Below are 72089 nucleotides of genomic sequence, written 5' to 3' on the forward strand. Positions count from 1 at the left end.
TTAAAAACTTTGAAAAAAAATTAGATGAATGGATAATGAGAATAACCAATGAAGAGAAGGGCTTAAAGGAGCTGATGGAGCTGAAAGCCAAGTTTCGAGAACTACGCGAAGATTGCAGAAGCCTCTGTAGCCGATGCGATCAACTGGAAGAAAGGGTATCAGTGATGGAAGATGAAATGAATGAAATGAAGTGAGAAGGGAAGTTTAGAGAAAAAAGAACAAAAAGAAATGAACAAAGCCTCCAAGAAATTTGGGACTATGTTAAAAGACCAAACCTACATCTGATTGGTGTACCTGAAAATGACGGGGAGAATGGAACCAAGTTGGAAAACACTCTGCAAGATATTATCCAGCAGAACTTCCCCAATCTAGCGAGGCAGGCCAACATTCAGATTCAGGAAATACAGAGAATGCCACAAAGATACTCCTCAAGAAGAGCAACTCCAAGACACATAATTGTCAGATTCACCAAAGTTGAAATGAAGGAAAAAATGTTAAGGGCAGCCAGAGAGAAAGGTCAGGTTACCCACAAAGGGAAGCCCATCAGACTAACAGCTGATCTCTCAGCAGAAACTCTACAAGCCAGAAGAGAGTGGGGGCCGATATTCAACATTCTTAAAGAAAAGAATTTTCAACCCAGAATTTCATATCCAGCCAAACTAAGCTTCATAAGTGAAGGAGAAATAAAATACTTTACAGACAAGCAAATGCTGAGTGATTTTGTCACCACCAGGCCTGCCCTAAAAGAGCTCCTGAAGGAAGCACTAAACATGGAAAGGAAAAACTGGTACCAGCCACTGCAAAAACATGCCAAATTGTAAAGACCATCAAGGCTAGGAAGAAACTGCATCAACTAACGAGCAAAATAACCAAATAACATCATAATGACAGGATCAAATTCACACATAACAATATTAACTTTAAATGTAAATGGGCTAAATGCTCCAATTAAAAGACACAGACTGGCAGACTGGATAAGGAGTCAAGACCCATCAGTGTGCTGTATTCAGGAAACCCGTCTCACCTGCAGAGACACACATAGACTCAAAATAAAGGGATGGAGGAAGATCTATCAAGCAAATGGAAAACAAAAAATGGCAGGGGTTGGAATCCTAGTCTCTGATAAAATAGACTTTAAACCAACAAAGATCAAAAGAGACAAAGAAGGCCATTACATAATGGTAAAGGGATCAATTCAGCAAGAAGAGCTAACTATCCTAAATATATATGCACCCAACACAGCAGTACCCAGATTCATAAAGCAAGTCCTGAGTGACCTACAAAGGGACTTAAACTCCCACACAATAATAATGGGAGATTTTAACACCCCACTGTCAACATTAGACAGATCAACAAGACAGAAAGTTAACAAGGATATCCGGGAATTGAACTCAGCTCTGCACAAAGTGGACCTAATAGACATCTACAGAACTCTCCACCCCAAATCAAGAGAATATATATTTTTTTCAGCACCACACCACACCTACTCCAAAATTGACCACATAGTTGGAAATAAAGCTCTCCTCAGCAAATGTAAAAGAACAGAAATTATAACAAACTGTCTCTCAGACTACAGTGCAATCAAACTAGAACTCGGGATTAAGAAACTCACTCAAAAATGCTCAACTACATGGAAACTGAACAACCTGCTCCTGAATGACTATTGGGTACATAATGAAATGAAGGCAGAAATAAAGATGTTCTTTGAAACCAATGAGAACAAAGACACAACATACCAGAATCTCTGGGACACATTTAAAGCAGTGTGTAGAGGGAAATTTATAGCACTCAATGCGCACAAGAGAAAGCAGGAAAGATCCAAAATTGACACCCTAACATCACAATTAAAAGAACTAGAAAAGCAAGAGCAAACACATTCAAAAGCTAGCAGAAGGCTAGAAATAACTAAAATCAGAGCAGAACTGAAGGAAATAGAGACACAAAAAACCCTTCAAAAAATTAATGAATCCAGGAGGTGGTTTTTTGAAAAGATCAACAAAATTGATAGACCACTGGCAAGAATAATAAAGAAGAAAAGAGAGAAGAATCAAACAGATGCAATAAAAGATGAAAAAGGGGATATCACCACTGATCCCACAGAAATACAATCTACCATCAGAGAATACTACAAACACCTCTATGCAAATAAACTAGAAAATCTAGAAGAAATGGATAAATTCCTCAACAAATACACCCTTCCAAGACTAAACCAGGAAGGAGTTGAATCTCTGAATAGACCAATAACAGGCTCTGAAATTGTGGCAATAATCAATAGCTTACCAACCAAAAAGAGTCCAGGACCTGATGGATTCACAGCTGAATTCTACCAGAGGTACAAGGAGGAATTGGTACCATTCATTCTGAAACTATTCCAATCAATAGAAAAAGAGGGAATCCTCCCTAACACATTTTATGAGGCCAGCATCATCCTGATACCAAAGCCTTGCAGAGACATAACCAAAAAAGAGAATTTCAGACCAATATCCTTGATGAACATTGATGCAAAAATCCTCAATAAAATACTGGCAAACTGAATCCAGCAGCCCATGAAAAAACTTATACACCATGATCAAGTGGGCTTCATCCCTGGGATGCCAGGCTGGTTCAACATATGCAAATCAATAAATGTAATCCAGCATATAAACAGAACCAAAGACAAAAACCACACGATTATCTCAATAGATGCAGAAAAGGCCTTTGACAAAATTCAACAACCCTTCATGCTAAAAACTCTCAATAAATTAGGTATTGATGGGACGTATCTCAAAATAATAAGAGCTGTCTATGACAAACCCACAACCAATATCATACTGAATGGGCAAAAACTGGAAGCATTCCCTTTGAAAACTGGCACAAGACAGGGATGCCCTCTCTCACCACTCCTATTCAACATAGTGCTGGAAGTTCTGGCCAGGGCAATCAGGCAGGAGAAGGAAATAAAGGGTATCCAATCAGGAAAAGAGGAAGTCAAATTGTCCCTGTTTGCAGATGACATGATTGTATATCTAGAAAATCCCATTGTCTCAGCCCGAAACCTCCTTCAGCTGATTAGCAACTTCAGCAAAGTCTCAGGATACAAAATCAATGTACAAAAATCACAAGCATTCTTGTACACCAATCACAGACAAACAGAGAGCCAAATCATGAGTGAATTCCCATTCACAATTGCTTCAAAGAGAATAAAATACCTAGGAATCCAACTTACAAGGGATGTGAAGGACCTCTTCAAGGAGAACTACAAACCACTGCTCAGTGAAATAAAAGAGAATACAAACAAATGGAAGAACATTCCATGCTCATGGGTTGGAAGAATCAATATCATAAAAATGGCCATACTTCCCAAGGTAATTTATAGATTCAATGCCATCCCCATCAAGCTACCAATGACTTTCTTCACAGAATTGGAAAAAACTACTTTAAAGTTCATATGGAACCAAAAAGGAGCCTGCATCGCCAAGTCAATCCTAAGCCAAAAGAACAAAGCTGGAGGCATCATGCTACCTGACTTCAAACAATACTACAAGGCTACAGTAACCAAAACAGCATGGTATTGGTACCACAACAGAGACATAGATCAATGGAACAGAACAGAGCCCTCAGAAATGATGCCACATATCTACAACTATCTGATCTTTGACAAACCTGACAAAAACAAGCAATGGGGAAAGGATTCCCTATTTAATAAATGGTGCTGGGAAAACTGGCTAGCCATATGTAGAAAGCTGAAACTGGATCCCTTCCTTACACCTTACACAAAAATTAATTCAAGATGGATTAAAGACTTACATGTTAGACCTAAAACCATAAAAACCCTAGAAGAAAACCTAGGCAATACCATTCAGGACATAGGCGTGGGCAAGGACTTCATGTCTAAAACACCAAAAGCAATGGCAACAAAAGCCAAAATTGACAAATGGGATCTAATTAAACTAAAGAGCTTCTGCACAGCAAAAGAAACTACCATCAGAGTGAACAGGCAACCTACAAAATGGGAGAAAATGTTCACAACCTACTCATCTGACAAAGGGCTAACATCCAGAATCTACAATAAACTCAAACAAATTTACGAGAGAAAAACAAACAACCCCATCAAAAAGTGGGCAAAGGACATGAACAGACACTTCTCAAAAGAAGACATTTATGCAGCCAAAAAACACATGAAAAAATGCTCATCACCACTGGCCATCAGAGAAATGCACATGAAAACCACAATGAGATACCATCTCACACCAGTTAGAATGGCCATCATTAAAAAGTCAGGAAACAACAGGTGCTGGAGAGGATGTGGAGAAATAGGAACACTTTTACACTGTTAGTGGGACTGTAAACTAGTTCAACCATTGTGGAAGTCAGTGTGGTGATTCCTCAGGGATCTAGAACTAGAAATACCATTTGACCCAGCCATCCCATTACTGGGTATATACCCAAAGGAGTATAAATCATGCTGCTATAAAGACACATGCACACGTATGTTTATTGCGGCACTATTCACAATAGCAAAGAGTTGGAACCAACCCAGATGTCCAACAACGATAGACTGGATTAAGAAAATGTGGCACATATACACCATGGAATACTATGCAGCCATAAAAAATGATGAGTTCGTGTCCTTTGTAGGGACATGGATGAAACTGGAAAACATCATTCTCAGTAAACTATCACAAGGACAAAAAATCAAACACCGCATGTTCTCACTCATAGGTGGGAATTGAACAATGAGAACTCATGGACACAGGAAGGGGAACATCACACTCCGGGGACTGTTGTGGGGTGGGGGGAGAGGGGAGGGACAGCATTAGGAGATATACCTAATGCTAAATGATGAGTTAATGGGTGCAGCAAACCAACATGGCACATGGATACATATGTAACAAACCTGCACATTGTGCACATGTACCCTAAAACCTAAAGTATAATAATAATAAAAAAAGATATGATACGCATTATAACTACACACACACACATATATTCTATATATAATCTATATATTATATACATATATATAATCTTATTCTTTTCCACACAAATAGCATTAGACACTGTTCTGTGCTTTGAGCTTTGATTTTTTTTAACTTTTTGAGTTATACTTTTGCCAACAATATATAAGCCACAGTGGCCTGTCTTCTCATACCTTATTAATCTTTTGCTAGTCTAATAGATGAAAGATTGAATCCCTAGGTTTGAATTTTTACTTAATTTATTCAAAGTAACACTTCGTATTTTTGGTTAGGTTGAATATCCATTTGTATTTTTTTTCTACTGTGACTTGTCTATTTAAATTACCTCCCATTTTCCCATTATGTTGCTTCTTGATTAAGAGATGCTATTCTTCTCTGAGTTAGGAGATCAAAATGTGTTTCTCTCATTTTTTCACTTGATTGGTAACTTTATTTACTTGTTTTGGTGATTTTTGTCATGCAGTGATTTACAAAATGTATTTAAATGTATTAGTCTTTTTAGTTTTAATTCCCTAAAAAGGCCTTTGGAACCACAATATTACAACGTATTTCCATGGTTCATCTAATAATTTAGTGTCTTACATTTAAATATTTAATCCAGTTATGTATTTATTTTGGGTATAATTCATGAGGTAATATTCTAACTTTATTTTTTCTCATATGAATACACAAGTCATTTTATAGAGATGTATAAAAAATTTCTCTTCCAGGCCGGGTGCAGTGGCTCACACTTGTAATCTCAGCACTTTCGGAGGCCGAGGCGGGCAGATTACCTGAGGTCAGGAGTTCGAGATCAGCCTGGTCAACATGTTGAAATACCATCTCTACTAAAAATACAAAAATTAGCCAGGCATGGTGGTGGGTGCCTGTAATCCCAGCTACTGGGTAGGCTGAGGTAGGAGAATCACTTGAACCCTGGATTCAGAGGTTGCAGTGAGCCAAGATCACGCCAGTGCACTCCAGCCTGGGTGACAGAGCAAGGCTATGTCTAAAGAGAAAAAAAAATCTCTTCCAAATCAAGTTTAATGATACTTGTCTCAATTTTGACAGTCCTGAAAAAAACTGTGCTTTTTAAACCTTTGTTTAGTTTTTAAAATATACTAGCTTTCATTTTGAACTTTTTCCTGAAACTAATTATTTGAACTTTTTCTTGGACTCCCAATTATGTGTATGTTGAATCTGCTTTCTCTGCCTTCCCTAGATGTCATTTTTTTAATCATTCATACTAAGATTATGTTAGTTTCATTTTACTGTATTTACTTACATCTACCATTCCTGTCTTCTGCCTTATTGGAAGTGACTTTTCTTCCCTGTGTGCTTTGTTTTTTCACACTAATTTCTGTGATGTTTATATTTTTTAAATGTTTGTATTTTTAAAAAATTGATACTCACATTTCACTTCTTTCTAGTGTGTAGTCATCTGACTCTTGTGTAATTACTTTGTATTCTTATTTTAAAGATTCAATTGCTTCATTACAGTATTTGTTTTTTTAAAAAATTCACGAGAAATGTTTGAAGATGATTTTGATCTATAGCCACATATTTCTGTTGAACATTATAAATTCACCACTTGCTCCATATTTTCTTTGTTTTATAATGGTATTTTATATACGTTGCACTGGTTCTTCTTAATTACTCATCTCTGAATTAAATAAGTTTTTGCCAAAACAGTTATTTCGGGGAGAGTTTTATGGTAATAAGTCAGGATTACTTACATACCAGGAAGAATTTGTGTCCTGACCATGGCATTGTGAGTGAGTTTTAAACCGTACTTCTCCCCAGCCAGTGAAATGTCCAGGCATAGGGCTGATTACAATGAGAGGCTTCTCATTTACCTGAAGGTAAATGAGGCTACTCATTGTCCTGAAGATGATGCCAACTTCAACATTTTCAAATGAAAAGTCTCCTGGTGGTTTCTTGAGGAACTCATTGGAAATAAATAAAATAAATATAGTTGTAGTATGTCTTGTGTGAGCGTATAAATCAGACTATAACTGATTCATAAGGTTTTGAAACAAAAACTTTATACTAAAATTGGCTAAAATATTTGTAACCAGCACAGTCACGTTATCTCTGTAGACTATGAAATACAAATGTTATACTAGAACATTAAAGTGTGTCTTCTTTCCCTTACAGCATCCTAATTCACATAGCATTCTATCTTACAATAGGAATAGTCAAGTCTCAATTATCTAAGATACTCTCTAAAAAAAAGTGTGCTATTTTCCTCTTGGGATATATTCTTCCATTAACAGTCAATAAAACCATAGATCAATGGAGAGACAAGAGAAATGCTGACAAAAATAATGAAAGGTAGGCCCTTTAAATTTTTAATTCACAACCAAATATTTTCCAAATAGCCAAAATCCCTATCAAATAACTTTGATATCTAGGATTATTTTGTTTCTGGATGATACTAAACTAGACTTTGATCTGTATCATCCTTAATCACTACCTTCACTGTATCTGTCATCACTTTCTCTCCCATCCTTAATCACTTAATCACTCTATTTCCACTAGTTTTTAATAGATGATAACCTCTAAAGTCATGATGATTGTGTCTCAAATACACTACATATTGTATAAATATATACTGTATTAGTCTGTTCTCACACTGTTATAAAGAAATACCTGAGACTGGGTAACTTATATGGAAAAGAGGTTTAATTGGCTCACACTTCTTCAGGCTGTACAGGAAGCATAGCAGCTTCTGCTTCTGGGGAGGCCTCAAGAAACTTAAGAAACTTACAATCATGGTGGAAAGCAAAGCTGGAGCAGGTGACTTACATGGCTGGAGGAGGAGCAAGAGAGAGAGGAGGGAGGTGCTACACACTTTCAAACAATCAGATCTCGTGAGCACTCACTATCATGAAAGGAGAACCGAGAGGATGGTGCTAACCCATACATGAGAAACCACCACGATGATCCAATCACCTCCCACCAGGCCCCACCTCCAACAATGGGTATTACAATTCAACGTGAGATTTGGGCGGGTACACAGATCCAAACCATATCGTATGTATGTATTTAACTGGGATTTCAGAAGACAGTGGTGACACCTAAAGTAATGACCTCTGCAAAGAAAGAGTAAATTTTGAGATTGATCTTTTTGGTGGACTAGGAGAGAAGGAAGGGCAGAAAAGATCATAGGGTAGTTCTCATTAAGCAACAGAATAACATTCAAGCAAAACAAATCTTTACACTTAGAACCAATTTAAATTATCCAATTCTTCACCCACACACATTAAGCTAGCTGATCTCAGGATTGAAAATAAAACAAAACTTTGTGTAACTCATAATATTGTGTCTGGAATTGGTGGGTTCTTGGTCTCACTGACTTCAAAAATGAAGCCGTGGACCCTCATGGTGAGTGTTACAGTTCTTAAAGGCGGCATGTCTGGAGTTTGTTCCTACTGATGTTCGGATGTGTTCAGAGTTTCTTCCTTCTGGTGGGTTGGTGGTCTCTCTGGCTCAGGAGTGAAACTGCAGACCTTCACGGTGAGTGTTACAGCTCATCAAGGCAGTGTGGACCCAAAGAGTGAGCGGTAGCAAGATTTATTGCAAACAGCGAAAGAACAAAGCTTCCACAGTGTGGTAGGGGACCCGAGTGGGTTGCCACTGCTGGCTCGGGCAGCCAGCTTTTATTCTCTTATCTGGCCCCACCCACATCCTGCTGATTGGTAGAGCCAGTGGTCTGTTTTGACATGGCGCTGATTGGTGCGTTTACAATCCCTGAGCTAGATGCAAAGGTTCTCCACGTCCCCACCAGATTAGCTAGATACAGAGTGCCGATTGGTATATTTACAATCCCTGAGCTAGACCTAAAGGTTCTCCAAGGCCCCACCAGAGTAGCTAGATACAGAGTGTTGATTGGTGCATTCACAAACCCTGAGCTAGACACAGGGTGCTGATTGGTGTAATTACAAACCTTGAGCTAGATACAGAGTGCCGATTGGTGTATTTACAATCCCTGAGCTAGACATAAAGGTTCTCCACATCCCCACCAGACTCAGGAGCCCAGCTGGCTTCACCCAGTGGATCCTGCACTGGGGCTGCAGGTGGAGCTGCCTGCCAGTCCCAGGCCGTGCACCCACACTCCTCAGCCCTTGGGTGGTCGATGGGACTGGGCACCTTGGAGCAGGGGGCAGCGCTTATCCGGGAGGCTCGGGCCACACAGGAGCCCATGGAGAGGGTGGGAGGCTCAGCCATGGTGGGCTGCAGGTCCCGAGCCCTGTCCCACAGGAAGGCAGCTAAGGCTGGGCAAGAAATTGAGCGAAGCGCTGGTGGGCTGGCACTGCTGTGGGACTCAGTACACCCTCTGCAGCCACTGGCCCGGGTGCTAAGACCCTCATTGCCTGGGGCCGGCAGGGCCAGCTGGCTGCTCCAAGTGCAGGGCCCGCCAAGCCCATGCCCACCCGGAACTCCAGCTGGCTCACAAGCGCCACGCGCAGCCCCAGTTCCTGCTGGCACCTCTCTCTCCACACCTCCCTGCAAACTGAGGGAGCCAGCTCTGGCCTTGGCCAGCCCAGAAAGGGGCTCCCACAGTGCAGCGGTGGGCTGAAGGGCTCCTCAAGTGCCACCAAAGTGGAAGCCCAGGCAGAGGAGGCGCCGAGAGTGAGCAAGGGCTGTGAGGACTGCCAGCATGCTGTCGCCTCTCAATATTTAATCCATAAAGCTCCCAGAAAACAGATTCTAGTGTCTTAAGGCATACTTCTCCAATACAATCATTCTGACACCATCACATTTATGAAATCAAACTCCGAGGAATGGGGGTGCTGGGGTTTAGATATGGTTTGTTTGGCCCCACTAGGTCTCATGTTGAAATCTGATCCCTAGTGTTGGAGGTAGGGCCTAATTGGAGGTGTTTGTTCTTGGGGATGAATCAGTCATGAATGGATTGATGCTATCCTTGCAATAATGAGTGAGTTCTCACTCTTATTTCCTGAAAGAGTTTGCTCAAGAGCTGGTTGTTAAGAAGAGCCGGGCACACTCTCCCTCTCTTTTGATTTTTCTCTTGCCATATAATCTGCACATGCCAGTTCCCCTTGCCCTTCTGCCATGAGTGGAAGCAGCCTGAGTCCCTCACACGAAGCAGATGCTGGCACCATGCTTCTCGTGCAACCTGCAAAATTATGAGCTAAATAAACCTCTTTTCTTTTTGAATTAACAAGCCTGAGACATTCCTTTATAGAAACACAAACAAATACAGGAGGTACAAACATAAAGGGGCAGCATGAAGGAGTTATTCTGTGGTGATAGAAGAATTCTGTATTTTGATTGTGATAATGATTATATGAATCTGTATATGGGACAAAATTGCATAGAACTACATACATACACACATGCATGAATACATGTAAAAGTATTGAAAACTAAATAAGATCTATAGTCCAGTTAACAGCAATGTACCAGTGTCAATTTCGTTGTTTGATGTTGTACTACCATTATAATAAGATGCCATGTTTGGGAGAAGCTGGGTGAATGGTGCAGGCGTTCCTAGGTACTCTTTTGCACAACACTCTGAGTCTATAATTACTTTGAGAGGTTTTATTTTAGCTAAGGAAAAGTTTCTCTTATTCAATAATCAATGTCAGTGTTAACTTTCAACTGCTAACCTACATTACCATAGGGGTGAGCAGCTTGGGAGAAGAGGGCTCCTCAGTCTTGGCGTCAACATGTTGTTTCTTGGCACCCCCACTGTTAATCTTGAGCAGACCTCCAGACCTACTCCAAATAAGCACACCAGTTGTGTAAAACCAAGTATTCTGTTCAAGATCTTTTCCTAGTCGTCATCCTTCCCTAGTTAGACTGTCACTTGAAACACATTGGAAACCACCATTAGATTGAGGGCTACTACTGGTAGTTCAGGGACCCAGACTGAACAAGACACAGAAGTCAGCTGGAGGATTTTAAGGTCTTCTTAATCTTATCCAATGTTTTTCAAGGATGGCAAATCAAATTCTGTCACTAACTTGGTTTTATTTATGTGACAAATATTTAGTCAGTGACTTCCCTGAAAGTCCTGAAACTTGTGAAAATGATTCCTGGTTGCCCAGTGCCTACAGGATAAATTCCAAATCACTGAGTCATTCACATAAAGTCTTTCACAATATTTGCCCAATCTGCCTCTCTAGACCCATTTGTTTTTTCTTACTCCTTTTACCATCATTCTTCTTCAGGTTACCCCTACCCCAGAGGATATGATGCATTCTATATTCATCCATGTACATTTACTTGCAGTTTCACAAATATTGCACCACCCATTGTTCCTGCTAATCACTAAGTTTGGAATGTTTCCTCTGCCATTCCTGGAATATCCCTGTCCCAGCACACACACACACAACACACAACACACACACACACACACACACACACACACACACACACACATTTAAGCATTGAAAACACATACAAATCTTTTAGGGCCCAGTTCAAAAGTGCTTGCTTTGACATATTCCCTAACTAACCCCTGTGATTTAGAATGGCCACTTCTTTGCAGCCCCTGGCATTAGGAGGTGGAGACAGTTTTCCCCATTCTTGATTCTGGAATGACCCAGTTAATTGCTCTCACCAGTTGAATGTGCAGCAGAGGTGGCACTGTGTGACTGTCCAGTCTCACTCAAGAGGCCTTGCAGTTTTTGTTCTCACTCTCTTGGAAAGCTGCTGCCCCCATATTAAAAACCTGGGTCAATATGCTGGAAAAGCCACATGGAGGAGAGCCAAGACACTCAGCTGCAAATTCCATGTTACTGCCAAGTATGTGAAGGAAACTTTCTTGGATCCTCTGGCTGCAGCCAAAACACCGTGAGTAATCCCAAGAGATGCCAACAGAAGAGCTGTGTGGCTGAGCCCAGATCCCAGAGCAAAATCATGAACAATACCTTTTGCTTGAAGGTTCTTTTTTGGAATGATTTGTTACACAGTACTAGACAATTGATACAGCCTCGCCCCAACTCCAACCTCAAGTAACTGGTCATTCTGAATTCTGAAAGACCACAGCACTCTATGTCTACTTCTATTATAGATTCATATTTGACGATAATTATTTATTTCAACATTTCTCTGCACTACCAGACTTTGAGTTCCCTGGAACTAAAACTATTGCTTGGACCTCACACTGTACCTGAATACCTAGTGAGCACTAAAGTAATAATTGGTAAAGCAATGAAAAGCTAAAGGACTGGCCTTACTCAGGTTGATCCTGTCTGAGTGTGTTCGTCAAACCACAGGCAGAAGGAACTTTCATTTCGTACACTGGAAAGAATAGTGAACCTCATGCTTCAGTGGTGTGGCTCACCTGAGGTTAAGTTTAGCAGCAGTAGTAGACTGGAACTTTTTAGAATGCTAAGATTCAACAGCCTCAGATGAACAGTATTTTACTAGCTCTGCCAATCTAAAAGCCTAGGGAACTCTTTGCTTGCAAATAACAGAATATAATTCCAAGCAAAATCCTGTAAGACTTGGCTTTGAGTCAAAATTATGAAAATAAAAACGTTTGTTTTTTACAATTCCTCTCTAGAGTTTTGTTCAGCATTATCCAGATGAAGTTGAATTATTCCTTATAACCTATAGTTATTTGCATATAACTGGGACATGGCTGAAAAAAGGAGGATCTTATCAATTATCTTCAGATAATAATTTCTCCAGTTTAGAACCATATTTTGCATATATTTTAGCTGGACGAGTCCAAATATTGAATCATTAAGTAATCCATTTCTAAGCATGGATATTAAGTTACTTTTTTACATTTGGTTAAGGTTGCATTATTGCATTTAGTACTATTTTCATCTTATGTGTTACTGTTAATATTATGTTATCTTTAATCACTAGATGAAGTTGGAAGGCAAAAACAGATTAAGGGGCTTAGAAGAAGAAATTTTTAATTCTTGTTTTGCTTTGTCAGTGAATTGCTCTCTGTCCTTTTTCATCTTAAATATTTGTCCCTAGTTTCTTTACTGGCAATGCCTTTTAATGAAAAAAGAAATGTTTTAATTAACCACAATAGTATTTGTTTATGTTAACTTAAAAATTACAGCATTTGCAAATTTTTAACTATAACCAAAATCAACAGCTAGCCTAATTTTAAAAAAGTCTTTAGAATGCCTTGATATCTATTGGAACATTACATATTTGTGATCCATTTTACTTTCTACTGTTGAACAGCAGATCCTTCTGGTTCAAGAAAGGCTACAAATCCTTATTAAGTTGCTGTAGTATTGGCAAAATACAAACCAAACTCTATATTAGTGAGCCTGTATTTGTTTGTAAGAAAATTTAATCCATATGATTTTGAGTCATTGTCACTTACAGGAATACAAGCAAATCATGCTGCGTAAGTGCTACTTGATTTCCAAGATGCCTTTTGAACCAACTTTCGAGGTGGTCTTTATTTAGGACAAGAAGGTTTATTTTTACTGGTTGAAAAAAGGCTCAAGTTTGAGTAAAAATATGGGCATTCATCACAACAGAGGATGAAAAACAGACTTCTTCAGACAAGTAACAGCATAATGTTGAGGAGTGTTCTAGACAGATAGACTGACTCAGCTGTGAGGTGTACACTTTCTGGGCAAAGATTAACCCTCCTGCCAGCATAAGCCAACAGGAATAAGCAAGTCAACTTTTCTTTCCCGCATTGTCCAATGTAGATAACTGGTGACTGCATTAAAAATGCAAATCAAATTATTGTAAAGTAAATGTTTGTTGATTTTGTAACATTTATGTAAGTGGGAGAGCCAGGGTTTGAATCAGTCTTGTGTTGTCTGTTGAACTGGGTGCTGAATGGAATCCACCTAAACTGGCTGTTCCTCAAACTTCATACCAGAGCAATGAATCACCTTCAAAGCTAACTCAGGGAGCATATTGGCTCCAAAGACCATTAACCCTGGGAACTCCCAAACTGAAAGGTGGGACTGGAGAGATTTAGAACTGCTGGCTTGGAATTGTGAGCCATGGTTGAATGCCAACAACCTGGCATAAATCACAGAAGCACTTGAATTTCACATTCATTACTTACAACAGTGTGGAAATTGCTCAACATTTATGGCAGACATGCATTCCACAGATATAAAAATAAAACTTTATTAGAGATCTTGATATTAAATTTAGACACTGAGAATTAAATTCCAGGAGAGCCAATCTTTCTCAAACCATAAATAAGAAATAGAGTGGTTCCACTGTTTAACTTTTCTTTTTCGTAATCTATATGGCCAAAAATCTTAATCAAAAGACATGACATTTAGAGACAAGAAACATAGATTTAAGATCCTACGCTGCTGATCACTAGTTAATTGATGTTGGGAAATCACAAAACTCTCTACTGTAGCTTTAGTTTTATAAGCCTAATGTGCATCATAGGGTTAACATCAAGATCCAATGACGTACTATGTCTATAAACCTTTTAGAGTCATTAATTTAGAGTCATTCATTTATTCTTTAGATTATATGTGCAAAATTGAGAAAAAGGCATAAGCACAAAATTTCATGTGAGTAAAACTCAGGAATCTCTGAATATTTTTAACCTCTATAGGAAAATGTTGTAAGATCTATAACACTGTATTTCAATCTGTTTCTAGGCATTAAGAACAACTATTTTATTTGCCTCATAACCCAAATTCATGCTCCCCAATAAAAAATGAGTATTTAACATCAGGGTATAAAATGCCAGCTGGAAGAGTATTCACAACCATATACAATGAAGAGTCGCACTTCCAAGAAGAAAGCCGATGTCCCACTTCAGCATCAAATCTAAGACGCTGCATTTCACTTTCTCTGTACAAATATCATAATCTGTTTGTTAATCTCTTGGTTTTATTTCAAAAATGAAACTATATTTAGAGAGGAAACAAATTCTACCAGTTGCTGTTGGGAGCAAAAGATCTTTTTGTTTCTTGGATGCTTTATATTTGGACAGAGAAAGGTACATATTTTAACCGTATGTGAATTCAAGTGTAATGTATTAGCTTTGATTGTGCCAGAGTTCCTAGAGGGCTCCAGAAGCCAAAGGATGTGGCTAGTCACCCTAATTTTGGAGACTTGAATGCCTTTGTTCATAGTAGGAATCCAGAATAGAACGTAGCAACTTCTGTTCCTCATGATTTTGTATACTCCATCCGTAATCATCTGTCCTCATTCTAGACGCTAGTTTGGTTTACCCCATGGTAGCAAAATCAGTTTTCATTTTCTTAGGGAGAGAGGAGACTACTGGCAGGAGGAAGAGGAAGGCAGAGTAGAATGATAAAATTGTGTGTGTGAAACATGGCTTCTTAGCCCAGTACTAGCAACAGCCATCATTTTGCTATCTTTATTCCGTGTCTATTAAGTGAGAGTTTGGCCTCGTTGATTTCTAAGATCTTTTCTACGTGTGACAGTGAGCAATCTTATCAAATTCTTGAATTAGGCCACCACAAATGACTACAATCATTTGGCTCATGTAAAGATGAATTAATGCAAAAAATGCTTGCATAAATGAAGGTATGGCACAAAAGAAATATAAATGGAGGTAAAGAGAGCTATACCATTTTAATGCAAACATGATTTTGACTTCAGTACACTCTGGAATATACCAATCAAATTACAACATCTTCTCCCTAAGGCAGGCATTTCAGTAGTGGACATAGGAGAACTAGTGTATCAGTCAGGATCCTCCATAGAAAAAGAACCAAGAGAATATGTAAATCCACCTTTGTTTGATTGATTGATTGAGTAGTTGCCTCATCCCACAGTTGTGAGGACTGTCAGGTCTGAAACCCATATGTCAGGCTCACAGCGTGGAAACTCAGGTAGGATTTGATGCTAGGGCCTTGAGACAGAATTCCTCCTCCAGGATAGCCCTTAGGCTGTCCTTCAACAGACGAATGGTTCAACTTACTGTGCAGTTCAGCTTTCAATTGATTGGATGACATTCATCCACATTATCATGGGTAATACCTTTTACTTAAAGACAACTGCATCAGCAAAATACTTCACAGTAACACCCAGACTAGCGTTTGATTAAATAACCTGCTTTTTAGCTGAGTTAACTCAGAAGACTAACCATAACAACTAGTACAGTGTTGAGTCAAAGAATATTCCCTTTTCAGTAAAACATTAGGGATTCTGCAAAATAGAGTTAATGCTCTGAAATTTGTCAGAGTTTGTAATAGATTTTACATTTCTGCCAGTCCATGTCAATCTTTTCTTCATGCATCGTTTTCAGTTTATTTAGTTAAAGATGCCCAAACCACTTGGTGATTGAGCGGATGACTTTGTTTCCAATGGCATTGTGTATAGGAATGTTTTAATAGGAACTTGTTCACAAGTCTACATTTATGCACATTTTTGAATGTTAAAAAATTTACAGAATCTTTTAAATCAATGGGCATAAACATGTAGAATCTTAGAACTGCATGGGCCTTCAAGATTATGTCGCTCTACTTTTCACTCAATGCCATAATATCTTCTCCCTTAATGTTGAAATTTTTAGTAGAATATTCCTTATGATGGGTAGATTACTACTTCAAAAATCAGTGGATTCTCAGTTCTAAATAGCCCATTATTGGAAAGATCTTTCACAAGATGGCCTGTGTCTATCAACTTGATAGTTCCATCCATTGACCGTCTCTCTGCTCTGTAAAGACATGTATGATAATCTATCATTTCTATAAATCCAATCCTAGTTTCACATATGATCTCTAAAATATCTGTGAACAGCTCCCTGCTTTCTTCACCATACCTCAGGTGGAACTATAAATTGCTTTCACTGTCTCCCTAATCCCCACTATGCTCTAAAAATAAAAACAATGGAGTATTAATGTCAGATGTTTATTGAGTTGAATCTATATGTAAGATGCCAGATGAAGTTTTGGCATTGTGCCATTTATCTAAAAAACTCAGATAAAGGCATTTTTAGTCAATGTAATAAAGCCTTAAAATGAATTTAAGGCCAAGACATAGGTATCTACACTTTTAGAATAACTAAATCTTGGTTATTCCTTCACAATAAAAAAGGCAAAAGCCATGTTAATAAATGGATAATACATTTTTATGCAAACTAGATACGCATCATTGGAAGGAAATTAATAGCAATGTTGGTGAACTATGTTTGAGTTTAGGAATTTAGTAGGAAATCAGATAACTTCTGAAGATAACCATTTTCTTTTCCTTTTCTTCTTCATCAATCCAAACAGAATCAGAATCCATCCTTCTTTTTCCTAACTGGAATTTGAGAGACATGAGAAGGGAACTAAACACACAGACTTCAGTATCTGGTGGAAAAAGATAAGGTGTCTCAAGGAACGTTGGGTAAGGATAGGTATGATGTTAGATAAAGGGTTTTTGTAGATGCTCATTAGTAAGTTGAAGAAGTTCCCTTCTATTTCTATTTTTCTGAGTTATTTTTTTCAATCATGAATGGATGTTGAATTTTGTCAAATGCTTTGCTCTATATTGATTTATACGATCATGTGATTTTTCTTCTTTAACCTGTTGATATGGCGGATTATACTGATGGATTTTGAATGTTAGATTGGCCCCACATAGTTGGAATAAATCCTGCTTAGTCATGGTGTATAATTCATTTTATACATTGCTGTAGTTGATTTGCTAATATTTTGTGGAGGATTTTTGTTATAAGGAATAATTGTCTATAGTTTTCTTTATTTTTTTAAATTGTATTTTCTTTTCAGTTTTTGGTATCAGAGTAATTCTAGTCTCAAAAAATGAGATGAAAAATATTATCTAAAATTGGTGTCAATCCTTCTTAAAAGTTTGGTAGCACTCTCCTGTGAAACCACCTGGACCTGGACATTTCTTCTTCAGGACATCTTAATTACAAATTGAATTTCCTTAATGGTTATAGAAATATTCAGATTGGCAAACTCATCTTGGGTGAGTTTGGGTGGCTGGTGGTTTTCAGGGAATTTGTCTGTTTTTTCTGTGTTGTTGAATTTATGAGCATTCAAAGGGTTAAGACATATGAATAGTCTGCTGTGGTATAGTCAGCCTCCAAGATGAGCCTCAGTGATTCTTGCCTCTTGCTATTCACACTCTTGTGTAGTCACCTTGCACATTATACTGGAGTTGGCCTGTGTGAAATATAGACTATGTCAGAAAAGGCAATTATGTCTCTTCCAACACTAGGTTATAAAAGACATTGCAGCTTCTGGTATAGTCTCTGTCTCTCTCTGACTATGGCTCTGAGGAAAGCCAGCTGCCACATTGTGTGTAGCTCTATGGAGAAGCCATGTGGTGGAGACATCAGCTCTGTGAGTGCACCATCTTTGATATGGATTCTCCAGTCCGGTCAAGGTTTCAGACGCCTGCAGCTCTGGCCAACATCTTCCCCACAGTTTCATGAGAGAACATGATCCAAACAATTCAGCTAAGCTCCTCCTAAATTCCTGTCTCTCACAAATTCTAAGATAATAAATGTTACTTTAAATTGCTCAGTTTTGGAGAAATTTATTAGGCAACAATAGATAACTAATAAGATTGCCATTAACATAATTTTAGGACCATTGAACCAGAATGATTTTCCTTTTTCTTCAGTTTTAACTATTTGATCTTTCTTTTATTCATTCATTTATCCATTCCTTCATTAAATAAATATTGAATAGACCTCTACTATATGCCATATATTATATTGGGTCTGAGAATACAAGAATGTTAAACAGAATATTAGATAGAATTTTCCTTTTCTCTCAGCCCCAAATTAAGGGGCAATAGATAATTGCCCCTTTCTCCTAAAGATAGTATCTTGGAATTACAACAAATACCTTCTAGGGCTTAATAAAAAATAGTAGGATTAGTCCTGTGCCCCTCAAGCCAGGTAACTTCTGGAGAAGCAACCAGCTTCTACAAAGCAAAGGCCAGAAATCTAAAAGGAATTCATAAATGAGAGTTGTTAGAGTAGGAAGAGCATGAGAGAAATGCTCTGGCCTTTCTCCTCTCCTTCCCATTGGGGGGATTTTTCAAGAGGGTCTCCACAGAGATGGAGTTGAAGTGCCTCAAGAAGATTGGCAACTTATTCACCAGCCTAATGAAGCGGAGCTGCAGAATCACTTACGCTTAAATCAGCACTGCTGCTGAGCTGAGAAATTTCACCCAGGTATGACAAGCATGCACTGGGGTTTAAAGGTTATAGGCTGGAATGGAAACCAATAACTGCTTCTTTTATGGTGCATTCCTAAGGCAGGAGACTGTCTGGAGTAGCTGCCATTGTAAAGGAGAGAGTGCAGCAGTAGCCAGCACAGCTTCTATGCACCTGTCTCCAAACCTTCATCCATTTCCCTTCCATCTCTCTGGGAAGTCGGAAGTAGCAGAGAGAGGAAGTAAAGGAATCATGGAAAATTAAACACTCCCTCTCTACACACACACACACAAACACAAACACACACACACACACACACACACACACACACGATCCCTGAACAATGAGTTAAATCTGAATTTGGATAGAGCAGATAAATAGTATTGCATATGAGATTTGAGGTTTCAATGGATTTAGCAATCCCAGAATGTGACCACAAATCTATGACATATGCTTGAGCTGTGACGAGAAGTAGGAAAGGAAGATACAAAAGAACATGTCTGAAAATAGTTATTAGAGAAGAATAATTTTTTTCCTGTCAGAATTCAGGTCTTCAATGAACAAGTTAATCAACAATGAATTAAAAGTAGGGACACTGTCTTCCTGGTGTCTGGAATCTTTCCATGTTGATCTTTCAGTCCCTGGAATTCACAGTAAGGAGAAAATGACTTACAAGACATTTTCTTAGCTGATGACTTGATCTAGGAATATACCAGAATACAGAGAGGGAACAATATCCAAAATGGTGTGAAAAGAAAATAATTTTGGTGAGGCGGGAAAGGGGCCAAGAAAAAAAACAAGAAGGAAAGGGAAATTGAAAACCAGAAAACAAGCCTCTGCTGAGTGTCATAGGAACTGACTGCCCCTGTCTCTTCCTTAATCCACTTCTGCCAAATGAATAGAATTCTCTCCCTGTCTCAGCAGCTTCATGTGCGCCTTGAGTTTATATCTGTATATCTGTAATGGTGGGCACAGTGTAGGGGGAGAAGAGGAAGAGTAGAAGATATTATTTAAAAAGAAAGTTTTACAACCAGGAAGTATTGGAAGAGGCAAATCATGGCAACTCTGGATGTTTCTCCTAAAACCCCAGAGAGAACTGACTGTAAATAAGCTAAATTTTTCTCTAGATAAAAAGTCTTTTTCCTCCTGGAGTCCCAACGGTCCCTTGCATCATAAATGAAGCCAGAAAAAAAAAACGTTATGTTGAATAGAACTTGGTAAACTTATCAGTTGCCAAGTTACAATGATGTGACATCCCACCTCTAGCAATAAGAAAAGCTGTAGCCTTGGACCTATGAACACAGAAGTTTTATAATAATTGTTCAATCACACCCTATTGGCCTAAGAAAAATAACTTGCCTTTATAAATTACTCACTAGCAGGAAGTATCTCAGCACTGAATGAACTTCGCTATATTTTCACTAGCCTTCAAATAAAATCTCTTCATCACAAGACACTGAAATGGACAGGACTGTTCAAGAAGTGGAATTTAGGCTGGGAACAGTGGCTCACACCTGTAATCCCAGCACTTTGGGAGGCCAAGGCAGGAGGATAATTTGAGTCCAGGAATAAGAGAGCAGCTTAGGCAACATGGTAAGGCCCCATCTCTACAAAAAATGCAAACGTTAGCCAGCATGGTGGTGCAAGCCTATAGTCCCAGCAACTTGGGAGGCTGAGGTGGGAGGATAACTTGAGCCCAGGAGGTTAAGTCTACAGAGAGCTATATAATTGCACTCCAGCCTCGGCGACAGAATTAGACCTTGCCTAAAAAATAAAAAGGTGGAATTTAGAAAGTCAGCCTATATTTCCTCTGCTTTTAAAAAATCTCTGCAAAGATATCTTGCATAATTATGCCCATCTCCCACCTCTGTGGATCAAGATCAAGAGCCACCTTACGTTTGCAAAAACTTAAATTTTACAGAACATTTTAGAAGAGGTCTGATTAGTTGTTTCTGGAACAAGATGGACTTGATATACCAGAGACACACAGAGAGTAAAGAAGCTTGGGTCTAAGTGAAGGCTGGTCCTTTTATCTTATGCGTAACTTTTTTTTTTTTTTTTTAAGACAGTGTCTCACTCTGTAAGCCAGGCTGGAGTGCAGTGGCATGAACTCAGCTCACTGCAACCTCCGCCTCCCGGGCTCAAGCAATTCTCCGGCCTCAGCCTCCCGAGTAGCTGGGATTACAGGCATGTGCCACCACACCAGGCTAATTTTTTTTTTTTTTGTATTTTTAGTAGAGATGGGGTTTCACCATGTTGGCCAGGCTGGCCTCGAACTTCTGACCTCAGGCAATCCGCCCGCCTCAGCCTCCCAAAGTGCTGGGATTACAGGTGTGAGCCACCACACCTGGCCCTTATGCATAACTTTTAACAAGTCATTTAACCCCTCTGACCTTCAATGTATTCATCTGTAAAGTACAGACAATAAAGTCTTCCCTATATATTATAAATGACTTAGGAAGATTAACCATTTAATATGTGTATTAAAATTATCATCACTGACCATGCTGTGTTGGTTTCCTATTTCTGATTTCCTACTAACTGCACCAGATTAATCATAAAATTCCACTTTCTTCATGCAATCAAAGAATGCTGACTTTGAGCAGGACAGTATTATTCTGTATCAAAACATGCCACAGCATAGCCTCAGTCTACCATTTCCACCTTCAATCTCATTTTCCAGCACTCCACAACATGTGTGCTGTGGACTCCGGCTGAACTATCCTACAAAATATCTTTGCCTCCATGTCTTTGTTTACCCCAGAGATAAATAAAGTATACATTCTGCCCTCACATGTTTGGGTTTTGTCCACACCCTTGAATGTCTCCCTTGGAATTCACAAGGTAGTGTCCAGGCTTTTGGCTTGAGATGTAACATTATTCATCTTTTTCCTCTCTCCTGTATTGTCTCCTTGGGGAAAGAGATAATGTATTCTGATTGGTTGTTTTCTGTTTTGGGTTTTTATTGTTTGTATTTTTCACAACATAAAGAACAATATTTTGCACATAGCAGATGCTCAGTAAATGCCTTTTAAACAATGAATGATTTCAATTTCATATAAATGTAAGACTTGTTCTCTGGACTCCACCTTTCAGAAGAGTGGGTAGAGACAGAGGTCACCTCTTCTTATCTGCCTCGGAAGCTTATTGAAAAAAGAAGTGTGTGGCCCAGAAGAAACAAGGGTGCTGAGAGGCTCTAGGGACAGCCACCTTGGTCCAAAATGAAGAATGCAGAGGTTTATCCTTCAGCCTTGAGTAATAAATCCCTCAAACCTTGAATTATTTTTCACTATAAACAAGAAGGCATTCTCTGAGTATTTAAAAATTCTTTAGATAGCAGCAGGTCATGGGAAGCCACGCAAAGTCTGCTCAGTGTAGGAATCTGATTCTGGGTGTCCCCCTGGGAAACCAATCTCCTGAGCTCAAGGAGATCCTCATCTCTGAATTTTTTCAAATAGCCACAAAGGAGACCTAAGTCGAAGACTTAACCTCTTCTATGCTCAAGTAAGCCCTTAGCTGCAACTGGAATTCAGAGTATTTCCACTTCAGAATATAACACACATTTCAGAGGAAATGGGGGATTGACTTAGCTTGGAAAGATAAGGCATCAAGGGGATCTCAAAGGAGAAAGGAGTTTTTAGCCTCTCCACACAGTGCATTACTAGGGAAATCACCAAACATCTAACACCTGCACGGTGGCTTCAGCAGGGAGCCCTGGCTTCTGCTTGGTTACCCTTGCTGAATTCCCCTCAGCACAAATGAGAACTGGCTGTGATTTCTTTCTCTTTTTTTGATTTTAAGTTATGGGGTGCATGTACAGGATGTGCAGGTTTGTTACATAGGTAAATGCGTGCCATGGTGATTTGCCGCACCTGTCACCCCATCACCTAGGTATTAAGCCCAGCATGCATAAGCTGTATTTCCTGATGCTTTTCCCCCTCCCTCTGACAGACCCCAGTGTGCGTTGTTCCCTTCCTGTGTCTATGTGTTCACATTGTTCAGCTCCCACTTATAAGTGAGAACAAGTGATGTTTGGTTTTCTGCTCCTGTGTTAGTTTGCTGAGGATAATGGCTTCCAGCTCCATCCATGTCCTGCAAAGGACGTGATCTCATTCCTTTTTATGACTACATAGTATTCCATGGTGCATATGTACCATGTACCACATTTTCTTTTTCTTTTCTTTTCTTATTATTATATTTTTTTTAGAGACGGAGTCTTGCTCTATTGCCAGGCTGGAGTGCAGTGGCACAATCTTTTTTTTTTTTTTTTGAGACAGAGTCTCGTTCTGTCACCCAGGCTGGAGTGCAGTGGCGCGATCTCGGCTCACTGCAAGCTCCGCCTGCTGGGTTCACGCCATTCTTCTGCCTCAGCCTCTCTGAGTAGCTGGGACTACAGGCGCCCGCCACCACGCCCAGCTAATTTTTTGTATTTTTAGTAGAGACGGGGTTTCACCGTGTTAGCCAGGATGGTCTCGATCTCCTGACCTCGTGATCTGCCCGCCTCGGCCTCCCAAAGTGCTGGGATTACAGGTGTGAGCCACCGCGCCTGGCCAGTGGCACAATCTTGGCTCATTGCAACCTCTGTCTCCCAGGTTCAAGTGATTCTCCTGCCTCAGCCTCCACAATAGCTGGAATTACAGGTGCGCACCACCACACCCAGCTAATTTTTCGTATTTTTAGTTGAGACTGGGTTTCACCATGTTGGCCTGGATCTCCTGACCTCGTGATCCACCCACCTTGGCCTCCCAAAGTGCTGGGATTACAGGCGTGAGCCACCAGCCCCGGCCACCACATTTTCTTTATCCAGTCTGTCATTGATGGGCATTTGGGTTGATTCCATAGTTTTGCTGTTGTGAACAATGTTGCAATATAACATACATGTGCATGTATCTTTATAATAGAATGATTTATATTTTGGGGGGTATATACCCAGTAATGGAGTTGCAGGGTCAAATGGTATTTCTGGTTCAAGGTCTTTCAGGAATCACCACACTGTCTTCCACAATGGTTAAACTAATTTACATTGCCACAGATAGACTTAAGATTACACTACAAGGCTACAGTGACCAAAACAGCATGGTACTGATAGAAAAACAGACACATAGACCAATGGAACAGAGTAGAGAACTCAGAAGTAAGACCGCACATCTACAACCATCTAATCTTTGACAAACCTGACGAAAACAAGCAATGGGGAAATAATTCCTTATTTAATAAATGGTGCTGGGAGAACTGGCTAGCCAAGTGCAGAAAATTGGAACTGGACCCCTTCTTTACACCATATACAAAAATTAAATTAAAATGGATTAAAGTCTTAAATTTTCAACCCAAAACTATAAAAGTCCTAGAACAAAACATAGTAACTATTCAGTAAATAGGCACAGGAAAGGATTTCATGGCAAATACATCAAAAGCAATCGCAACAAAAGCAAAAATTAACAAATGGGATCTAATTAAAGAGTTTCTGCACAGCAGAAGAAACTATCATCAGAGCAGACAGACAACCTACAGAATGGGAGAAAACTTTTGCAGTCTATCCATCTGACAAAGGTCTAATATCCAGAATCTATAAGGAAATTAAACATGTTTATGAGAAAAAAAACATTAAAAAGTGGGCAAAGGATATGGATACTTCTCAATAGAAGACATTTATGCAGTCAACAAACATATGCAAAAAAGCTCAACATCACTGATCATTAGAGAAATGCAAATCAAAACCAAAGTAAGATGCCATCTCATGCCAGTCAGAATGGCAATTATTAAAATGTCAGGACTTTTTTTTACAAGCCAAGACATCACTTGTCATTGGTTGTAGGTCTCTCACAGCCGCCACTAGACATGGCTGTTCTCAGAGCCAGTCCTCACTTCAGATTTCGTATCATTCCTGCCTGTTTTCTACCTTGGCTCCATGTGTAAGGGATTGCTTACCATGGGAACATATATCTTCCCCCTCCTCTGTATCTGTGTAGTGAAATATGGAACATGTACTTCTAAAGAAGAAAAAAAGATTTTTTTTCAAGTACAAGGCCATTTTAATGCAGATTTTAAAAAGTAAAAGTGAAACTTACTCATGTGAACATTTTGAACCTGCCATTACAGATAAAAAATTAAGTCAAGAATCATAACTAGCTGGTAAACATTTACACAATTGACACATTATAAAAAAATCAAGCAGCAGCTAGGTGCAGTGGCTCACACCTGTAATCCCAGCATTTTGGTTGGCCAAGGCAGGTGGATCAACTGAGGTCAGGAGTTCTAGACCAGCCTGGCCAACATGGTGAAACCCCATCTCTACTAAAAATACAGAATTAGTCGAGTGTAGTGGCACATGCCTGTAATCTCAGCTACTTGGGAGGCTGAGGCAGGAGAATCGCTTGAACCTGGGAGGCAGAGGTTACAGTGAGCCAAGATCGTGCTACTGCACTCCAGCCTGGGTGACAGAGCAAGATTCCATCTCAAAAAAAAAAAAAAAAAAAAAAAAAAATGAAGCATAGTAGAAGCAATCAACACACAAATAAATTAACAATAGCTAAAACTCCACACAGTAAAATTGTTGAAAGTGAAACACTGAGCAAAGCATCGCCTTATGATTAAACAGACAAAAAATAAACTTGATAGAAATCATTTTACATAGACTGAAAATAAAATTATACACTATAAATATTGATAACAATAATATTTGTTAAAATATCAAAATATTCTCAGAAATTTAGATCTAACATTTTTAGACATGAAATTTGGACTTTGTAGAAGTTGTGGCCACAAAAGATAGTTTACAATTGCATATGGGTAAAAATTGATTTAAATTCAAATGAGACATTTTTTATAAAATTTACACTAAAAAAAGGATTTGTCCAGATGAAAACAAGTTTAGTCAAATAATTTTTTTAAAAAAATTGAGGTGATTTAACTCTGGATACCAAATTGATGAAGGAATTAAATAACTTTAACGTCATTTTCTCCAGAAATTTTTTTTCAGTTAAAAAATTATCAGCACTAGTATATGTAAATATAGTGTTAAAATGTACTCAGTCTAAGAACAGGCAGATGTTAATAACTGAGGTGCAAAAAGGGCCAGAATCACTTCCCATGTGGAGTGAGCAAAGAGCCAACTTCTTATATAAAACCAAGAGTCGAAACATCCTCCGTACACTCTATACTACCTCTCCTGATGCTTCTTCTATGTCCCCCCTCAATGTTTGTCACCTCAGCCTCTGCTGGGGTGATTCCACTATCATGGATCCTCTCTCCAGAGAATATCCTTAAATGCCAAGCTTGCATTCTGGTAGATTGGTCTTAAATTCTGACACACACACTCTCGCATTCAGCCTCACACATAAAGCGGTGGAGGTTGAAGTGGGTAACAAAGTAGTCTTCTGAGATGCAGTGAAGATAATTTATTTCTGGTTATGGAGACTCATTTGAGTCTTACAACCCTACAACTGCAGTAGGCTCCAGCACAGAGAGTGATGAGACAGCCATCCACCCATCTCCCTCTATGAAGAGGGGAAACTGAGACTGGGGAAAGCCGGATGACTCGTGGTGACTGGCATGACAAGTTGAGGGGGTGAGGGTAATGGAAACATTCATTGTCCTTTGCTAGTACTTCTATGGAAAAACAAATTATCACAGTTAGTTACTCTTAGTCAGCCCTGCACGCAATTTAAAGGCAAGAAATATTTTTCTTTCCTGCCTTACCATCCCACTTCTCAGAGCTCGCTGACACTTCTGGCCTTAAGTTAGCACATTGCCCTGACTTCAGCATCCCGCCCAGGCCAGCCCTTTCCAGGCAGGTACCACATGCTGGTTAAGCCTCACCACCATCCTGTTTCTCAGAACTATTTCTCACCTAATTCCCATAGGGCTGCTAAAAGCGCCTGACTTTCTGATTGATAAATCACTAATAGGTGTATATGTGTTACAAAATTTCAGTGTGCTACCTCTCCAAATGTATTTGCATTTCAACAGAAGACTCCTAAGAATACTTGTCTACTTCAATTTTAAATTAATTTTAATTAGTTAATAAAAAATTATTGTGCTGGTATTAATGGCATGCTAATTATATTTGTAGGAGACATGAGGCAAGGGGTAACTGCTAAATTTGGATGCTAGACTGTAAGAAAATAATTCTGGCAAAAGAAAAATATGTGTGTACATGTGTATGTATGTACACCTATGTGTATGTGTGTACATATGTGTATGGGTGTGTACATATATATGCATATATGTGTGTGTATGTATATATATACACACATGTGTATGTATATATATACACATGTGTATGTATATAGATATATATATACATGTGTATGTATATAGATATATATATACATGTGTATGTATATAGATATATATATATACACATATGTATGTATACAGAGAGAGAGAGACAGTCATGCCTCATATCATACCAACTAGGCAACCAACAAAAAACATATTCAATTTCAGGTGGATTACAGATTACAGATCTAAATGTTAAAAGTAAAACAACAAACATTCTAGAAGAGCACCTTTGTAACTTCAGAATAGCCATTTTTAAACAGGACACAAAGGCATCAAACATAAAGGTAAAAATCATAAATTAAACTATAGAAAAATTAAGAAATTTTGTTTCTCAAAAGACACAGCTGAGTGAAAATATAACCCACAGAGCAGGAGAACGTATTTACAATACATATATTTTAAAAGGATTTATACCTAGAATAGATGAAGTACTAAAACAAATTGCTAAGACAAAGGCAAAAATACCCAATTGAAAAAATGCACAAGAGACTTGAATAGATACTTCACAAAAGATAACATCAAGATTGCCAATAATTATGTGAAAAAAATCATTCAATTGGATTAATCATTGGTAATTACTAATTAAAACCACAATGTGATACCACAACACACAAGCTACAGTAACTACAATGAAAAATTCTAAATGTGGCAAAGAGGTGGAGCGACTGGAAGACTGATACACTGTGCATGGGAGGTTTAATTGAGTCAACCACATTGGAAAACAGTGTAGCAGTATCTACTGAAACTAAATATGTAAGTGAACTATTGCTTAGTAATATCACTTTTAGTTATATACCCAAGAGAAGTGCAAACGTATGTTCACCAAAATACATTTACTAGAACTTTCATAGCATTATTCATAGTAGCCAAAGTTGGAAATTACCAAAATGCTCACCATCAGTAGAATGGATAAGCATGGTGTATTTTACACCATGAAATACTACACAACGATGAGAACTAATGAGCTATAAATCTATGTACCAAGATGCATAACTGTCAAAAACATAGTATTAAACAAAAGAAGCCAGTATATATTTGTGATTCTCTATACATCCCAAGAGAGCAAAACAAATGTTTTAGAAGTCACAGTAGAGGTTTCTCACAGGGAGATGGGTAATGTCTGGAAAGGAATACAAAGAAGGGCTCTGGGGTGGTGAAAATAGTCTGTTCTTTTAGCTGGGTGCTGGATGCACAGGTGTAGCTGGTAAAAAAAATAGCAGATATGTTCCTGGAATGTGCTCATTTATCTTTATGCATATTATAGTGCCTTAAAAATGTTTACAAATATTAACGTAAATTTAGGCAGAAAAAATATACTAAGTCCTTACCTACATGCAAAAACGAATTGCAGACTGGAGAGATGTTGGCTTGAGAGCAACACATGGAAAAAGGCCTGAGGTTTTAACTAACTACAATCTCAATCGAAGTCAAGAGTAGAGTGTGGATGCCAAAATTACTAAAAAAAAAAAAAAAAAAAAGGTTCACTAGTATAAGAATTAAGTGTATTCAGAATGTAAAACGTCTTCAGGGACTGTACAGTACAGCCCTTTTGTTTTACTTGTGAGAGAATCAGAGCCCACAGAAGACTTGGCTCAATAAAATTTAGATTTTAAGAAAAAGAGTTAGAACTGAACATCATGCTTTCTGACTTCCTCACCCAGAACACATTCCTTTAGATCTGTGCTTCCCAAGCCTTCCTGAGCATAAGAATCAACTTTGGAACCCTTAAAAAAAACCTGAATCAGCTGGGCACAGTGGCTCACACCTGTAATCCCAGCACTTTGGGAGGCTGAGGTGGGCGGATCACCTGAGGTCAGGAGTTCGAGATCAGCCTGTCCAATATGGCAAAACCCCCATCTCTACTAAAAATACAAAAATTAGCTGGGCATGGTGGTGCACACCTGTAATCCCAGCTACTCAGGAGGCTGAGACAAGAGAATCGCTTGAACCCAGGAGGCAGAGGTTACAGTGAGTCGAGATCACGCCACAGCAGTCCAGCCTGGGCAACAGAGTGAGACTCTGTCTCAAAAAAAAAATAAAAAAATAAAAAAAACCTGAATCTCTACAACATTCTGTACAACAAACTGAGGACACACTGCTCTGGTCTGTTCCAGACTACTGTACCAGAACTGGAAATGCGATGCTTTTGCTCTACTCATCCCTTCATTCACTGTGATTGATTAATCAGAGTAGTTTCTACTTCTTGAGAGTTTTTTTGGCAGTGGTCAAAAAAGGGAAAAACACACTGAACCCAATTTCTGGTCAGTGCATATCCTCTGAATATGTAATGTTGCAAAATCATATTTCAAGTGAAAACAAAAACCACACTAGTTTTACAAAATGAAAGAAACCTCATCGTTGGCCAGAAAATAACTAAAATACATAAGCAATAAATTTGACTCTTAGGGACTATGGTCCTCAAAACAACCCACACACTGTATAGGACAAAAAACAAAGTTCATTGGCACAGGGCCCAGTGGTAAAGAGAGGAGGCTGAGCCCACAGTTTACACAAAGCTGTGTCCATCAGGTGCTGGTCTGCTGGCCCATGGCCTGGCTCCTGCCATCCCAGTCACAGGGCAGAATGGGCAATGATGGAAAGAATGGTTCTGCCCTGCTGAGGATGGGAAAGAGGCCCCAGGGGAAAGCAGGGAAGTGAAAGTACAGAGAGGCAGAGGAAATCATCTCCTTACACAAGAAGAGCTTGCAAATGGAAATTACAAAGTACATGAAGAAAAAGACTCAGAAGAGATTGCCTACAAAATAAAACATTTCAGACAAAAATTCACCCCTGACAGTATTGAAAATATTGACATTAAAATCTTCAAGATCCTTAAAAACTGGGGGTGAAAATTCATAAAATAAGCATGGTGTTATGGAACAACAGATGTAGATACTGAACACAGGTGGATGATAAAACCAACCAATTCCAAATCATAAAGTGAAAAATACAGTCATTAAAATAAAAACTTGATAGAGGGAAAAAAGTCTAAATTGGACATAGGTGAAGATATAATTAGCAAAGTAAAAGAATGAAGTATTAAGTGGCACTGGGAGAGCTGTCTATCCATATACATAATATGTATTTTGCATATATTATATGTAATATATAGTATGCATAAATGATTTTTTATTTCATATTATTAATAAAATAAAATATAAATGTTTAAAAAACTTTAAATCTATTAGGAGAAAATATAGGTGCACATATTTAAGATTTCAGAGTAGGGAAAGATTTATTAAAGCAGACACAAAAAGACAAAATCATAAAGAAAAACTCTGATAAACCCGACCAATTTAGACTTAAAATTTATGCATAAATAATGGTATAGAAAACAAAATTAAAGGCCACTGAAAGGAAATATGTTCAGCACATTTAAGTCTACACCCAGAATATGAAAATAAATATATTCAGTACAAAAATATCAAAGAATGTAATAGAAAAATGGGCGAGGTATTTTCATGTGTCATTCATGGAAAATGACAAACTGAAATAGAAAACTGCATTTGTTAAATCCAAGTGAAAACACACTCACCTATAAAAATGATCAGGAACATTTTTAAAAAGTAAGACACACTTTAAAATCCACCTGACAGGCAAAAATATCAATGTTTAGCCAAGAATGAGAGCAAATCGTAACTCTCATTTAATACTGATGAGAGTATGCTAATAGAACAATCACAAAGAGCAGTGGCATCACCCCAAAACGTTTATACTCTGTAACCCAGCCATCCAAGGTAAGAATGCTTCCCTGTGTGTGTGTTTGGCCTAGAGAAAATCTATGAACTCTTACAGAGTAAAGATAACTATATACAAGGATGTCCCATACAACAGTGTTGTATCAAAAAGGGGAAATAATGCAAACGTCAAGTGGTAGTGAATAAAGATACATAGTAGGATACATGGATAAATTGTGATATGTTCATATAATAAAATATACTGCAGTTAAGAAGAATAACCTACATATGTATTGTCATGAATCTGCTTTGAAAATATAATATTGAATGAAAAAGCAAGTTAGAAAACTTTACATGTACTGTATTTAATTTAAATAATGCAAATGAATGATATAGCTTTGCAAATATGTATAAACTATATATATTTTTATATATGTGCATACGTTATAGTTAAAGAGTACATATACAGAACTGGATGCACATCAAATACTTCTTAATCTCTAGCTCTGGAAGGGAAGGGAATGCAAATTAGGAAGGACATCACAGGGGTCTCAGTTTTACCTAATATATTCTTTGCCTTCAAAAAAAGTGTAAAGAAAACTGGAAAAATATTAACAGTTGTTCCATTTTGGTAATGGATAAGTGAATATTTATTAACTTTTTTTTCTTTTATTAAGGGAAAATACCTAAATTCAGGAGCTTAGTGAGGGCTACAGGGTTTCCAAACCTAGAGAATTTAAAAAGGATCTTAAAGAAATAGCATATAGATGGGTGTGGTGGCTCATGCTTGCAATCCCAGCCATTTGGGAGGCCAAGGCAGCTGGATCACCTGAGGTCAGGAGTTCAAGACCAGCCTGGCCAACATGGTGAAACCCCGTCTCTACTAAAAATACAAAAATTAGCTGGGTGTGGTGGCAGGCGCCTGTAATCCCAGCTACTTGGGAGGCCAAACCCAGGAGGCGGAGGTTGCAGTGACCTGAGATCGTGCCACTGCACTCCAGGCCTGGGCGACAAAAGCGAGCATCTGTCTCAAAAAACAACAACAACAAACAACAAGAAGTAGCATATTTATAAGCAGAACAGCTATCATGGTAAGGGCACCCAAGCACATCATATTTGGAAGAAGTGAGAGAACAAGGAGAAGGAAGAAAGGAGACCATCAACACAAATTCTCTCAGATACTAGAACAGCTGTCACTGACTTGCATTCTTTTGCTCCAAGGTCTCTAATGAAAATCCATACATGGATGTTAGAAGATTAGCCTCAAATTGAGAAAGAATTCTCTAGCAATTACAATTTTGAAAAATTACTTGGCAATCTCAGGAGAAAGTAAGATGCTATCACTGAAGTTAGTCAAATCTAGTGTGAATACAACCTGGTATGAATACAGCTTTTGGAGTTGAGTAATGCTTGCCATAGTTTGAGGTTTGGCTATGGGGAGAATGGCAAGCATGATAAACACTGTTCACTCCAATAACAAGGCATTTTGCAGAGCATTTCAAAAACTCCCTTACTTAATTCTTAAAATCACACTAGAGGTTGGTAGTACTTCATTATTCTTTTTACAAATGAAGGTGAATATCACATGCGTGGTAGAGATTTGAATTCAGATTGTTCTGACTCTAAGGCCTGAACACGTCATTAAGTTCCTTACGACCACTAGAATGTCAAGATTTATGAAATCAAAGAACTAGATTTCTAGTTATGAAATTTAAGGTTCACCGAGGTTAGATGTCTTGAAGATGTTTTGGCCAATTCAGAGTCCCTGAAGGCAAACCACTTAAAAGTAAACTTCAAAGGGTACTCTTTGGTCTGGTAAAGTCTAGTTTTAATGCTATGAATGTTACTGACTCTACAATGTAATATGAAGGTGCAAAATAAATAAATAAATAAGTAAAACCTGACACAACGATAGAGGGATTTGTACAAAAGAAGAAATAAGTACAAAGCTCAGTTCTTGAGGCATTTGGTGTCTGTGGGTGTGGGTGTTTCACCATTCAATGATCCCATGACCCTACGCAGTCCACATTTTCAATGTACCTCTTAATCTACTCCTGTCATATGCTCAATCCTTATCACTTGAAAAATCTGTGAAATAGTCTATATTCTCATAGCCTCAACCAAACCCTTCCCACACAGCTAACTGCCTGGCACTCATTTTATCTATATCTGAATAAGAGAGAGGTAGATGAGTCAAATATTCCAGAATTGTCACCTATAGTGTGAAAGAAAAGGAGGTGTTTGCAACACCAAGTTTCGCTTACTCCCCCAGGCGGGGGACCCTCTGGGGATGACGTGGAATTTGTCCACTTAGCCTCAGTGTCTGTGTTGGTTAAGAAGGGCACTTCCCCAAGAATACTGTGTGCAGGTAGAGGAAACAAATTACAAGAAAATTAAGCCCAGACCAAAAAGTACCTGTCATTGAACCCTTGTGGCTATGCAGATTCCTCAAAGAGAACCTAAAGGACTCAGTGAGTTCTGGTTCAGAATTTGGGGTCAAGGGTCAGACCCACAACTAAATGTGTTTTGTGCAGTAAGAGATAAAATGGTGGGAAGGGGTGATGTGTGTGCCGCCATGTGTCAACCACATCCAGTGAAAAGCTCATCACTAGTGTTCTGGGACAGCCTGAAGGAAGACAGCCTGAAGGAGCAAACACAACCTCTGCAGCTCTGCAGGCAAGAAGCTCCCTTAGCACTGCTTCTCTTGCCTTCCTTCCTTTTATCTCTCTCACCTCCACCGTGATTAGGACGCTGAGCATGTCAGAGGTCATTCAAATGACTTTGCTAAGGAAGACTTAATTTCCCCCAAATATGTGCATGGAAATATAATCAGGGTAGGTATTGGAACCCAAAGTTTTGGTCTCCAAAGAGTACATCTCCAGACAGCCACTGAAAGAAGCCAGTTGGTCAGAGCCCAGAGAGGTAGCTGTGCAGAATGTTCAGGGCACTCCGGACCTTTGGGCTTCTCTGTCTGGGACAACTCTGCTGCCCTCATGGTCGAAATGGTTCTCAGCAGGGATTTCTACTAAGCCCAGAGAGCAACCAGGGCTGGGTACTGAGGAGATTTTATGCATCTGAGCAAGAGCGACTGAGAGAGAAAAGCGTTCTTGGCAGGATCTTAAATTTCTGATTCTGGAAAAGGATTCTACTCAAATTTCTCAAAATTACAGAATTGTAAGTACAAAGTCCAGGCTGGGCATGGTGGCTTATGCCTGTAATCCCAGCACTTTGGGAAGCTGAGGAGTGTGGATCACCTAAGGTCAGGAGTTCGAGACCAGCCTGGCCAACAAGCTGAAACCCCGTCTCTACTAAAAATACAACGATGACCCAGGCATGGTGGCACGCACCTATAATCCCACCTACTTGGGAGGCTGAGGCAGGAAAATTGCTTGAACCCAGGAGGTGGAGGTTGCAGTGAGCTGAGCTCGCACCACTGCACTCCAGCCTGGGTGACAGAGTAAGGCTCTGTCTCAAAAAATAAAAAAAAAAAAAAGTAAAATAAAAGTACAAAGCCCTATGTCATTCCTCATTCCAGAGAAAACTTCCTTGTGCAAAAAAAAAAAAAACGTACAAAGTCCTATGTAATTTTTTGTTACAACCCATCTATGAATTGAGGGCCCTGGTAAGCTCCATCTGAAATCAGCATCATGATATTTGCATACATAAGGAGAGTTCTGAGACTGGGTGCATTCTTGTGGTTAAAGTCCCATTAGAATAGCTCCTGTATAGAATACATTGTACACACAGGCTGTAAACTCAGACAGTGATGGGAGAATATCAAGGCTAGGAGCCACATGCAAAGACACTTGAAGGCAGGCGTCTGGAGCAAGTAAACCTCTGAGCTTCAATTTTCTCGTCTGTAACGATGAAAGAGTCGTACTTACTCTAACCATCTTAGAAAGGTGATTAATTGTGGCAATCAAATACGGTAATTGCATTGTTCTCCCCAGACTGCTACAACGAAATACCATAGACTCGGTGGCTTAAACAAAGACATTCACCCATTTTTCACAGTTCTGGAGGCTGAAAGTCCAAATCAAGGTGCCAGTGACATGGTTTCTGGTGAGGGCTTTCTTCCTAGATTGCAGACGACCATTGTCTTGCTACAGCCTCACATGGCAGAGAGATAGAGCTCCTTCTAGTCTCTTCCTCTTCTTATAAGGGTGCTAATCCCATCATGGGACTCTTCTCTTGGGACCTAACCTAACCTGAATTCATGTCTGAAGGGCCTAACCCCCCAATACCATCATGATGGAAATTAGGGCTTTGACATATGAATTTGAGGGGGTCACATTCAGTTCATATCAGTAATAAAATGAAAGTTTTATAAGTTATTTAGAACTCTGTAAATCCACTTGGCGTCATTACCACCATTACTAATGTAAGCTTCATATAATATGTTAGAGCCTGATACAATATCCTGTCATTTTTTTTCCTTAAGGATGATGGCATTTTAAGGAAACTTACAAACATGCTCTAATCCCTGTCTGCATCCCTACTTTCCACATGAGGAAACAGATAAAGCTGGGTATAAATTCTACCTTCATATTTTAATAAGTATTGTCCTAGAACAAGTTATTTCACCTCTCTAAGGCTTCGTTTCTTCATTTGTAAAAAAGAGACAATGCTGATAACGCCTACATTGTCAGAGCTGTGATGAAGTTTAAATCGGACAATGTATGTTACATGCATACACTAGTCTATATTAACACAGAATAATAGCCCGATATTGTTAGTGTTAAATGTCACCGAATGTTAAATGCTTCTGTTACGTTTTGTTATTATTAATGTTATTGTTAATCACAGAGTTGGACTACACACCAAGTCTCCTGACATCTGGTGTTCTTCAGAAAAAGAAGGCGTTCTAATCTAGCAAAGCCAATTAAGGCTAAGAACAATTTTTTTCTTAATGACAAATCTTAGGTCTTTTCCAGCTGTGTTTTTTCCATCTAAATAGTAAAGATGAGTGCAGGGGAAAGCCAGTTTCTGGAAGTACCCACTAGAAGGGCAGTAAGTAGAATGGGACTCAGGTTACAAAGCTCAGTAGGTTTTAGCTGGGCCTTGTTGCTAAGATACCCATATTTTCCCGAACACCAAAGGCAATATAAAGTCTGGTTTGAAGCCATAGAGAAAACTTCCCTGTGCAAAATATATCACTGGATCCTCTCTTCTGCAGATAGCTCACTGTCGAGGGGGGTATTTTCTCACATGGTATTTACTTTCTGTCTGTACTAAGTCTATTTGTTAGTATTTAGAATTGCTACTTTACTTTTCTAAAATGAGAACAACAACAACCAAAACATCAAAGTATGAGTGCCCAGTCAGAACTGGTAGGGTTACTACCGAGTGTTCAATGACCAAGTTCTCTGCCAGAGGGAGACTGAATGTTTGCCTCATTCCCAGGCTTCCTCGGCCTAAGTAGAAAAAGTTAATGGATTAGCCCTGATGAACGACTGAGGTTCTCAGCAGGCATGGGCTCCAAGCCAGAAATCAGCCCGATGTACAGACAGCAGCCATGTCTGGGGTTGCTGGACGTGGCTGATAACAGGACCGGAAACCCATCAGAGACACCCACCCCCTTACCTCTGGGCCTCATCAAAATTACCTGCCAAAGAGACTCTGCTCCAGACCAGCACCTTGTCAGCCTGTTTTGTAATAGAAAACAGCTGTCCCTGTTGTGAGGCAGAGGTGAAAAGAGTGAAAAGATGGAGAAAATGCACCATTCATAACTTTTCCGGTCGTGCAGAACTGAAAGTTGCAATCACAGGGTATGCAAAAATGGGAAATTCTAGGGACCCTGTGGGAATGATGGTATCCTCCTCTGAAGGGGCTGATAGGAAATCACAGCTACTGAATTTAAACCAAGATGACTGTTGATCCTTAATAATGGATTTTGAGTAGAAGCTGAACACTCCTTAGCAACATCCCAGGGATAGCAGAGGCAAAGTGGTAGAGAGTTTTGATCAGGCAATTCAGGTAGGGAGTAGAATCCTCATTGCTGCTTCTTCCTATTTGTTGCTGTAATTTAGTGCCTAGAACAATGGCTATTGCGTGGCATTGTGCTCCACAAATACTTGTTGAATGAATGATTAATAAAATTTATGACCTACATTTTCTAAGGCTGAGCAGAATGAATTTTTTGGTTCATGTGGTCACAATTTGACTCAATGTTCTGTCACTTACTAGCTCTGCTGTCTTAGGTAAGTTCCTCAATATATCCAAATCTTAGTTCATTTTTCTGTAAAATTGGGCTTGAACAGTTACCTTATATGACTTTAAAGATCACCAAATTAAATAGAATGTGTTCTCAAATATCTTTCATGAAATGTAAGCTCAGTAAATGATAAAAGTGATCATGAACTGTGTGGTCATTCGATCCCACAGTAACTATTCATGTATATAAATGATGCCCAGATTTAACAGGACAAGATAAAAGTAATACCACAAATACTAAGAAATGTTAATATCAGACTGTTACCTTGTTAATAGTGGGGAAGTGTCACATGTTTCAGAGACATCCTAGTTATTTACATCCAGAAGAGGTTTCCCCAGGCAGAAGAGCTCACCAAGAAACAGTGGGCTGAAGAGACCTTGCATAGCCAGTTAACACCAGAGACAAAGATCATGTGAAAAACTAGAAGCCAGTTGTGAAAGGGGCACCATCAGCATCACTGGTCCTTGCATTTATAAAGAGGCAATTTAGTTTTTAAATTAGATCAGGTTCCCTGACTAATGAAATAATATCTCCGTACAAACATATAGATACACACATGCAGGTATCCAATACACACAGAAAAAAAGAGTTAACTCAAGAATAGGAAAGGAATTTAAGATCATTCAAATCGAGATCTTCAAAATTCAAGTATACATATTTCACTCATAACAGAAACAGGAACCTGTGAATAAGGAACAGTCATAAAACAAGGAAGATGTCTTTGAAATCAAGATTATAATTGCCATCTGCATACAGTTGCTTGCTCTATGTCTCTTTCTCTTTCTCTCTCTCACACACACACTCACTCTCTTTCTCACTCTGAAACTTCCAAATGTCTTCTATTAACAGGACACTTAATTCCAGGTGATGTATGTATCGAATTAGAATTCTAGCCCTTCTATGTAGTCTCAGGTTGTCTGTCATCTCTCCCTGAATGTTTCCGAGTCCCCCACCTGCAGTTCCCTGTGGCTTTTTCAGTGAGGATATGCCACTTAGCTTTTCTAATGGGGTCTTCTGGTGGCCCTGAGTGATGAGATCACTAAGGAAATACTTTAGTGCTGAGAGACTCATCCTGAGCCCAAACAAAGCCCACCTTCTGATGCCAGAAGGGGCACTTAGAAGTGAATCAGCACTCTGTCCTATCAGGCTTTCTATTTATGAAGAACAAGAGTTGAACAGCACTGTCCTTGCTGTGCACACTCGCATGCCTCCGAAGTCCCTTTGATACGATAACTCAGCTGGTTCTGTCTTCCTCTCAGAGCATGGAATCTGTCCTACCAGTGGGAGGACTGTGTGGTTTGAGAAAGCTTCTGTAGGTGGTTCTGATTCAGAACACCCCACCCATCCAGCGCTGGGTTGAGAACTAGGGGTCAAAAGGCACATTGAACGGTAGACGTGAGGCTTCCTACGTCTCTTATTTCACAGACCTTATGGAAAAGCAGGTTTGGAAATGAATGAGCCCAGGATGAAAATTTAAGTCTCTATAAAATATTTTTCATCTACAAAGAAACAACTTTTTCCTCTTCCAAAGTTATTTCAGATACATGTGTCTTCATTATGGTCATCTGGGTATTTATAAGGAATACTACATCCCTTGCATTTCAGGTGTGTTGTGAATTAAAGATTACATTATTTTTCTTTTATCCTTATCATCTCCAAACCTCCTATACAACAATTGCAAAGGAAGTAATATGGCAAACTCTCAAGTCTGTTGTGAGAATCAATTTACTTAGATTACATAAGATATCTAAAACAATAAAACGTGCTTAATGTATAAAAGCTATTATCGTAGTTAACTTTTCTTTTGGTCTTATGACTACATTGTAAATATTGTATAATCTGCATTGCAAATATTGTATAATCTGCATTGCATAGTCATACAAAAATGTCATCTTCACAATACATTTCTAATAACCTGGAAAGCATTCTGTCATTTTCTTAATATTGGCATGATTCTTGGGTTTGGTTAAAAGGGATTAGAAGAGATTCATTCTCCCCGTTTCTAATAAAAATACAAAAAATTAGCCGGGCCTGGTGACGGGCGCCTGTAGTCCCAGCTACTCAAGGCTGAGGCAGGAGAATGGCGTGAACCCGGGAGGCGGAGCTTGCAGTGAGCTGAGAGGGCGCCACTGAACTCCAGCCTGGGCGACAGAGCGAGACTGGGTCTCAAAAAAAAAGAAGAAGAGATTCATTCTGTGTTTGGTCTCTTTTCTCCCCTGTTTGAATTTGTCACGGCCCTTTCTCTATAGTGAATCTGATTGCTAGGAAACAGTCCGTTGTGAAATATGTCTCAATGTTACATTTATTTGCAATATATTCAGCTTTACTCCACGCTCTGGCATCGTTCTCTCTAATGAGATCAATGTATTGCCGAACTGAGTCACTGGTTCCTTCCCTTCTTCCAAAGAAAACAACGGCAATTCCAAGGAATTCTTTTCTTTGTTAGTTTTTAGCCTCCTATTTCATTTCTATTATAAATAGCATCAATTATCTGATGTGTAGCTGACAGAGAAGTTTGCCTCCCATGAATCATTTAATTCAGCTGATTCGGCAAAATATTTGACCATGAATGTGCATGCGTGTGTGTGCACAGACTCCAGTGCTTGAGTTTTCGTATAAACTAGATAAAGGCCATTTGTCTCCAGATTAATGATAAACAAGATTAAGAGTAGTTTCTAAGTTTTGTTTCATTTGGGCCTTCTTGAGCTGCATTTAGCAGATACTAAGTTATAATGACCTTTGGAAAGTTCACAAGTTTCCAGGGGTCCAGGATAGTAATTAGCTCTTAATTGCAAAAACAAGTGCTGCTGAAGAACATAAGGTCATAGGAAAATCAGGAATCAGGACTTTGAACAGAAAAATAAAGTGAATAAAATAATGTTTATTCATTTATGAATCACTCATTCATGATTTTCTTTTTTTAGTATCATCAAAAGAAATAAACTGCCTTATGTTTAAATTTTCACTATGCTTGTATTTCAGCCTCATCAAGGGATACTACTCCTGATCTTTTCATTTTACTTTCCTCGGGTCTGCCTAAACTCAGTGTCTCTCCTAGAAAACCAGCCAACTCATGAAAAACTGTTTGTAAGAAAATGTTCTCAACACAAAGAAATAATAAAGGTTTGAGATGATAAATATGCTAATTACCCTGATCTGATCACTATACATGATATGTACGAAAACATCACTATGTACCTTGTAAAATTATTATGTCAATTAAAAAAAGGGAAAATGTGTTGTGCTTAATTATAATAAGAAAATTTAAACAGATTGATGAGAATTCAAATGTTTTCACTGATGTGAATATTAGTTAACAGGAAAAAAGAACTCATAAAAACTGTTCCATACTTTTTTTACCCCAAAGAGTTAATCCATGCTGTTATAGACACTACCCTGTGAGACACGCAAATGCTTTTCCAACTCACTGATTTCAAATCAAAGGGCAAAATATACATTAGTAATGATGATATGCAAAACTCTCCTCAATGTGATCATCAGTATTTACATTTTAATGTCTGTTACAAAGATCCCTGGCTGGGCGCCGTGGCTCACGCCTGTAATCCCAGCACTTTGGGAGGCCGAGGCTGGCGGATCACGAGGTCAGGAGATTGAGACCATCCTGGCTAACACAGTGAAACCCCGTCTCTACTAAAAATACAAAAAATTAGCCAGGCGTGGTGGCGGGCGCCTGTAGTCCCAGCTACTCGGGAGGCTGAGCCAGGAGAATGGCGTGAACCCAGGAGGCGGAGCTTGCAGTGAGCCGAGATCGCGCCACTGCACTCCAGCCTGGGGGACAGAGCAAGACACGGTCTCAAAAAAAAAAAAAAAATCCCTAAGCAGAGATTTCGGATGCTTTATATTCATGAATCAAGCTTTAATTCAGGAGTTCAAGATACCACAAACTGGCCGAGTGTTGTGGCTCATGCCTGTAATCCCAGCATCCGCTCCCCACCCCCACCCCCGTCTCTACAAAAACTACAAAAATTAGCCAGGCGTAATGGCATACTCCTGTAGTCCCAGCTACTCAGGAGGCTGGGAGGATGGCTTGAGTCCAGAAGGTGGAGGTTATAGCAAGCCGTGAACATGCCACTGCACTCCAGCACGTGCAACAGAGCAAGACCCTCTCCTCTTCCCCTCTCTCACACACACACACACACACACACACAAAACACAGAACTACATTACTGCATATTTGTTTGTATACAATTTACTTGTAACAACTTCTAGTTTCCCCATAAACTGAAATCCTACACTCAAAAAATAAATCCAGTAATTCACAATTATGGGTTTGGCTGGCCAAGCATGTTTATCATTTTAAAATAAAATACAATGTTGCAAAAACAGTTGTAGTATCTTGGCAATTGTGTTTCAATACTGTAAAGTATGGGTATCAGAAGAGATTGGGCAGATTTCAGCACATTAAGTTATATTTTATTATAGTTCATTACATTTCAGAAAAAATTAACTGAAAATGTCATTTTTCTTGTTATCAGCATGGAAAGGCCTCAGTATAATAAGTACCATGAATTCATTTATTGAGCATTTACCATGTGCCAGTCAATTGACACTGTTGTCACATAGTCTTTTAACATGCCTGTGGTGCAGATTATTTTTATTTACATTTATAGATGAAAATGAGTTTTGGAGAGGTAAGGTAAGTGTACTCAAGTTAAAAAAGAAGAAAAAAGGTAGTAAATATAGTAAGTAGAGGTGCTGAGAATTAAACCCAGCTGCATATGACTCCTTAGACTATGATAACCTCTCTGCTATTGTCACTTGCACAAGCTGGCTAAAAATAAACAAATAAAGGGGGCAAAACTAAAACAAAGAGATCTCATGCACACAAGATGTGCACATAGACTCCTATACTTAAGGAATCATCATACACTAAAAGGCCGTATGTTTCCAGGTATTTTTCCTGAAGAGTTGATGGAAATGTATCCTTTGAAGGGTATAATGTGCCACCAATCTTTACCATTCTCCTCCCTCCCACTGCTCTAGTGTCTTGTGTTTTGAGGTGAGTATCCTGAACCAGACCTTGAGTAGCTGAGTCTGTAGGTAAAACACACATTCATATCATGGACCCTAAGGAGGCTGTGTGCCAATATATCCATTCTTTTACATGCTAGATCAAAGGCTGTAAACATCATTCCTGAAGATGGATGTGATCATCTTAGCAATGCTGACGTGTACCAATGTGGATGAAGATCAAATTTGCTTAGGGTTGTCTTTCTTTAGCTATTTCTCTTTTAAAATCTATGCTTGGAGTTTTAAAAGAGTTCAAAGCAAATGTTAAACAATGTTATACCAGCTCTCATCCAAGATAAGACCAGTAGCATCACCAACACAATCAAAATGGTCCTAAGCAATGTTCCATTTGAGAATTCTTTTACCACAAACTTTTAACCCTCACGTACTTCAGAGGAAAACATTTTGTTTATGCTTATTTCAGCAAACGTTACTGAGTAAAACTGATGGACTCCTTAAGTTGTTTCACTAGGTTTGATTTTAAATCAAGATGCTATAAATTAAGAAGCCTTTTAAAAATTCAACTTTCTAAATACGTCAAATTTTACTGGGTATGTTAAAAATCAAAGGAAATGTTCTAAATAATATTTCAACTTGCGAGAGATGTTCAACTAAAAACCTGATGGAAAATAGCCAAGCATGGACAGATTTACAGCAGAGGGGAGATGAGGCAGGGCTTGTCAGGACTAAATGAGCTATGAAAATCATTCAAATGTGGGTTCCAATAATGGTTGCACAATTGCCTTCTATAAGACCTCTGCTCATCATTGACTCAACACATGGACACAGGAAGGGGAACATCACACTCCGGGGACTGTTGTGGGGTCGGGGGAGTGGGGAGGGATAGTGTTAGGAGATATATCTAATGCTAAATGATGAGTTAATGGGTGCAGCACACCAACATGGCACATGTATACATATGTAACAAACCTGCACATTGTGCACATGTACCCTAAAAGTATAATAATAATAAAATAAAATTTAAAAATGTATAGAAGACTAAATTGAGATAAGATGTGTAAAATGCCTGGCACATCGATCACATGGATGTATAAATTAAATGTACTACTATGACCAACTAGAGTTCTAGACCAATAGAAAGTGTGATACTAAAACATACAAATTGGAGGGTAGCACATAAGAGTTCAGCTGCTGCTTTCGACAGTTTTTAGCATGCTGCTCAGGACTCATCACACATAAAAACCAACAATTCCAATTGGGAGAAAATTGACCCCACTCTCACCCCTCCAACAGAAGGGTGATGGTTGTACTCTGGAAGGTGTCTGGTCACAGACGGAGAAATTTCTCTCAAAGTCTAGCTCATTTTTATCACATTGGATCCTAGAATGGAAATGGATATTCTTGTGGATAAGAACATTGATGCTAGGTCTGCACTGCCAAAATTCAAATCATGGCTCCCTTCCTCAGATCCAGCTATGTAATTTATAGGGCCCAATTCCAAATGAAAATGCAGGGTCTCTTGTCCAAAAATCAGGGGTAAAGTGTCATTATGAGAAAAAATTAAAATTGTAAATTATTAGCACAAATGTTACCATTCATCTTTACATTGTGCATACCAGTTTAAATGCAAATCTAAGACCATTTAACTTGTGCGCAGAATTACTTAAATTACACAATTTGTCTTCCACAATTCAGATATTCATATGTGTTTTGTTTCTTTCCAGAACAGTGGAAACTGCACTTAACTAACTCAACTGTACTTCTCGATATGTGCACATTCTACAAACACTATCTTTGGCTTACTGATAAGTAAGGAAGGACGAAAAGAAAAAGGAATTATGGCTCGCCCCATCTTTCCCTTTCCTTCTATGTCATCATTACAAGCATAAGTAGTTGGCTAATACAGGGAAGTAACATGAGTAAGCAGGGATGTGATAAAGTGCCTGGGCATTCATGTCTCTTAGAGACATGCCACTGCCTTCTTTCTATGTCCAGTGCAAGTTCTGGTTTGAATAGAAAGTGCGGCCTCTTGGGGGGCTGCAGTGCCCGTGCTTAGTCATAGATATGACCTGCTTCCTTTGTACTTGCTTTGAGTCTCTCTGCACTCTCATGCATTGGGGATCCACCGGAGTTCTGTGTTCAAGGAACATCTTCAACACTACATGTGGATGGAGCAATGAAAAACAGCAGATATCCACCTTGCCCATACTTCCTCTGCTCACACGCACATTCTTGTCACATTGAGCTTCAATTATAAAACACAGATTCAAAGATAAAACTATTATGACTTCCAGGACAGTAACAGCAGAGCATTAGACCAAACATGCAACCCTTCTGAGAATGGGGCCCTGTGTGATTGGACAGGCTAAACACCCATGAAGTCAGCCCTATGCTTACTAATTGTGGGAGCTCAGGTATGCTTCTGAACCTCTCTGTATCTCAGCTTCTTCTTCTGTAAATTAGGAAAATGATCTTACCTGTCGTATCTTATAAATTTGTTGTGAAAACAAGTTTACTAATGTGTAAAGTGCTTGAAATAGTGCCTGGCATATAGCACAATATAATTAATAGCTATTATTCTTATTGTATGATCATCACCATAAAGAATTTTTTTTAGTGTGGTAGGATCTTAAACTATGTCCTTAAAATGGTATTCAAGAATAATCCTTGAATTTTATATATCTATACCATCCTTGTCCTCAAATTATCACAAGGTTTAAAAATTATGTTATAGTACAGTTTCTCTACGTTAGCATGATTTACATTTCTGGCCAGATAATTAGTTCATTGTTGTGGGGTGTTATCTTGTAGATTATAAAATATTTGGCAGCAAGCCTGACCTATATCCATGAAAAGATAGTAGTACTCTCTCCCCAGTTATGACAACCAAAAATGTCTTTGGACGTTGCCAAACTCCGGGGGGCAAAATCCTCCTCTGCAATCCCACTCTCCCATTGAGAACCACTGCTTTGTCATTACATAGTATCCATCTGTCCAAGAACATTTAAGCTGTCTTGCCAAACAAGTACATCAAGGGCCAAATACCACCACCACCCGCAAGCAGCACTCTCAAACTCTAACATAGCAGAACCCCAAAATGACATTCTCCTTAGGTTCGCCACAGTCCTACAGCAATCTGCCTTTTCTTCTCACTTACTGAGCAGGGAGGTTCAAGCTGTTTAAAAAAAAAAAGTGGAAAGGTTCACTCAAGTCTGGGAACTGTCAAATCTCTGATAAGCTGGTCCAAAGAGACAGAAGTGAATTAGCTCTTGCTCCCAGGATGGGAAGCCCTAGGAGGTATTATTGTCTAGACGATGCTCCAGCCCCGCTCCCTCCTCCCCCGCTGCAGAGGACCTTGGCATGCCTCGGCTCAGACAGAGCCCTTATGGAAAGTAACATGAGGATTGTGCTGACTCCAGTGAGTTTGATTTATCAGGACTACTGGCATTTGCAAAAGCAAGTGGTCTGTTTGGATGAGATGTTTCCCAGGCAAAACGAAGAAAAAAATCTGGCCGGATTCTCACTGCTCTTGGAACTTCTGAATGTCATTGATGCTTCTCAGCAGAGCAAAAACAACAGGCATTTTATCTGCAGGAGACTGTGGATGTCCCAGGCATATGTGGCCCCCAATGCGCATCACCTCCTCAAGCACTTTTGAGTCCTTACACCAAGAATGTTAACAAGCCCACACTCTACACTGCTCGACTCTGCTTGTTCTGTAGCCTTCCTCACCACACTCTCCTCCTCAGGCCTCCCTCCATTTCCCCTCCCCCAACTCCAGGTCCATTCCCATCTGTTTTCTGTTAAGAGTTCATTTGCAGAGTGCAGGCTGGTGGAATTCGGAGTTCAGACCCCCTCGAGTGATGAGAGTCCTGGGGCTGCTGAAGGTCCCTTCACGCAGTCCCTGCCACCTCCCCCTCCTTTCCCTCCCTATGCCCCATTTGCCCTTGTGCAATAACACGCTGGAGCCCACATCTGTTTTCAATTCCATGTTCATTTGAACTGTTCTGGGAAAATGGAGGCTCTCACTAAAGGCTAGGGTCTTAAAGCAACAGCATGAATGCAAACAACTTCATTGGACCAACAAAGAAATACATATATATATATATATATATATATATATAATCTCCTTCCATATGCAAGCTAGAGCTAATTCATGGATGATCTGTCTACACTGGTTCCTGGATGAGGCAATATATAATTACAGACTCTTAATTCCTTAATTCTTTGGTCCGATGGTCATCTCTTGCCCAATTTCCAATGTGGGAATGTTGCCTGAATTCCATCCACAATCTGAATTAACAGAGTAGATGTTCTCAGACTCCTGTCTTTGGCTTCAGCTTATTGTCTGATCACAACAGTAGATTTTTTTGTTTCCCATTGGAAAAATAATGTAGGGGATTTTGTTTTCATTATTTATCTCTGTTTATTATCAAAATAAAAGATGAATAACAGTGGGTGTCTTTTAGCAGAGAAGACTAGTGGTATGCTCAGCCTTCAAGCAGAGCACACAGATGATCTTCTACAGAGATGTGATGGTACATCCTCAGCCAAATATCCTTCTTCTTCTTGAGAGAAGTCTATTTGACCATAATGAGGAAGCCATTACCTATACCTTACAGGTCACTGCTAAGTTGTGGGAAGAATTAATTTAAAAAGCTTCAGAGTCCAGAAGATCCTGGAAAAATAAGCTGTGTCGTCATAAAAAGAAAGCCCTAGTGATAGGAAGTTACCATAATAAAAAGAATTTGTTCTTTCAGGAACTGGGGAACCAAAGGTTGTTTATTTGTCATAATGGAGAATATAATGCTTTTATTTCATCCTTCTCCAAAAACAGCCTGAATGTCGTATGCTCCTGAATCCTTTGATGAACACCCAAATCACAGGTACAAGGAGAAGAGAATTATTCACTCAAGAAGTATTCATGTTAATTTAATATTCATATATTCCATATCAATAATGCAACATTCGTTTATTATGTACCTTATATGTAACAATATGTAATATCTCATCCTGACAAATATTTGTGGAATAATTATATTCATATGTCTTACAGGTTATATATATATATACACACACACACACACACACATATATATACACATATTTAACAAATATTGAGACAGTATATAATAACCCTAATGTATAGTAAACTATATATGGTATGTAGATATTATATGAGTAATGTAAATATATACAAACATGTTGAAATGATGCATATAAAATGTAAAATTATATTCTAGAATGTATAGAATAATCAATATATAATAGATTCATATATACTACTGACATTCATTCAATAGCGATTTAAGGCACTGTAGCTTGGTAGTTTAGAATTTGGGCTCTGGCGCCTGGTTTTTCAAGTTCAAATCTTGTTCAAATCCACTTAATCATTGTGTGACCTTGGCAAGTTACTTCACCTAGCTGGGTCATGATTTCCTCATGTGTGAAATAGACATAATGATATTAGCTACGCAAAAGGGGTCATAAGAGATTTTAATAAGTTAATCCCCCAAAAATTCTTTAGAAAACCCTAGCATATGGTTAGAGTTTGATCAACATTAACAGTTATGTGCTCCATCTGGGCAATGCTAGAGTTATGGTCTAGTGAGGGAGACGAGCACTAAAATAGGGTGGAGAAGGTGAAATAAGTTGTAAAGCAGTAGGTGCCACTCATGGAGGAAGGAGATGAGGAGCTTTCTTTTCATCCCCAGACTCTTTTACAAGAGAGTTCAAGAAAGGATTCCTATTTACTGAGAAGTAGAGTTACCACTGAGTTGACATCAAGAACCAACATTACTATCAACTTTCTCTATTTTTCATTTGGTTTTACATCAATCTGAGGATGTAATTGGCTTGATTCTCACCCAAAGTTAGTAGGTTTTGAGAGAAGAGGGATTGGGGTATTTAAAGTATCACCCAATAGATTCACTACTTCCACAACAAACCCTACATGTACCCTACATGTAAAGCTGCTACAAAAAGAATTTTATGTAGTGTTGACTCTAAAGGTTTTAACCTAATTTTAGGTTGGCATTAAATTTGAAGCCTAAATATTTTATTAAGGAGACTCTCCACAACCTTAATTCTGCTTTTGGTTGGAACTTGGGTTGGATTCAAGAAAGCCTCTTTCTCTCAAATAAAAAGCTCATAGGTCAGGTTTCTATAAATAAATGTCACTTTATTTTCATTCACTCAGTTTCCCAACTAACTCAGATATAATTTCTGATATAATTTCACCTATTGATCATCTCAATCCCCTTCTTAGACCCTGCTCACTTTAACCTACAAATGTTCCAGAAGGTAAAGGATACAAAGGTGTACAGATGAAAAAATATTTTTTTCAGTCCCAGGGCCTGTTTTAGCTTCTGGCATCTTATCCCAGAACTCATATTTACCCAAGACTTAATAAAATAAATCTAGTTCTTCACCATGAAGTCTATAGAACTTTGAAACTCCATATACTTTAAAAGAATCTCTTAATAAAGGACAAAGTGTCCTTGAAGAAATAGTAGTTGCTTAATGAGTTCTTCAAAGGAAAAAACTTCCATATAATCATTTTTTTAATTAAGAAGAAGCAAAGTTAAAAAAAAAAAAACCCTCCCAGATAATGAAAGGAAAAAATACTGGGAAACAAGACCATATTAAATTTGCCCAATGAGGCAGTCTCATAGGGGGAAAAGTAATGTGCTCAGACCTACAGCTATTGATCATGGTAAGTCTGAAGAAAATGAGATCAGACAGGGTTAAAAGATTGTTGACTCAAAGAGCAAAGCAGCAATATGACAAGTGTGTTTTGGAAAAGAGACTTGAGTTCAAACCTCAGATCTATCTTTTACTATGTGACCTCGAGTCATTTGCCTAATAAAATGAACTTTATCTTCCCTGTTTGTTCCATGCCACCTGTTTGTCTCCTTGCAATGATTGGCAGTTGGTCTCATTAATCTCTGTGAACCATACCCAGCACATGAGAATTATGAAATGCATGCTACCTGTCCTCATAGGAAATCAACATGTCACAGTAGAAAGAGTACGGCATTGGAATTAGGTAGGTGGAGTTTCAGAGACATGTCATGCATTGACCTGCTCTGTAATCTTGGACTCAGTTGCCTCTTTTTAAAGAGGTGCTAATAATATCCACCAGGCGTGACAGTAATATGAATTAAATCAAATGACACCAGTCTCTGGCTCATAGTATGTATTCAACAGACGGTAGATATTTTATCACTTCCATGGAACAGAAGAGAAGTTCCAGTATTACCTCTAACACTGCTTCATTAGGCCCCACCTCAGTGCCCTCCATGGACAACAAAACATGCTCAAATACCCCAGGATGGAAAACCTCAGTCAGCTGGAGAGGTAGGAGAGCTTTACAGAGATGGAAATTTAAGATGATAAAACACTTCACCAGTGGGTGGCAAATATATAGATACCCTATTTCCCAAAATAGCTCTGGGCCTTGGAGTGCCGGGGTAAGCAGGCTACCATCCCACTTCCATAGCTGATAGCAGAGAAATGCCTGCTGGGGACAGAAAAGCTAGAGAAATGTGTTTATCTTCCAAGCAATACTTATAAAATAATTGGTGAGGGGGGTCTTCTAGGGTTACGTTGAATGTATAAACTGTTTATTTTTGCAGCACTGATTGGGAGTGCATGGAGAAGGGCTAATGCACTTGGGTTCAATGTTTACTCCTTCTAAGGGGCTGTACCCAGGGTTCATGAATGTGCAGTCATCCTCTTTCTAAAATAGATATTATTCCCCAGTTTTTCTCCAGTGATACCAAGCCATAACATCTCACTCCATTTCCCCTCTTTTTAACCCAGTGGGTACAACTGGAAACCAGCAGCCCGTGCCCACAAAAAATTTAGAGGAATACTCACATGTGGTTATCCTAAAAGACTTTCTTGTACTCACTCCCACTAATTGGAGGAGGGAGTGACTGTTTTCAGTCAACTCTGTGTTAACTTGAACTTGTCTCTGCATCAAAACATAACGGGGAGGATATTTTTTCTCAAAAGAATTATCGTAACTAATTAATCATCATGACCATAAAAATCTGTTCATTTTTGTGAGGCATAGAAATTATGTGAAATCTGTCCAATAATGTTAATAAGAATAACACTGAATGAATGCTGATTAGGCACCAGGCATCCTTCTGAGTATTCTGTAGAGATTAATTTATAAATTATCACAACAGTTATTCTATGTGATTTAATATTATTATCCCTATTTACAGATAAGGTAACAGAAGTACAGAGAGTTTAACTATCTTGTGCAAGACACTTAAGAAATGAAAAGAGTAAACTATGAAGCTGCAATTTGGAATGCAGGCAAATCAGGTCAGGGCCTGCTATTTAAATCCTGCTGTAGAGGACTGCATTTTTACATTGACCATCGAAACATGTTAGACAGAGGAGGATCTAGAAACACTAGAAATCCTACAAACCCACGAGGTCTAGTTCTCAGCCCTACAAGGAAGGCCCCTCTCCAGGTTTTTCCTCCCTTGGGTATTGATATGGTTTGGCTGTGTCCCCACCCAAATCTCATCTTGAATTGTAGCTCCCATAATTCCCAGTTGTGGGAGGTACCTGGTGGGAATTAACTGAATCACGGGGGCAGGTCTTTACCATGCTGTTCTCATGATAGTGAATAAGTTTCACAAGACCCGATGGTTTTTTTAAAGAGGAGTTTCCCCACACAATCTCTCTTCTCTTGTCTGCCGCCATGTGTGATGTGCCTTTCACCTTCTGCCATGATTGTGAGGCCTCCCCAGCCACTTGGAGCTGTGAGTCCATTAAAGTTCTTTCTTTTGTAAATTGCCCAGTCTTGTGTATGTCTTTATCAGCAATGTGAAAATGAACTAATACAGGTACACTGTCTCAGCCCTACAGGCAGTAGCTTCTCCCTGGAGCTACTATCTCTGTGTTCTTTAGCCTCTCTTTTCCCCGTACTAGTCAATCCCTTGTCACTCCAGTCTCCTATGTTAATCCCCTATTTGTATATATTAAACTGTCCCTGTTCAAATCCCTCATGCTTCCTGCCTCCCCAGAGGACTGGCCCTGAAACTCGCTCAGTGACTCCTGTCCTACTCTTCCCTTTGCATCTGCTTCAGCTGCACTTGACTACTCACTGTTCCTCTGGTCTTCCATCCGTGTTCCCACCTCAGAGCTTTAGTACTTGCTCTTCCCTGGAAAGACTACACACACACACACACACACACACACACACACACACACACACACACCTCTTACATTTGATAAATGAATGTATTGAATTCACAGGATACAAAACTGAAAAAAATTAGTAGCGATTCTGTACATCAAAAATGATTAAGCTGAGAAGCAAATCAAGAAGGCAATATCATTTACAATAGCCACAAAAACAAAATAAAATAAAATAAAATACCTAGGAATATAATTAAGGAAGTGAAAGACCTTTATAAGCAAAACTACAAAAGTGATGAAAGAAATAGTACATGGCACAAGAAATAGAAAGCATTCCATGTTCATAAATTATTCAAATGACCAGACTGCTCAAAGCAATCTATAGATTCAATGCAATCCTTATCAAAATACCAATGTTATTTTTTTTACAGAATTAGAAAAAACAATCCTGAAATTCATATGAAACCAAAAAAGAGCCTAAATACCCAATGAAATCCTAAGCAAAAGAACAAAACTGAAAGTATCACATTACCTGACTTCAAATTATAATACAGGGCTATGTATGGTACTGGTGTAAAATTGGACACATAAATCAATGAAACCAAACAGAAATTAAGTCATATCTCTACAGCCAACTGATCTTTGACAAAGTTGACAAGAACATGCAGTGGGGAGAGGATACCCTTCTCAATAAATAATTCTGGGAAAATTGGAAAACTGGATATCCATATACAGAAGAATGAAACTGGACCCCTATCTCTCATTATATACAATAATCAACTCAAGATGGATAAAAGACTTAAAAGTAAGACCTGAAACTACAATAATACTAAAAGAAAACCTAGAAAAAAACTTCTAGACATTGATGTAGGCCAGTGGTGTACAATCTTTTGGCTTTCCTGGGTCACACTGGGAGAAGAAGAATTGTCTTGGGCCACATATAAAATGTAATAACACTAACAATAGCTGATGAGCTCATAAAAGTCACTAATAAATAATAATGTTTTAAGAAAGTTTAAGAATTTGTGTTGGGTCACATTCAAAGCCGACCTGGGCTGCATGTGGCTCATGGGCTGCAGGTTGAACAAGCTTGGTCTAGGCAAAGAATTAATGACTAGGACTTCAAACACAGAAGCAACAGAAACAAAAATAAACAAATAGGACTTAATTAACTAAGAAGCTTCTGCATAGCAAAAGTAATAATTAACAAGGTGAATAGGCAACCTACACAACAAAATAAAATATTTGTAAACTGTGCATCTGACCAGGGACTAATATCCAGAATTTATAAGGAACTCAAACAACTCAAAAACAAACAAAAACCAGAAACAATTTTATTAAAAAGTGGGCAAAGGACATGAATAGACATTTTTAAAAAGAAGACATACAGATGTCCAACAGATATATGAAAAATGTTCAACATGGCTAATCATCAGCAAAATGTAAATCAAAACCACAATGAGATATCATCCTAACTCAGAATGATTATTATTAAAGAGACAAAAAGTAACAGACATTGGCAAAGATGCAGAGAAAAGGGAGCATGTATACACTTCGGTGGATATGTAAATTATTTCAACCTCTATGGAAGACACTATGGAAATTTCTCAAACATCTAAAAATAGGACTACCCTTCAATCCAGCAATCCCACTACTGGGTATCTACCCAAAGGAAAAGGATTACTTATATCAAAAAAGATACCACCACTAGCATGTTTCTTACCGCACCATTCCCAATAGCCAAGATATGGAATCAACCTAAGTGTCCATCCATGGATAATTGGGTAAAGAAAATGTGGTACATATACACAATGGACTACTATTTAGCCATAAAAAAGAATTAAACTATGTATTTTGTGGCAATATGGATGGAACAAGAGGCCATTATCTTAAGTAAAACAACTAGAAACAGACAAATACTGCATGTTTTCATTTATAAGTGGGAGCCAACTAACGTGTACACATGGACAGAATGTGGAATAGATAACAGATGCTAGGAAAGTTGGAGGGGGTTGGAGGAGGATGGATGACAAGAAATTAATTAATGGGTACAATGTACGTTAGTTGGGTGATAGATACATTAAAAGTTCTGAATTCATCACTTTGCAATAAACCTATGGAACAAAATTACATTTGTACCCCTTAAATTTATAAAAATAAAAAATACAATACCAAAAATTCTAAAAAATTATGAGGTGGTTTGAACTAAGTAATGAAAATAACATAAGAACATCAAGATGAATCAATAGAAAGTATCCAATCTGAAGAACCCAGAGAAAAAGAATAGTGGGAGAAATATCGGAGACCTATGGGACAATATTAAATGTTTTAAAATATGATTATTTGAAATCTCGGACAATGAGGATACAGAATGGCAAACAAAAATTTTCAGAGAATTAACAACTGAAGTTTACAAATTTAAGCAATTCAGAAATTTAAAGAATCAAGAAATTCAGCCACCCAAAGAGGCTAAACATGAAGATGATCATACCTCAATATATCACACAAAATTTGCTACAAACCAATATTTTGAAAGCAGTCAGAGAAATACAACACATTGCATACAGAGAGAAAATGATGATTCAAATAACTATTAACTTCTCATTAGAAACAAGGAAGGTAAGAAGACAGTGAAAAAAATTATATTGGTAATCGACAGGTTACATTAACCAAACAATTGATAAAATTTAAGAAAACTATGCAACAAAATATGTTTAACCTTAAGCTTAGATTTTTTTCAGATCATAAGACAATAAAGCTACCAAATCCAATAAAGGTAGACAACTATATTCTCACCTTCACTCTTTGTATTTGGGTTATTTTAAAATATTTTAAAGTAATTCTTGGGTCAGTATAGAAATCATATGAGAATTGATAACATGTTCCACTATGAATTTTAATAAAAGCAGTGCTAAAGTTCTTAAAATGAAACATATAGTCTTAAGTGTCTATTTTAGGAAGTAAAAAGTATTTCTTAAAATTTTACTTCACAATTTAGAAAATCTGAGTAAAATTCCAAGAAAAATAGGAAGAAGAAAATAATAAACATGAAAGAATATATTAATGAAACATTAAACAAAACAAACCATCAAAAGCAACAGAAAAGATTAGTAGGAAAATGAAATACATAAAATGTTGACAGGTTGGTCAATGCAAAATGGAACTTTCAAGTAATTAAGAGTAAAAATTTGATGTAATTGCAGATGACATAGGCTTTTAAAAATTAAAAGACAATATAAAGAACATTGGCATGTAATAAATTTGACAACTTAAATGTAATGAAACATTTACTAAAAAATTATTTTAAAAGGACTCAAGAAAAAATTTAATAGACAAAACAAAATATACTCATTAGCCATTAGAGAAAATGAATTAGTGTAGATTCTACTTTCCACCAGGAAAAAGTAACAGAAGTCATTTTTGCCTAGCCACCTGAAGCAAACAAACAAAAATAAAACAGACAAAATACCAGGAACAATTGAATATCAGGCAACAAAAGATTATGATCTGTCAGAGGGATCTAGGAAAGCAATGAGCTGAGGCCTAAGACCTTCCCACCTTACTCTTTCGAGAGTCTGTCCAGGATTTAATTCAGGAAGAGGCAATCCAGATGAAGACTGAAAAACTCCTGAGTTGAGAAGACAGAACTGAAAATCTGGGATTATCAATATGGCTGGACTTCCCAGGACAGAATACCAGAGAGGAGGGAGCCACACAGAGAGAAAACTAGAGACAAGCAGAAAATTATCATTGATTATTCAACAGAGCACTCATCAGTATATGTGTATGAGGAAATTACAGGACACAGGACAAAGAGCATCCAAAATGATTAGAAGAAATAATAGCTCACATTCTCACTGTATGGGAACACTGCCTGGATTGTTCCAACCAGACAGAGAGAAAAACCTTACAATTTATAGGGCATTAGGTAAAAGTCTCAGAAAGTCTTACCTCAGTAGTGGAACATAACTAGGCCTAGACTAAATGCTGTTCTTTTCCTACCCAACAAATCTCCAAAGCAAGAAATAAAAGGATCAAACTGTTCAAAAGTATCTCAAGTCTCAGGATGATCTAGAAAAAAACTAAAGACCCACCAAAACACACTTAGACCTGATAAACAAATTCATTAAAGTTATAGGATATAAAATCAACATACAAAAAATCAGTAGCATTTCCGTTATACCAATAATGAACTATCAGAGAAAGAAACCAGGAATGCAGTGCCATTTACAGTCGCTGCCAAAAAACAACAAACAAACATTGTAATAAATTTAACCAAAGAGGTGAAAGATCTCTGCAAGGAAAACTACAAAATACTAATTTAAAAAAATGGATAGGACACACACAAATGGAAAGACATTCCATGCTTACGGATCAGAAGAATTAATATTGTTAAAATAACCAAACTAACCAAAGCAATCTATGGATTTAATGTAATCCCTATCAAAATACCAATGTCATTTCTCATGAACCAGAAAAAAATTCTAAAATTTGCATCAAACCAAAAAAGATTTTCAATGCCCAAAGCAATCCTAAGCAAAAATAACAAAACTAGAGATATCACACTACCTGACTTCAAAATTTATCACAAAACTGTAGTAACTTTGCATAGTTTGTATCAACATGATACAAAAACAGACACATAGACCAATGGAACACAGTAGAGAACCCATAAATAAATCCACATATTTGCTTACAGCCAACTAATTTTTGACAAACTCACCAAGAACATACATTGGGGAAAAAACCATCTTCAGTAAATGGTGCCAGGAAAATTGGATATTCATCTGCAGAAGAATGAAACTGGACTGCTATCTCTCACCATATATAATTGACTCAAAGTGGATTAAAGATAAATGTAAGATCTGAAATTATAAAACTAGATGAAAACAGAGGAAACACTTCAGGACATTTATCTAAGCAAATATTTTGTGGCTAAGACATCAAAAGCATAGGCAACAAAAAAAATTGACAGATGAGACTATTTTGAACTAAGAAGCTTCTGCACAGCAAGGAAAATAATCAGCAAGTTAATAGACAATGTATTGAGTAGGAGAAAATATTTGCAAATTATTCATCTGACAAGGGACTAAAATAAGTCAACAGTAATAAACAAATAAAATAAATAATCCCATTAAAAAGTGGGCAAAGGTCCTGAATAGACATTTTCCAAAAGAAGACATACAAATGGCCAACAGGTATATGAAAAAAAATGCTCAACATCACTAATAGTCAGGGAAATGCAAATAAAACCACAAGGAGATATCATCCTACCTCAGTTAGAATGGCTACTAAAAAGACTGAAAAACAACAGATGCTGGTGAGGATGCAGGGAAAAGCAAACAACAAATATGTACAACTTATGTATCAATTAAAAAATACACTGAATGAGATTAACACAGATTAAATATCAAGTAAACCTGAAGACATTATAAATATCCGCGTGATTCACATAAAAGAAAAAATAATCATTTCAAAGACGGAAAAAGCATCCGTGAGCTCTGAAACAGTTTCAAGTAAGCTAACACATGCATCTTAAATTCCTGAAAAAGAAAGGTAGTGACAGAAAAAAATATTTTAAAAATAATAGTGATAAGATTTCAAATTTTGAGGAAAACTACAAATCCACAAATCTAAGAAGCATAATCAATCTCAAGCACAACGATTATTTAGAAAACTACACCAATCCAATTGATCAATACTAGTGATAAAGGGAAATCTTAAAAGGAGCCTGAAGAAAAAGGAACATTACATAAAATATAAGGTTGACAGCAGATTTATTGTCTGAAACAATGCAAGCACGGAGACAATATAGCAACATCCTTTAAGTAGTGAAATAAAACACTCTAAACCTAGAATGTTGTGTCTAGAAAATATCTTTAAAAATGATACAATGTATTATAACATTGTAATGTATCATTACAAGTTAAAATAATGCATCACAAAAAGACCTAAATTACAAGAAATGTTACAAAAAGTCCTTAAGGCAGATGAAAAATGATAGCATATGGATATATGGATAAACCAAAGCAATAAAATACTATTTAATCCTAATTACATAGGTAAATATATTCAATTTTTTATTACTTAAAGATTTTTAAAAGATAATTGGTTGTTTAAACAGACAAATAAAAATATAACATAAAGTCTATAATGCATGTATAATTGAAATGCAAACTATGATAGAAAATAGATTCATGGTTCTCTGGGGCCTAGGTTAGGGTAGAGATTTGAGAAGCCAGAAAGATAAATTACAAAGGGACGAGGGCCAATTTGGGGAGATTACAGATGCTTTCACTATCTTAATCATGGTCATGGCCTCACAAGTATACACATCTATCAAAACTTTTCCAATTTTACATTAAAAATAAAAGTCTGCAAGCAAAGTCACTGTGTTAAGGTTTTATAGCAAGTTCAATTTAACTATCCAGCAATAGTCTCTATTTTATAAATTGTTATCAGGAAATAGAAAAGGAGGGAACTATCCCCAAATCATTTAACAAGGGTAATATTACCTTGAAACCAAACTAGAATAGGTAGCATGAGAAAGGAATAAGTTTATATTAGGTTTGGGGCAGATTTGGTACTTGGCTGGGAGTCCTCTGCTGAGAGAGGAGGACTACAAGGACATTCAACAGCACCTCCTATGCAGTCAGATTCACAAGGGCCCTTGAAATCCACTGCTGGCTCCAGGGCAGGGACAGACCTCAGCCCCCCTCCAACCTACATATGCCCCAGCTGTTCCACTCTTGAAGTTTACCAAGCAAGCAACTGTTTAGAGACAATTTAATTGTAATGAGCCCTCATAGCTAAGTGGTCTTTTATTAGCCCAAATGGAATCCCATGCGTCAGGAGGGGTCACCTTCTCCCAATTCCCCTCCAGTCTTTCCCCATTAAAGTGAAATATGGCTTTAATATAGTACACCTGGGGGAAGTGCTCTCTAGCCAGCAGCCATGGATGCCCACCCTCCCCTATTTAAAGGTTGCCTGTTATTTCCTTATTCCTCTGGGCTGGGTTTGGCAGCTTTTTGAATGATCAGATTAGTTTTAAAGTCAATGGAAACATAGCGTACGAATAGCAAAATCACTGACACTTAAGCGCTTTGGAGCTGACTTCAGTCATAATTTAAGTATAAAGAGATTGGGGGAAGACAGAACAAATAGCCCATGAAAACTAGTTTTAGAGTTCTTTACTCAGTATATGTTTGGGGAAACTGCAAGACAGACGACTCCAACAAATCCAGGTTTTAGTGTCTCTTGGGCTCCCGAAGCCTGGGCAAGGCACAGTGGGCCAAAGCCGGCCTCAGTGTGTGTGGGAACTGCAGGGGATGGGGGTTAGGAGGACAGTTGATAAAGAAAATGGTTCAAAGCTCTATTTTGATTCCTAAGGTAAACTACGCTACCAGGAGGAACACAGAGCTCATTCAAGGCACAAAGCTCAGATTAAAATGTTTCATCAGCTTTCTAACTTCCAGCACGCTCACCCTTGGGCACATCTAGCAGCCTGTGTACCCCCAGAATTCTGTTGCTTTGGGGCACCAACAATACACTGAAACCAGTCTATGACGATTTTCATTCTCAATCATGTTAGCGAACGCTTGGAATAGTTAACAACTATGAGAAGGTCACACAGCCCTCAACCCTTTGACTCCAAAGTCTGTGTGCTATGGGAGTCAGTGCATGAGAATACATTCCTCTCTCGTATTTTCTTGACTCGCACTTAATTCTAAAGGTGTCTTTCATATTTTTGGCCTCCTCCTTTTTGAAATAAGTCAACAGTATGGCCTGACAGTCACTTAGTAGCTTTCCCCCAGTCATGGGTGATCAAATATTCTTTTGCATATTTGACATATTTATATTCCTCAGGAAGTTGTATCCACTGGCCCGTATCTTCAGTCAAATATAAGTTTTATGGTTGCAAAGTTCTAAATCTCTCTTACTCTCACATTTAAATTATCCCAGATCTTTCTGGAGATTCAAGGTCTACAGGAACCAGCAAGTATCTCTAAGCTGCGACTTAGGGAATTTGATTTATTTGGCTTCTTCTCCTTTGAATAGCTTGAGTGTTCCTGCTACAGGGAAAGGCCACAGAGTAAACAAGAAAATAAAATAACTAATGAAATCCAAGTATCTAATTCCAACAGAAGAGGGAGAGATCATGTAGAGACTCAAACAAATTATTTTGATTTACTATCTGAAACCTTAGGTCAAATTTCTGACTACTTTTATTCACACATTCATTGCATCATTTTTTCTTCAAAATCTGCCTTTACTTTTGATCACAGGCTGCTCTCAGAAACTGATATCATTGAGTACTACTGTATTCCTCATTTTCCTTGAAAGGGTCACTTGCTTACTTTGCTCCTTGGACAAAAGCCCCCATGCCTTATAATCAAGGCCTGGTCTTGCTTCATGCTATGAGAGTGAAAGGGATGTAGGGACAGTTTATTATTTTTCTAATGATACTCTTATGAGCTGCTGCATTCCCACAAAAACAGGGCCAGGCAGGGCATGCTTAGATTTTACAAGAAAGGTGTAATAGTCAGGCAATATTTTTCCTATCTGTAATTCAGCTCCTTGAAAATGAGCCACTGTGGCATACCAGCTAGGAGATACTTTAGGTCTAGAATGTGGACATTCCGCTATAATGTTTCTTCACATAAATAGGAAACGGAAGATATTCTAGAGCAAAAGCAAAATTGAGATGATCTGAGCCTACTCCAAAAATGTAGAATTCAAATTACATATGGAAGATCTCCTTAACCAGAAGCAATGAGATGGGCGAGTTCCCTGAATCCCCCTCCCAGGAAGTGCTAGAGGGGTACAGCTTATCTGTTTGGCCACCACACGCTCAAACCCCTTACAGGAGGGGAAGCATTCACACCGGTAGGCGCAGGACCGGGACCAGCACTTTTGGGCTCCAGCCCCACAGTAGTGTCTGGGGAGAGTACCTGCAACTCCTGAAACCTCGATGGGCTTGTCACAGTGCTCCTTTTAGCTCTGACGTCCACAGACAGCTTAAACGTTAACCAGCTCAGTGCCCTCTTGGTACCCGGGTTCTTGTCTGGCATCCGGGAAGAATCAGGTCACACAGACAAACTGAAAGATGGTAAATGCGGGGGATTTTATTGCCAGATGCAGGTGGCTCTCAGTGGGATGAAAGGGAATGGAGTGGGAAGATGATCTTCACCTGGAGTTCAGCCAGCCTGCGGCTGATCTTCTCTCAACTGCCCCCAGCTGAACTCCTCTTGATGTTCAGGTGCTTCTTCTCTTCTCTCCTTCTTTGCCTTGCCACTCTTCTGTTCCTCTGCTCTTCTGCTCGTGGAGCCTGGGGTTTGGAGTTTATATGGGTACAGGATAGGGGGGTGTGGCAGGCCAAAAGCAACATTTGGGTGCAGAAACAGGAATGCCTGTTCCCATTTAGGGCCGTAGGTTTCCAGGCTTGAGGCTTTGCTGGGGAACTGCCCTCTTCTACCCAGTAGCTCCCTGCCTTCTGTTCGTATCAGCAACATCAGTAGGATATGGAATTATGTTCCCAGAAGCCTTCTGAAAATACATGATATCCATCAGGGCATAAGACTTCACAAGAAGTACATAATAGAAATCATCCCTAGCACTGAGAAGAGAGAAATGAAGTTAGCTAGATCCACTGCAGGCCCTGAAGCCATGGGACAATAAGCAGGTAAATGCAACAGCTGATGTTCCTTCAGAGTAGCAGGTTTCAGCAGGGAAGAGCATAGCCAGGGATCAAAGAAACTCATTAGAAAAGATGACAAGAAACCTTCCTGTTCAATACTGCTGTACCTTTTCCACTTACTGCTGAGATTTCCTCTTCTGAAAAGAAAAATCATAGTGATTCGGACATTGTCCAGCTTAAGTAAAGCTTAAGACAACTCTGCTTCAAATTCTTCTTTCATCCACCCCCCATTTATTTCTGATTGACATGATACTTCCAGCCTGAAGAAGTTGACAATCATTGGATAAGAGGTAGCACAAGAGGTTCACCTGAGAGGAAATAAACAGGAGCTCAATGGGGAAAAAACAGTAATACCACATTTCAGTGGCAGGAATTAGTAAAGTGCTTTTATTTCCATCTCCTTTATCTCTTCAGGCAGCCACTACAGTTTGACTGCTTTGATTCTCAACCCAAAAGAGCAAATCCTGATCTAAATGAATCCTTTTTGTTAGAATGTCTTCCCTTTCCCATTTGTGTGAAATGCCTAAATCCTGACCTAAATCCAAACCAAAACTGTCTCCTATCTGCTGTGCTATGCATCTTATTCTCCATCTCCCACTTCCATGGCCCAGAAATATGAGTCCGTCACCATCTTCTCTCTGTGCCTCCTCTGAGCTGCTGGACTCTAATTGCTAACTCCTGACTTTTGCACAGTAGAAATAACAGACTATGCCAGCCACCTGAATACAATCATCCTTTTCTATCTCTGTGTATGCAGAGTAGTGGGGGCAGAGGTGGTGAAGAGAAACAGGACATGGTGGGGAGGGCTGGGCTAGAGGAAGGGAGGCTAATGACAGAGAAAAAGGGAAGAAGGGGTAAATGAACTCTCTTCAGACAGAATGAATATATTCTAAGCCCCAAGATTTGGATTTTCAGAAAGGGCTTATAAACCCACCCAAATGAGCTTCAACACTTCTTAGAAACAGATTTGGTATACTAAGCTTGAGCTTACCATTACAGTGTTTTATGCATGAAAGTGCCAAGTCAGAGAAAACATGAGTAGAGAATGGGGAAGGAGAGAGACCGAAAAGAAGCCGTTGCACAAGTTTTAACTGATGAGAAACACATTGTCAGGTTCTGCCCTGGGGAATCCCAATCTGGCTATGTCTGCAGGGATGGTAGATGAAGAACACAGAACAAGGTGGGCAGAGGCACACCCTTGGTGTACCCAGAAACGGGCTCAATTGCTGCAGGAAAGCCGGGGCCATCTGTTCTTTTTCAGTTTGTGGAAAATACCACTTCAGTCCAAAAGGAGGCTCTGTATTTGGCCACTTTTAATAGCTGCACATAAAGACACGGTACCTGTTCACAGACTGAATATTGTTGATCACTTTTGTTCATTTAAAAATATAGGTTTATGTTGAGAATATTTCAATTCAAATACAATTATATTATAGATAATTCATATACAAGAAACTATTGTTAACTATTGTCTCCCTACTGTACTATAGAGCATTAGAACATATTGCTTCTAACTGTATTTTTGCACCCATTAAGCAACTTCTCTTCATGCCCCCTCCATAACCTTCCCAGCCTCTGGTAACTGCCATTCTACTCAGCACCTCCATGAGATCCATCTTTGTCAGCTTCCACATGAAAGAGAACATGCAATATGTGTCTTTCTGTGCCTGGCTTTTTTCTCTTAACATAATGACCTCCAGGTCTATCCATATTGCAGCAAAGATGAATGTCTGGTGTGATGGGTTTCCCAATTACCCTGATTTGATCATCACACAATTTATACATGTATCAAAATGCCATCTATGCCCCAAAATTTGTATAACTATTATATTTTGATAAAATTTTTAAGAGCAAATAGATGAAGAATAGATTTAACTTTATCTAAAAAATGGTACAAATACACACAAAAAATAAGCCACCAATAATCCAATTTCAAATATGAATATAGATGCAACACATACAAATGCTAATGTGTGCATGTGTAGGCAGGTAGATAGATAGATGAATAATAGGAAAATAGATATTAGAATATCATATATGCAGGAAGATTGTCTTCCCCTTTGCCTTCTATCCAAGATTAAAAATGTATTGTATATTTTTTATTTATGTTTCTAGATTTTTAAATTTGAATTATAAACCAACCAGAATTTCCTTTATGTATAGCATTTAATATCAAACCCTAAGGATATATTCTTCTAAATTTATTTCCAATATCTCCAACATTATTTAATATATTTCCCAGTGATTTTGAGACACATTTATCACATATTAATTTCTTATGTACTTTCAGATTTCTTTTAGACTCTATTCTCTAACACTAATTTATTTGCCTCTTCCAGTGCCAAAATGTTTGCTTTACAGCTTGTACTGACCCACATTTATACTCTCATCTGACCTTTACAATTAATTTGCATGATTAGTGCCAATATCTATTCCCCAGGGTGAAAAGTAATTGCCTTCTTGTTGTAATTGCTATACAAGTTTGGAAAAAACAGAAAAAAATAGCGATTGAAGCAACAACATGTATAGGGATGTTTAATCTCAGAGGCAGTATCAAGGCAGAGACCTCATAGATCATCACAACCCCAATGTATTTATACCTATAGCAAAATGCACATTTTTTTGGCATTGAAGCTGGATGAATTTGCATTAAGAACATAAGTCTGCCATTGAATATGAAACATACTTGATTTTTCTGAGGCTCAGTTTTTTCCTCTGTAAAACCGGAAAGATAATACCGTTCAGGATTGGTGTTTAAATGTGCTGTGTATCTAGCATAGCAGGTGCTCAACAGAAGTTAGCTCCTTTATCCCTTCTAATCGTCAATTCTCAGTCACTTGTCTAACTGTGTTTATTCAATTGTATAACTCAGCATTATTATGAGACGATTGCAGTTGATTTTATAGTGTTGAAATTGATATAACACAGAGAGGAATGGGGAAAGAAGGTCACAAGCAAAGCACATCCTTGCTTCAAGGAGCTTACAGTCAAGTGGGTGAATAAAAATACTTCTTGCATGTTTTAAATAAAATAATCAACAGTGATTTTATGGAATTTCTGAATATGTTTTTAGGGTTGCACATTAATAGTACTTCTCCTTCTTTTAGATAATTTTAGTGGGGAAAAAAGAACAATAGGGTTTCCTCTAAAAGGACCTTCACATGAGCCTCCATAGTTACAGTCAAGACAAAGTCAATGAACAGATTTGTAGTTTCTCATACTTGGAACGTTAAGTTATTGAACAGAAGATGAGAAAAATGAAAATAAAAGTGTATTAGTTAGCTATTGCTGTTATATAGTTCCATGATAAGCCATCTCACAACTCCCTTCAAATAAAGCAATTTCCATATGGATCCGTAATCCAGCAGCCAAAGCCACATACATTCCAAGTTCATAGTTCTGAGTTTCCAGACAAACCTGGATACTTCTATCTCTCGACAAGGGCCTCAGTGGCCAAGGCACTGACTATATTTGCCTTGCCCCCAAAATGCATCTTTGCTGTACCTTCACATGGGTGGAGCTGTCTTCCTCATGAGATAAAGCAAATAAGAGGCATTTGGGGGAGACCTGAAGACTCAGAAATCTCAATATTATCTCCACCTTGGGTTCATTTTTCTGTCTTTGGGGCATAGAATTTACATTCATGTAGCCTGCAGGTCTTCACATTACTATCTTCTTAATAAATTTATATTGTAGTTGACAAGCAGAAAGAGTCTCTTTTCAAAGGTCATATTTTCTTTCTTTTATGCATTCAGATATCCCAGAAGCCCACAATTCTGCAAAATGTAGCCAGCACTCTCCAATACAGTTTTACTTTTTACCAAATAACCAACACTACAACCTTGGAAAGCAAAGTTTAAATGCCAAGAAACAATAGTTCACAGTTTAACTAGTTGCTTTGATTCTATGTAACAAGAATTGTATACTTTCCAGACTAGGATACAAGGTTTCCTATTGCTTTCAATCTTACCTCTTTGACTAGATCCATTTCACACTTCTCTGTTAATTATAATGCCCCACTCCTGGCACAAAATTCTGAAACTGTTATTCTTTTGGTTGCACATGTTGGAAAAGCCAACTAATGGTGGCTTATACACAAAACTAATTTATTATTCATGTAAGTATATTTCCAAAGATAATACTGGCTTGAAATGTAGCTTGATTCAGCAGCTAATGAGGACCTGACTTTTTTCTGCCTTCAGCATTATTGGCTTTATCCTAAGATTGGCTTTTCTGGAGGTCTTATAATGACTGCCAATAGGTGCTGGAGCTGCATTTTTTTGTTGCTCAGCTCTGCATAAAAGTGAGCCTTTGCCGATCATTACCAGCAAATATCCAGAGATTCACTTTCTTTAAACAACTTAAATTACATCTCTACCTTGTTACCTACTCTGTGTACAGGGAATAGATTGTATTGCTTGGCTTATCCCAGGTCATAGGGTGCGTCTGTGGATCTGGAGGTATGGTCGAATTACCCAGAACCAAATGGATTTCTAAACAGTGACTGGGAGCTCTGGTAATGGGAAACTAAGGAATGGTTGCTAAGGAGGCATCCAACACATTTCCACTGCATTTAAATAGTGCCTTTCTCTTTATTGAATAAAGATCATGTACATTTAGTTCATTATTTTTTTTTCCTTAGCAACTAAAACAATGCAATTCATTTCTAGTCTGGGAATGAATATCACCCAGTGTTGTTAATTGGGTATACTGCACATTAAACACAGACACAGAAGGTAAAACTAAAGTCAGTTTACAAACACAGATAATTTGTAACAGTCTTTACTTCAAATTTCAGGATTTTTACACTTGGAATACTCAGAGATATCTAAATAGCTCACTCCTCCTCTTCATCTTTTTCCCTGAAGGTCTCCTCTTCCATGAGGCCTTACCTAAACACAAGTCTCTTTCCCCTGCAACATTTCCTGTCATTCTTCCCCTTATCAGCTTTATTGAGATATATTTTATATATTACTTGTTCACCCATTTAAAATGTAAAATTCAGTAGACTTTCAGCATAGTCACCAATAGGTGCAACCTTCACCACAGTCCATTTTTGAACATTTCATCATCTCAAAAACAAACTCTGTAGCCTCTAATGCCGTCCTTTAGCTGCCTCAGCCCTAAGCAACCACAAATCTGCCTTCTGTATCTATATGTCTTTCTGGGCTTTCATGAGAATGAGATCATACAGTACATGGTCTTTTGTGACTGGCATTTTTCACTTAGCAGAATTTATTCAAGGTTCATCCATGATGTGGCATATATCGGTACATACGCTCCTTGAGTTACACTGGAGACATGTCCTGATGATCCCCTTGTAAACTGGAAATATCATGAAGCCAAAATGTATTTAATATACATAACCACCAAATATCATCACTTAGCATAGCCTACATTAAATGTGTTTAGAACACTTAAATTAGCCTCCAGTTGGGCAAAATCATCTGGCAACACAGCATGCTATAGAGTATCATTTGTTTGCTGTCATGAGTATGTACCTGACCAGAAGCTTTGACTCATTGCTGCTGGCCAGTATGGGGAGAATATATTGTACAGCATATTCACTAGCTTTGGAAAAGATCAAAAATCAAAATTCAAAGTACAGTTTCTACTGTTTATGTATCATTCATTTTTTCATTATTTTGAAGTCAAAAAATTGAAAAGCTGTAAGTCAAATCATTGTTGAGGACTGTCTGTATTTCATTCCTTATAATGGTTGAATCATTTTTTATATGAATATACCATATTTTGTTTATTCATGTGTCTGTTGAGGGATGTTTCTGTTATCTTCACCTTTTAGCTATTGTGAATATTGCTGCTATAAACATTTGTGTACAAGTCTCTATGTGGAGGGGGGGACACATATTTTCATTTCTCTTGGATATATTAGTAAGAGTTAAATTACTGGGGCATATGGTAACTGTAAGTTTAATCATTTGAGAAACTGCCAGACTGTTTTCCAAAGTGGCTGCACTGTATTATATTCCCATTAGTAGTGTACGAAGATCTTGATTTTTTTATACCCTCACCAATACTTGTTATCTAACATTTTTATTCTAGCCATCTTAATGGAGATGTAAAGTGGTAACTCCTTGATTTACCATGGTTACTATTTACATTTCCCTGATGACTAATGATATTGAGCATCTTTGCATGTACTTGTAAGCCATTTATATATCTTTCTTGGAGGAATGTCTATTTGGATCTTTTACCTATTTTTGTGTTATTTGTCTTTTTATTATTGGGTTGTAAGAACTTTTAATATGTTCTAGATACAAGTCCCTTATCAGACATACGATTTGTAACTATCTTCTCCCATTCTATGGGTTGTCTTTACACTTTCTTGGTGGTGTCTTTTGAAGTACAAATTTTTAGTTTTGATCAGGTCTCATTTATCTAATTTTAATTTTGTTGCTCATGTTTTTGGTGGCATCTTATACCTTCTTTGCAAATCCAAAGTCATGAAAATTTACCCTTATATTTTCTTATAAACATTTTGTAGTTTTCTGCTTTTACATTTAGGTCTTTGATCCATTTAATTTTTATATATGGTGTAAATTATGATCCAACTTCATTCTTTCGCATATAGCTATCTAATTTTCCCAGAACCACCTGTGAAAAGACTATTCTTTCAGCTTTGAATGGTCTTGGCATTCTTGTTTAAAATCAGTTAACCATGGATGTATGTGTTTATTTCTGAACTTTTGATTCTATTTCATTGACATATATGTCTATCCTGGGGATAGTATCATACTGTTTTGATGATTGTTATATTGTATTTAATCTTGAAATCAGAAAATGAGGGTCCTTCTATTTTGTTCTTCTTTTACAGAATTGTTTTGGCTTTTCTGCATTCTATATAGATTTCAGCATCACTTTTTCTATTTCTAAGATGAAATAATCTGTGGTTTTGATAGAAATTGTATTGAATCTGTAGATCAGTTGGGGTGTATTATTAACAATGCTAAGCCTCCCAGTCTCTAAACATGGTAGGCTTTCTTATTGGCTTATATCTTCTTTAATCTCTTTCAGTAATGTTTTGTACATTTCAGAATATAAGTTTTATGCTACCTTTGTTAAATATTTTTAATGTATTTTATTCTTTTGATACTACTGTGAATTAAATTTTTTATTTTATTTTATTTACTGTTCATAGCAAGTATGTATCAATGCAATTTTTTTGCATATTGACCTTGTAATTCTGTTCATTTGTTGGACTCATTTATTCGTTTTAATTGTTCTTAGTAGATTCCTTAGAATTTTCTCTACACAGGATCATACATTCAGTTAATTGAAACAGTTTTACTTTTTCCTTTCAAATTTAAATGCATTTTATTTCATTATTTACCTAATTTCCCTGGCAAAAGCCTTCAGTATAATGCTGAATGTAAGTGCTGAGAGCAAACATCCTCGTCTGGTTCCTGATATTAGAGGTAAATTGTTCAGTCTTCCAATGTTAGATATGATGTTAGCTGTGGGTTTCTTGTACATAGCCTTTATCAGATTGAGTCCTTCTATTCTTATTTATTGTTTTTATTAGGAAAGAGTTTTGAATTTTGTCAACTTTTTTTGCATCTATTAAAATGATTATGTGATTTTAAAATATTGATAATATGTATCACATTAATTATTTTCAGATGTTAAGACTAAATCCCACTTGGTCACGTGTGTAATTCTTTTTTTTTTTTATTTTTATTTATTTTTATTTTTTTTTTATTTTTTTATTTTTATTTATTTTTTTTTTTTTGAGGCAGAGTCTCGCTGTCGCCCAGGCTGGAGTGCAGTGGCGCAATCTCGGCTCACTGCAAGCTCCGCCCCCCGGGGTTCACGCCATTCTCCTGCCTCAGCCTCCTGAGTAGCTGGGACTACAGGCGCCCGCCATCTTGCCCGGCTAATTTTTTGTATTTTTAGTAGAGACGGGGTTTCACTGTGTTAGCCAGGATGGTCTCGATCTCCTGACCTCGTGATCTGCCCGCCTCGGCCTCCCAAAGTGCTGGGATTACAGGCGTGAGCCACCGCGCCCGGCAATTCTTTTTATATGACACTGGATTCAGTTTGTGAGTATTTTGCCGAGGTTGTGTGACTATATTCATGAGTCATTGTTCTGTAGTTTTCTCGTGATATCTTTGGTTTTGATTAATAGAATGAGTTGGGAAGTGTTCTCTCTGCTAATTTTCGAAAACGGAATTGGTATGAATTCTATTTTTTTAATTTTGGGTAGAATTTAGTGGTCAATCTATCTGGGTCAGGGCTTTATGTTGTGGATAGTTTTGTTTTGTTTTTAATACTTTAATCCTTCACTTATCATAGGTTTATTCAGATTGTGATTTCTCCACGAGTCAATTTTGGTCGTTCATAACTTCCAAGGAATGTGTCCATTTTATCTAATTCAGGGGTCCCCAACCCTGGACCACACAGCAGGAGATGAGTGGAGGGCAAGGGAGCATTACCGCCTGAGCTCCTTTCCTGTCAGATCAGCGGTGATATTAGATTCTCACAGGAGTGGATCCCTAATGTGAACTGCACATGGGAGGGATCTAGGTTGCATGCTTCTTATGAGAATCTAACTAATGCCTGATGGTCTGAGGTGGAACAGTTTCATCCCAAAACCATACTCCACCCCCAATCTGTGGAAAAATTGTCTTCCATGAAACCGGTCCCTGATGCCAAAAAGGTTGGGGACTGCTAATTTAATTTATTTAATATGCGGGTGTACAAGAGTTCCTAGTATTTCTTCATAATTCTTTTTGTGTTTCTAAGCTTAGTAGTTTGTCTCCTTTCATTGCTAGTTCTGGTAATTTGTGTCTTCTCTCTCTCTCTGTCTCTCTTCTTGGTCAGTCTAGCTAATCTTTTGTTAATTTTATTGAGCTTTTCAAAAACCATTCCTTGGTGCCACTAAATTTCTGTATTGTTTTGCTATTCTCTTTTTCATTAATTTCTGCTGTAATCTTTATTATTTTCTTCTTTCTGTTTGCTTTCTGATTAGTGTGCTCTTCTCTGTTTAGTGTATTAATATGAAAGGTTAGATTATTGAGGTCTTTCTTCTTTCTTAATGAAGTTTTCAAAATAATTGAAGAACACTTGTAACTTAATTGAAAGAGAACATCAAGTACTCAGCAAATGAATTTTTAAAACATAATACCCAAACAAATGTAGTACCTCATCATGAGATTTGCGTACATCAGAGTTAAAGAGAAGTTCTAACATCTTACAGAAAGACGAAATAAAGAAAAAAAACACACGATGTGAGAACCATAAATAAAAATTTAATTAGACTTCTCAATAGGGTTACTGGAAGCTAAAAGGTATTAGAACAAGGCAAATTCTGAGGGAAATCAATTATAAAAAATTCCATAATCACAAACCTAACATATCTGACGGAAGAAAAGCAATGTCTTCAAATATTAAAAAAATCTAAAAACAAATTAAAGGAAAAAAATACAGAAAGCCTAACTTCTAATCCTACGTTTCCAGAAAAGTTGCTGTAAATATGCCTACAGTATAGTGAGGGAGACTGTGTGTATATGGGGGCAGGGGCCTATGGGATATCTCTGTGCCTTTCTCTCAATTTTGCTGTAAACCTAAACCTGTTCTAAAAATTGTCTTAAAACTTTGCTTAGGAAAAGTGCCTTAGCCCTTATACATTCCACTGGAAGGTTAAAAATCCATCCTAGTAAAAAGAATAAACCACTATAGTTTAAAGTAGTAGAAATATTTATGCTCCAACATGCTTCAGATCTTGCTAGTAAGAAAAGTCTGAAGCACCACAAAGTTGACCTTCTTGTTAAGTTCCTTAGAAGAGATAAGCTGATGCACAAACACCTTTTAGTCTTTGTCTTTGTCAGAATAAACTTCCTTCCTAGACAGATGGCAGATTGCAAAATGTCAGGTTAGCTTTGAGGCTAATTAATTCAGACGGTGTCAACATAAATAGCTGTTGACTTGTTGTGGAAAATCAAACTCCAAAACAAGACCCAAATATTTTATTATATGCAATTTTGCTTTCAGATCATATTTCCTGTGTTATTCCTGCACCCTGTTTTTTTTGTTATTACTACCAATATTTGCATGTAAACAGGATCTCTGTTGCTTAGCAATTCATTACTTCTGTTTTTTTCTTCTCTGCTGAAATTGGCTTATTTTTGTAGTAGAGAAGAGAGTTGTCTGATTTCTCTCCCATCTACAAAGTTTATCCCATTTTGAAATCTGAACATAAAGTTTGTTTGTAGAACAAGTCACTCAAATGTTCTTCAGACTTTTGTTCGTATTTCAATTCTCACTGGAAAGGGATTGAAAATATCATCGCTTTTGACCACTGCTGCTTTCTGCCAATTTTATGGTTACTCTATACCTACTTCAGTCAGTGAAGATCCCTGAAAGGGCATTCATTAAAATATGTTTAATAATTGGGAAAAATTAGAAGAAAATAGCTGCCATGAATAGGGGCTAGATAAAGATGTGTATTGAATCCATGATACAGATGTCTAATGGAATCATCGTAGAGCTATTAACCATGAGATAGACCTACATGAATTAAAATGGAAAAACGGCCAGAATATATTTAAAAGTAGGGAAGTAAAAGCACGTGGAAATACAAAATGTATAGTATGATCTCATATATATATATATATATATATATATAGTATAAGTTGGGTGGTGAAGGGACCTGTACAGACCTGTCTTTTATTTCATACTCTGTGTCCTGTTAAGAGTGTGCATGTGTGTGTGTGTGTGTGTGTGTGTGTGTGTGTGCTTTTCCTCTACAATGAACTTGTATTGCTTTTATAACTAAAACAAAAAATACCCAATACAGTCACTGACAGGCTCTTATTTTCTATCTTTTTGGGTTTTGATAGCTGTCATGACAGCAGCAGAAACAGCAAACTATAAAGTTACGGGAAGTCATTCTTGGCATCCTACAGAGTAACAGCCTCAAGGGGATTCTTTTCTCTCAACAAGTCTCACTGACACATGAATATCTCATCTGCAAGATTCCCCTGGAAATGAGAATCCAAGGTTTAGAATATAACCTCTT

General features: G+C 38.0%; 1 long non-coding RNA gene across 1 annotated transcript; it reads left to right on the forward strand.

The window, feature by feature from the left end:
• The first annotated feature begins 11915 nt into the window (after nucleotides 1-11915).
• Nucleotides 11916-40343, forward strand: LOC116477483 (uncharacterized). Its single transcript, XR_004250469.1, has 4 exons — nucleotides 11916-12092; nucleotides 14793-14874; nucleotides 17123-17237; nucleotides 40180-40343. It is a non-coding gene; the product is annotated as an uncharacterized LOC116477483 (long non-coding RNA).
• The last annotated feature ends 31746 nt before the right edge of the window (nucleotides 40344-72089 follow it).

Source organism: Hylobates moloch, unplaced genomic scaffold (assembly GCF_009828535.3).
Source record: "Hylobates moloch isolate HMO894 unplaced genomic scaffold, HMol_V3 SCAFFOLD_11, whole genome shotgun sequence".
NCBI lineage: Eukaryota > Metazoa > Chordata > Mammalia > Primates > Hylobatidae > Hylobates > Hylobates moloch.